This window comes from Berghia stephanieae, chromosome 8, assembly GCF_034508935.2.
Source record: "Berghia stephanieae isolate SIO BIC M18660-M18661 chromosome 8, UCSD_Bste_1.3, whole genome shotgun sequence".
Lineage (NCBI taxonomy): Eukaryota > Metazoa > Mollusca > Gastropoda > Nudibranchia > Aeolidiidae > Berghia > Berghia stephanieae.
This window is the reverse complement of record NC_088367.1, coordinates 37,344,822-37,416,910: the sequence shown is the minus strand read 5'-3', so window position 1 is coordinate 37,416,910 and position 72,089 is coordinate 37,344,822. Positions and strand designations below refer to the sequence as shown.

General features: G+C 37.4%; 2 protein-coding genes across 6 annotated transcripts in view; both read left to right on the top strand.

The window, feature by feature from the left end:
• Positions 1-20,356: 20,356 nt before the first annotated feature.
• Positions 20,357-47,332, top strand: LOC144978610 (uncharacterized). 2 transcript variants are annotated; one of them, XM_078924900.1, is made up of 6 exons: positions 20,357-20,611; positions 27,661-27,812; positions 33,336-33,517; positions 35,979-36,111; positions 41,877-42,009; positions 45,697-47,332. In XM_078924900.1, the coding sequence occupies exons 1-6, from the start codon at positions 20,488-20,490 to the stop codon at positions 45,786-45,788; spliced, it is 816 nt and encodes a 271-aa protein (XP_078781026.1). In that variant the 5' UTR covers positions 20,357-20,487; the 3' UTR covers positions 45,789-47,332. The 2 variants fall into 2 exon arrangements, with proteins under 2 accessions (XP_078781026.1, XP_078781025.1); XM_078924899.1 differs by having other exon boundaries at positions 20,357-20,917.
• Positions 47,333-69,301: 21,969 nt separating this feature from the next.
• Positions 69,302-72,089, top strand: part of LOC144978609 (uncharacterized) — an 18,877-nt gene continuing 16,089 nt past the window's right edge. Inside the window, exons 1-3 of one of the 4 annotated variants that reach the window (XM_078924894.1) lie at positions 69,302-69,433; positions 70,512-70,737; positions 71,510-71,642. In XM_078924894.1, coding sequence (XP_078781020.1) covers positions 70,704-70,737; positions 71,510-71,642 — 167 coding nt within the window. In that variant the 5' untranslated portion in view covers positions 69,302-69,433; positions 70,512-70,703. Of the gene's footprint in view, positions 69,733-70,448; positions 70,738-71,509; positions 71,643-72,089 lie in introns of all 4 variants that reach the window. The other 3 variants (XM_078924895.1, XM_078924897.1, XM_078924896.1) reach the window with 3 other exon arrangements.

Below are 72,089 nucleotides of genomic sequence, written 5' to 3'. Positions count from 1 at the left end.
CAAATGAAGTAAAGCTCCAAAACCTAATGGTAGTGATTGTAGTACTGAGTGTTAGTGAGGTGATGTGGTGTTGGTGGTGGTTGTAGTTGTAGTAGTAATAGTGATGATGATGTGGTGGTGGTGATGATTGTAGTTGTAGTAGTAGTGGTAGTGATGATGATGTGGTGGTGGTTGTAGTAGTAGTGGTAATGGTAATGATATGGTGGTGGTGGTGGTGGTGGTAGTAGTAGTAGTGGTCGTGATGATGATGTGGTGGTGGTGTTTGTAGTAGTAGTGGTAATGATGCGGCTATGTGGTCTAGTAGTATGACACTCGCTTCCGGATCGGAAGGTCCTGGGTTCGAGCCTCGCGCTCGGCGCATAGTTGAGTCCTTGGAAAAGGCTCTTTACTCACATTCTCTCACCGTACTCAGGTGTAAAATGAGTACCTGGCCGTTAACAGAGTTGTCTTTGTCCGAAAAATTGTAATATCGCCTAATAGGCGTCATGTCCCGTCCTACATGTTTAATGTTGACCAGGGACCCCTTGTAAAACGCTTTGAGCACATTTAGTAGATATTGCACTATATAAAGCTCAATTTAAAAAAAAAAATATTTGAATGATGATGATATGGTGGTGGTGGTTGCAGTAGTAGTAGTGGTAGTGATGATAATGTGGTGGTGGTTGTAGTTGTAGTAGTAGTGATAGTGATGATGATGTGGTGGTGGTTGTAGTAGTAGTGGTAGTGATGATGATGTGGTTGTGGTGGTTGTAGTAGTAGTTGTAATGGTGATGATATGGTGGTAGTGGTGGTCGCAGTAGTAGTGGTAATGGTAATGATATGGTGGTAGTGGTGGTTGTAGTAGTAGTGGTAATGGTAATGATATGGTGGTGGTTGTAGTAGTAGTGGTCGTGATGACGATGTGGTTGTGGTGGTTGTAGTAGTAGTGGTAGTGATGCTATTGTGGTGGTGGTTGTAGTAGTTGAGGCAGTGATGTGGTGATGGTTGTAGTAGTCGTGGTGGTGCTGGTTGTGGTAGTAGTGGTAATGATGATGATATGGTGGTGGTGGTTGCAGTAGTAGTGGTAGTGATGACGATGTGGTTGTGGTGATTGTAGTAGTGGTAGTGATGATGATGTGCTGGTGGTGGTGTAGTAGTAGTGGTAGTGATAAGGATGTGGGGCTGGTGGTTGTAGTAGTAGTGTTAGTGATGATATTGTGGTGGTGGTTGTCGTAGTAGATGATGTGGTGGTTGGAAAACACATTACAGGTTATTAAATACATGATTACACACATTCTCTAACTTCATTTTTTGACAGCTTCATTGTGCCATACATATACGCAACAGTTCTGAAACATTTTATTGTGGATTTTGATATTGTTTGTTGTTTTTCTTGTGTCGTTATGTTGACATAGATACCGAATGAATGGTAATTACTACATTCTCAGCCAACAACAAAATGGCGCTGAATGCTTTCATTGGTGGACACTTTTTAGGCTTCGTACGTATTCTCATTCGTTTAATTCTATGATGTCAACATAATGACAACCCGACGAAACCCGACGAATCCCGACAAAGTTATGGGAAGTAGGTGGCAGTGGGGAGTGAACCTAGAACTCAGGGAAGTGTACACCATTGGGGAGTGAACCTGGGACTGGGTTTCGGCGGGTTTCGTAAAAAAGAACTAGTGCTTTTTTACGAAACCCGCCGAAACCCGGCGAAACCCGACAATATCCAGCAAAGTTATGGGAAGTAGACAACTGTGGGGAGTGAACCCGAGACTCAGGGAAGTGTACACCAGTCGGGAGTGAATCTGAGACTAAGGTTATCGGCCGGTTTCGGCGGGTTTCGTATAAAAGAATTAGTGCTTTATTACAAAACCCTCCGAAACCGGCGCCCATCTCCTATAGTGTCAGGTTCATTCTCCTCTGGTACTCAACTCCCATATCCGGCTTGAACTTTCAATGGTATCCTCCCTTTAGTCCCAGGTTTATTTCCCACTGATATCCTTTTTACACAGTCCCAGGTTAACTCCCCATTGGTGTGCAATTCCCTGACTCCCAGGACCACCCCCCACTGTTGCCAAACTCCCATAACTTTGCCGAATATTGTCGGGTTTCGGCGGGTTTCGGCGGGTTTCGTAATAAAGCACTAATTCTTTTTTTTACGAAACCCGCCGAAACCGGCCGATAACCTTAGTCTCAGGTTCACTCCCGACTGGTGTACACTTCCCTGAGTCTCGGGTTCACTCCCCTACTGTTGCCTACTTTCTTTCCATAACTTTGTCGGATATTGTCGGGTTTCGTAAAAAAATAATTGCTTTTTTTTTTACGAAACCTAGTCCCAGGTTCACTCCCCACTGCTGCCTACTTCCCATAACTTTGTCGGGTTTCGGCGTGTTTTGGCAGGTTTCGTAAAAAAAAAGAAACACCCCTAAAAATACCACGTGTATTCAGTAAATAGATGTCAATTGTAGTCTAATATTCAGTATCTATTTAAATCATTATTATTATTATTATTATTATTATTATTATTATTATTATTATTATTATTATTATTATTATTATTATTATTATTATTATTATTATTATTATTGCTATTATTATTATTATTATTATTATTATTATTATTATTATTATTATTATTATTATTATTATTATTATTATTATTATTATTATTACTATTATTATATACGGCAATTAATTCACGGCAGTACATCGCTCAATTAAAAATGGCAGAAAGTCTGGCCACATATTTATAATGAATCGGGTTTGTCTTCGATGACAAAACAAACAAACAACAAGAACAACAACAACAACAACAACAAGAACAACAACAGCAGCAACAACAACAACAACAACAACAACAACAACAACAACAAATGAGACAAACAGAAATAAAGCAAGCACAATAATGAAAAACAACAACGAGATTATAACACATAAAAGATATTCGTAATAAATCGATAACTGATTAAATTACTCCAACTACTTGATTAAAAAAAAAAAAAAAAAATAAATAAATAATAATAATAATAATAATAATAATAATAATAATAATAATAATAATATTAATAATAATAATAATAATAATAATAATAATAATAATAAATAATAATAATAATAATAATAATAATAATAATAATAATAATAATAATAATAATAATAATAATGGAAACAAGCCAATGTTACTGCCATTCATAAAAAGGGCAGAAAACTAGATGCTGCAAACTATAGACCCATCAGCCATGCATACTCTGTAAGGTTATGGAGTCTATATTGAAAGAACGAGTAATGGGCTTTCTTGAAAGTCATACGATGCTAAACGATAACCAGCATAGTTTTAGATCAAAGAGATCATGCATTACTCAACTATTACAGGTGATGGAGGATTTCACCAAGTAATTGATCGTGATCAATGCATTGATGTTGTTTATCTTGATTTCTGCAAGCTTTTGATTCTGTACCTCATGAGAGTATATTCATTAAACTAAAAGCATATGGATTTAAATATCTTTAACTGGACTAAAGACTTTCTTAATAATCGAATACAAAGGGTCATTGTCAATGGTGTGGGGTCGGATTTTAAGAATGTAATTAGCGGTGTACTCCAAGGAAGCGTATTGGGACCACTTTTATTTCTTTTATATATAAATGATTTACCATGTGGCATAAATTCAGCCTGCAAACTGTTTGCAGACGATACAAAGATCTATAGTACAACTGAACATCATAACATTCTACAAAATGATATATTTTCACTTTTCAAATGGTCTACAATATGGCATTTGGATTTTAATGTTTCGAAATGTAAAGTATTACATAAAGGAAAACATAATCCATGTCATAATTATTTTACCGATACTTCTATGTCAAATCTACTTTCCGTTGTGCCTTATGAAAAGGATGTGGGAGTTACTTTTGATTCACATTTGAATTTTGATGTACATCTTGATAATTGTGTAAGCCGTGCAAACAGAATGATGGGAATAATATATAGAACCTTTATAAGTCTTGATAAAACCACATTTTTATATTTGTATAAATCGCTCGTTCGACCAATTCTAGAATACGGAAATTGCATCTGGAGCCCATTATATAAAAGACAATCTATTAGTATTGAAAGTGTACAGAGGAGAGCTACCAAAAAAAATTATACAATACAGTATTTATCTTATAAGGAAAGGTTAGAATTTCTTGACTTACCCAGTTTGAAATATAGAAGAATTCGTGGGGATTTAATTCAGATTTATAGATTGGTACATGGTATGGATAGGATAGACTTTTCTGATTTTTTTTCATATTCTAATATTACTTTTACCAGAGGGGACAAGTTTAAGATTTTTGTCTCTAGATGCAAAACAAACATAAGACAAAACTGGTTCTATATTCGTATTGTTCAGAAATGGAACAGTTTGAAATTTGAAACAAAGAATGCAAAATCTATGGATTATTTCAAGGTGTTAGTAGACAGGGAATTATATGATGGGAGATTTATATATGACGAATAATACGTGTTTGCACTGCTGTTGACATGGCTTTCAATCTTGTATGTATATTATGCATTATTACATTATTATGGTTATCTTCTATATGCGTGTGTATGTGTGTGTGTGTGTGTGTGTGTGTGTGCTTTGCATGTCACGGTTAAAGATATATGTTTGTACACCACATATACATGAGTACATTTAAGTTGAAATATAATCTTTACCACGTGTATCATTATTGCAATCTTTAATGAATAGATTTATGGCATTACTATTAATATTAATGGCATTCAAAGGATCTTATCCTATTTTGCCCTATACCATATGTTATGTTATGTTATGTTATAATAATCATAATCATAATAATGACGATGATGACGATTACAACGACAACAATAATGATAATAACGTAGAAATAATGATTGTGGCATACATAGTAACACGAACGATAACTCTTAATAACTAACGGGGATCTAGGAGAACTAACGGGTAAGTCAACATGGTGGCAGCGATTTCTTGAGAACCCAAAAGTAAAACTGAGTGAATGTATACCCTACATTTATCCAGTGTCGTGAATCGAGCCTAGAAAAGCTACAATTGTATTTATAATATTTAAGGATTTTGGAACAACCTGTCAAAAGGTAGGAGGAACACTTTCTTTTTTTTTAATAAGAAGCAGTTCAGTTTAACCGTCATGGCTACGACTTCTAAACCGGTTATCACGGGCATAAAACCACCAGACAAACTGGTCTTGGGGTCAAATCCAGTGGAAAACTGGAAATTATTTAAACAAATATGGAACACATACGTTCTTTTGTCACGTTTAGAAGATCTAGAACAGAAATATCGTGGCGCTGTGATGATGCTTAGATGATGAGGCCCTCAGAATTAACAACGGCTTCCAATACACAACAGACGAGGAAGATCGCACTCTCCATGAAATCATAACCAAGTTTGATGAATTTGTTATTGGAGAACAAAACGAAACTTTTGAACGTTTTAAGCTCAACCAGAGAAACCAAATGGAAGGAGAGACTTTTGACACATTTCTCGCTGACCTAAGACGACTCTCCAAGACCTGCAACTTTTGTCATGATTGCAGAGATTCATTGATTAGAGACAAAATTGTAACGGGTACCAATGACTAGCAGACACGAACTGACCTGTTGAAAGAAAGACACTTGTCACTAGAAAAATGCATTGACATTTGCCGCTCAGCAGAAGAAGCCAAAACTCAAGGCAAGGTTTTCCAGGACTCAAAAATTGCAGACATAGCAGCAATCAGAAACAGAGGACAAGCAACAGCATCAACAACGCCAAAATTTCAACAAATCAACTCAATGTCAAAAACGCAATCAGACAGACCAAGGTCCTACTCAGCTGGAAAGAATGTTGCAACATGGTATTATCTCACAAGTAACAGAGCCCACAGACTGGTGGGCAGGAATGGTGGTCGTCCCCAAACCAAACGGCTCAGTTCGCATATGCATTGATTTGACATCCCTTAACAAAGCAGTCAAGCGAGAAGTTCACCCATTAAAATCTGTAGATGAAGACCTCGCACAGTTCGCAGCCAGTAAGATATTTACAAAACTAGATGCCACATCCGGATGTTGGCAAATACCATTATCAGAAGAATCCTGGGAATACACAACATTCCTCACACCCTTTGGGCGGTACTGTATGAACAGACTGCCTTTCGGTATTTCGTCGGCCTCTGAAGTTTTCCAGCGCACCATGACCGAAATACTTCACGATCAAGAAGGAGTAGTGTGCCACATTGATGACATCATCATCCATGCTCCAGATCAAGCCACTCACGACAAGCGGGTGCGAAAGACTATGCAACTTCTTCAAGACGCAGGTCTCACCTTAAATGAAAAATGTTCCTTCTCCAAGAACTCATTGAAATTTTTTGGCCACATCATCGATGATTCAGGGGTCAGAGTCGACCCAGACAAAATCCATACCATAACAAATTTCCCACCACCTCAAAATGTTGCAGAATTACAAAGATTTCTCGGCATGGTGAATCAGATGACAAAGTTTGCCCCTGGATTAGAAGCCATGACAACCCCACTGCGCTCACTCCTCAAAAAAGATCACGACTCCCAGGAAAATGCTTTCAAAACCATAAAGCAACAACTGACCACCGCCCCGGTGCTAGCACACTATTCTCCAAATCTGAAAACGATCATCGCGGCTGATGCATCAAAGGAAGGAATCGGAGCAGTCCTCATCCAGGTCAAGATAGATGGTTCCAGAAAACCGGTGTGCTACATATCTCGCACCTTGACCGAAACTGAACAGCGGTATGCAGTCATCGAATTGGAAGCCTTAGCTGCAACATGGGCTTCTGAAAGACTCAGCGAATATGGTCAAGGTCTTCAGTACACCATAGAGACTGACCACAAACCCCTCGTGCTCCTCTTAATGTCTAAAGAGCTCTCTAAATTACCTCCACGGATTCTACGGTTTCGTCTTCGACTTGCCAAATTTGATATTGAAGTTGTTCATGTCTCGGGCAAAGACCAGATTATTGCTGATCTCTTTCCAGAGCACCAACAAGTGTGCCTAGCGTAGCAGACGTCTGTTTCAACAGAGAGGTTCAAGCCATGGGAGAACAAGCCGTTAACTCACTCCCAGTAGTGCCGCGCTGAAGACCGGTCTGGACCGCGGTCCGACGGTCTTTTAGCTGTGAACCGAAGACCGGTCCCAGAGGGGAAGACCGGCGCCGGTCCTCACTTCTTATCACCTTTCATAGTGCGGGGCGGTCCTTGCAAGGACCACGGTCCTACAGTCTCGCGCCATAGCCTACTACTTCCCCAGCGATTCGTTGCTTCGGTTGCCTATCTTCCACCAATCACCACCCATCCCACTTAATTAATCGCACCCACCCCCCTTTGCCATACACTAACCGACACAGACGACCATACAGGCAGACGACCACCAACCTCCACTCCGCAAACCGCCCTTTCGTGTGTGAGATGGGGGGAACAGGAGGCGCACGCCTTGGACGATTCCATTATACGGGGTAAATTTCAAAATTTACTACACCATAATGATCGCAATGACAATGATCTATGGTGAAGGCATGACCCCTCTTCTCTAATGGGTTATTGTTTGAAATGTATGTGACTACAAAAGATGTGTGTGTTTGTGTGTGTGTGTGGGTGTGTGTGTGTGTGTGTGTGTGTGTGTGTCGAACCTAGCAAGTAGCAAATCCGATTTTTTGTTTTCTTTTGTCCATCTCTTGTCACCACTCCTTTCTATCGCAGTGTTGTCATTTAAAATAATACAATAATATTAAAATTTCGTTTGGTGTTTTTACTAATCAAATAATATGAGTTTCATTAGTTTCTTCCTTCCAAAAAACCCAGTTATAACGTCTGAATTTTAAAAAAGTCCAATAGAATATTTGGGGACCCCGATAGCTCAGTTGATAGAGCACTCTCTTTATACGCAAAGGGCCAGAGATCGATCCCGGGTGCAGTCGATTTTTTTCTGAATCCCTGTCTACTCAGCAATGAATGGGTAGCTGAGTTTGTTAGATCTGGTGAAAAGTCACCATCGACCCCTCTTATCACCTCATCCACCCCCTCTTATTATAACTTCACGTCTCTCTCTTACTCTTCAATGCTCGTTGCCCTCTAATGTGTGTGTGTGGGGGGGGGGGGAGGGGGGGGGGGAGGAGTTGCGTGTGTGTATCAACGCCACGAACAACTCGATCACCGCCTTGGGCGATGCCATTATCCCCGTTAATGGGGATAAATTTCAAATTTTATTAAATTATCGAAGTAACAATGAAGTACGGTGAGCAAATAAAGAAGGTATCACCCCTCTTCTCTAATTAGGTTACAATTTGAAATGAGTGTGACTACTCCGTGTGTTTTACTCCTGTAGGCCACGGTTTTCATCGTGTAGCGGTCTTTAACGGTTCAAGAATGAACGATCACACGCTCTCAAAGGTCAAACCGGTTCGAATTTCCAACAGTCTCTCAGGAATGTTCAATGTCGAAAAGGACCGGTCCTTGCGGTCTTCATTTCCCAAGGACCGTAGGACCGTGGTCCTTAAGCTTGCCAAGGACCGCCCCGCACTAACTCCCAGCAAGTTCCCACAAAATGACTGAAATCATAAGTCATCAAAAGGCTGATCCAGTGATTGCAGAAGTCCGACAGTTTTGCAGCACCGGCTGGCCAGGTTATATGCCTGCCAACACATTCCTAAAACAATATTGGCACAATCAGCAATGCTTCACGATCATAAATGATCTTCTTCTTTTCAATAACAGAATTGTCATTCCACGAGACTTAAGAATGGACACTCTAAATCGCCGTCACGAAAGTCATCTTGGCATTACCAAATGCAAAGCCCTTGCCCAAAGCGCTGGCTGGTGGCCCAACATTTCCAGTGAAATCGAAGACATGATAGGAAAGTGTACAGTTTGCGCTAAACTGAGACCGGATGTCAGGGAACCACTTCTTCCTTCCTCTTTCCCAGATCGACCCTGGTCAAGAGTGGCTGCAGATTTGTTCTACCTTAAAGGCAAGACATACCTGGCTGTAACAGACAATACTCCAGATGGCCTGAAATAAGAATTTTAGAAGAGCAGGCTAGTTCATGTGTGGTCAACAAGTTAAAGTCCATCTTAGCAACGCACGGCATACTTGATGTCATTGTCTCGGACAACGGCCCTCAGTTTTCAAGCTCACAATTCCAGGAATTTGCACGCGACTATGGATTCACGCACATAACGAGCTCACCCCGATATCCTCAAAGCAACGGCATGATCGAGAGAGCAATCCAGACCCTGAAAAACATGTTGAAAAAGGCTGATGACCCTTATATCGCATTACTGAATTACAGAGCAACCCCTCTCTTCAACGAATTCTCACCAAGTGAGCTCCTGATGGGAAGAAGACTACAGACAAAGTTGCCCATCCTAAAACAAAAATTACATCCACAACTATTGGACCAAGACGTGCTCAGAGAAAGAGAGGATAGACACAGGGAAAATATGTGTAGACAATACAACACACGTCACCTCGCCAGAAAATCCCAACCAGAACTTCACCCTGGAGACGAAGTATTCATAAAAGATATGGGACGAAATGCAAAGGTTATCAGGCAACACCCCAACCCTAGGTCATACATCCTTCAGCCTGATAACAACAATTTGCCCATTCGCAGAAACATCAAATCTCTTGTACCCACTGCATCTTCCAATACTCAGGGACTCGAGCAAGATCCCCATATCCCACCAGTTCAAACAGCAGGCGAGCCCTCACCCGGACTTCCATCGCAACTATCGACCCCCCCCCCCCCGCCCCCAGGCTGACACTCGCACTAGCAGATTTGGGAGAACCATCAAGCCACCAAAGAGGCTAGATTTGTAAAACAAAACAAACCATTTGAGGACATCTTACAGGCGACGAGATGATCCTTAATTATATGTATTTTTTTTCTCTTCCGTTCTTCTTTTTGATATGGACATCTCACAGGAGCTGAGATGGTCCTCGATTTTATATATATATATATATATATATATATATATATATATATATATATATATATATATATATATATATATATATGTATGTATATATATATATATATATATATATATATATATATATATATATATATATATATATATATATATATCGAAGTGGTTATTTGTACTACCACTACATATAGCGAAAACTACCGCTTTTCACTATTTGTAACTCCCCATAGAATTAAAGGAATGAGAATACGTACGGAGTCTAAAAAGTGTCCACCAATGAAAGCATTCAGCGCCATTTTGTTGTTGGCTGAGAATGTAAACATTACCATTCATTCGGTATCTAATGTCATCATAACGACACAACAAAATTAGAATTCACAATAAAATGGTTCAGAACTGCTGCGTATATTTATGCCACAATAAAGCTGTCAAAGGCACATCATTGTCGTTTCACAGGTAAGAGAAATAAATCAATGAACTAAAAAAGAAGTTATATAATTGTATTTTGGGCTACTGGCGACTGCGACGGAGACTGATAATGTTCTAGGATCTAGATAGATTTAGATATAGAGTCTATATCTCATAAGTATTTGGGAGACCTTCCATAAGCTACTACATCCCAAGTATTCTTGTTCTAGTAGGGGGTTTGGGAGGGGGAAAACTTTTTTTTAAAAAAAGTTTTCCCCCTCCCAAACCCCCTAGTACTAGAGCAAGAATGGAAGGTCTCCCAAGTATTTTTATAAATAAATCTACATACTGATCTGAACTATTCCCCTGAGGTAAAAATGAAGTTAGAGAATGTGTGTAATCATGTATTATAATAACCTATAACTATAATGCGTTTTCGAATTGAGCTTGCGATTGCAATTAACTGCAAAGGCCAAAGTATAAGCACTCCACTCTAGGCGAGTAAGAGTAGTGTGGTTATTTTTCAAAACTTGAGATAAATGAACCGAGATGAATATCAACAAGTATATAAGTATATTGACAGGAAGACCTAGATAAAGACAAATATATAAGTATAGTACTAGACGTCTAATTGCTTTACTTTCCACGGAGTCTTTCCCTTGCCAGTAGAAAATAATTCAACTGGATAGATTGTTTTTCACTATAGTACACCAATTGTCAAGATAGTCCTAGTTAGAATACCTCACTTATTTTCAGCTTTCCATGGAATAAGCCTGAGTTGTTGTCCAAGTGGATTACTAAAATCAGCAGGAAGAATGTAGATGGGTCAGAGTGGAGACCTACAAAAAATGATAGGGTTTGTAGTGTCCATTTTTTATTAGAAGATTATTATCTCGGCTTAGACCAAAAAAAATTGAGAGAGAATGCTGTCCCATCTGTATTTTCAAATTATCCCCAACATAAACAGTCTCCTGCCATTAAAAAGACAAGATCATCCCCTCGAAAACGAGCTGCTCCCAATTCTCATTTGAAGATGCTACACCCAGTAAGACCCCTAAAGTTGATGAACATAATTATGCCTATTCTTCAGTTGAAAGCCACTTAGAAGAGACCCAAAATAAGTTGCTTGTTTGCCAAGAAAAGATGCTTCATCAAAGACAACAACTCAGTAGCAAGAGGAAGAAGTTGGCCCGTCGAGATGTAAAAATTTCATCCTTTTTGGAAGATTTGAAGAAGAAAAAGTTGTTGAAAGAAGAAAATGTTGACATCCTAAAAGAAAATTTTGCTGCGGAAACCCTCACTTTAATTGAAAATGAATTAAAAGCTGCCCATATGTCCAAAAATATTATGCGTTTTTCTGATGAATTAAAATCCTTTGCTGTTTCCTTGCACTTCTATAGTGCTCAGGCTTATAATTATGTGAGAAAGTATTTGCATTTGCCTCATGCGGATACCATTCGTAGGTGGTCTGCATCCCACAATGTCTCCCCAGGATTTATTACAGATGTTTTTAATACTTTGCAAGCTCAACTTAAAAAGGATGATTTGATGAAGGATGTTTGCCTTATGTTTGATTCGATGTCCATTCGGAAGCAAGTTGTGTTTGACCCTGCATCCCAGACCTATGCTGGCTATGTGAACCATGGTCATCTTCAAGTTGCATCACCAGACACATTAGCTTCAGAAAGTCTTACTCTTCTCATCGTTGGACAAAAGCGATATTTTAAGCACCCTATTGGCTATTTTCTTGTTGATAAGATTAGTGCAGCCCAGCAAGCACGGATTATTAATGATGGGATGGTTTGGCTGTCTGAGGCAGGCTTCTCTGTTCAAAGGGTTGTGTGTGATGGAGCTTATGTTAACCAAGCGACTGCAACTGCTATTGGAAGCACTATAAGTTCAGATGTCATTGATCCTGAGTTTCCTCACCCCTTGGATTCATCTAAAACCATTCCCTTTTATTTTGATGCCTGTCATTTGTTAAAAAATGTTAGAAATGCATTGGGTGACCTGAAATGTTTGCGCCGTGGAGAGGAGAGAATTGATTGGTCTTATATTGTTGCACTTCACAAGCTGCAGCTTGAAAGTAATTTAAACCTTGCCAACAAGCTAAAAGGAAGACATATTGATTATGTGAAAAATAAAATGAAAGTTTCTCTTGCTGCCCAAACTTTAAGCTCTTCTGTTGCTTCTGCCATTACGTTTCTTCGGGATGACTTGAAGTTGCCTGAATTTGCTGGAAGTGAAGCGACTTGTAAATTTATTCGTATATTTGATAAATTGTTTGATTTATGCAACAGCAGTAGTTTCTGTACAAAAGGATTTAAAAGCCCTATTACAAAGGAAAATCTTGAGGAAAAATTAAAGTTTATTCATTTTGCCAGAAATTATATATCATCTTTATGTGACAATACTAACAAGCCAATACTGCAATCAAAGAGGAAAACTGGATTTATTGGATTTTTGGCAACACTGACATCCATAGAATTGATATCTCGGAGACTTTTGGCCAATAACTACAAATACATACTTACTTACAGACTCTCTCAAGATCATTTGGAGACATTGTTTTCAAGGATACGAAGAAGAGGTGGCTGGAATAATAACCCGAATGTCCTTCAATTTAAATATGCCCTCAGGTCTCTTTTGATGAAGAATGGTGTGCTGAGTTCCAAAAATGCTAATTGCTTACCTGCCCCCGAAAATAAGCTTTTCCAAGAAAATTCATCTTTTACTGTTGACAATTCGACAAACTCTTTTCAACCTGAATTGGACAGAAAAACTATGATCTTTACGAAAACCCTTTGCCAGCCCTCAGAGTACCATTCATATGTTTTGTATTATATGTCTGGATTTATCGCAAGGAAATTACGAGACAAAATCAAATGTTCTGTTTGTTCAGATTTATTAGCCTCATTAGACAATCCTGATTCAAGCAAACCATCATCATCTAGTTTTACCGAAAGAAAAGACAGGGGGGGGGGGGGTGGGGGATTATTATATCCATCTGAAGATTTTTATAAAGTTATTACAGCAGCTGACCTTTGTTTGAGAGAAATTCTAACTACACACAAGGAGGGACCTTTGAGAGCAATCAATAGCACAACAATAAGTAAAGTGATAATAAAAGTAACAGAAAGATTAGGGCCATCAATTTTTACAGATTTAGATAAGCATGCCATGGAAAGTCATTTTGAAAGTGAGGACAATCGTGTAACACAGATTATTAAAGAAGCTTGTTCCATATTTTGTAGAACAATGTTGTATCACCACGGCAAACTATTTACAGACAGACACATATTCAACAACACATGCTCAGTTCGTCAAAAGCATACTAAGACAATACTCTTTAAACACCTGTAAAGACTTGACCAGAAAACATCACCAACAACTTGTTATCTAAAGGTTAGTCCCAGAGTTAGACATTGGTGCTGTTTTGTTCCAAGTTGACAGTTTTTTTTTGTTTTTGTTTTTAAAATTGATTATTTTACTTCTGCTTTTGTTCTTTTGACCTAATCCAGGATTACAATATCTTCAACCAGTCAACCCCTATCAACATAAAAATGTGCATGTTCTTAGTAAAGTAAACTATGTTTTAGTCGACTAAAAATATTTAAATGCTACCGTCAAATTTTTGCCTGGAGAGGGTTAAAATTATTTGTGTTGATTTTTTGTTTGTTTTTATCATGCTTGGTGACTGAATTTAAATATGTCACATATATAGCCTACTTCTTTGCTATCAGAATCATCTCGATCCGATGTTATTCTTAGTCTTTTGTTTTTAATACGATCTCATTGTAATTTCCACTACACTAATATTAATACGGAAAAAAAATATAATCCTACTTAATATCCAAAGAGATAACTCCTTGACCTCCTAATTCTGATAAAATTAGACTACAGCCACGTCACACACACACACACACACACACACACACACACACACACACACACACACACACACAGCGGCTCGCCTGTGCTCAAGGATTCTAAATAAAGATTTTTCTCTCAATAACTTTAGTAGTAGTAGTAGTAGTAGTAGTAGTAGTAGTAGTAGTAGTAGTAGTAGTAGTAGTAGTAGTAGTAGTAGCAGCAGCAGCAGCAGTAAAATGTGGAATTTCCCCTCTAAAATAGCTTTTAATGCCGGTAAACGGTAATTCTAACTGTAATGCTAAACCACTGAACTATCGAGTCCAACTCTACTCATGTGAATTACGTGTATGTGAAAAAAAAAAAGGGGGGGGGGGGGCAGTTTCGTCGCGCTGATGGAGTGAATGTGATCGTCATCACTACACACATAGACAACAGAAACAATTAAAAAACATGACTATGACACACAACCACTCACACATGAGGCTATACTATGTATCCTTTTCTCTATATAGAACAGGGCAAGACAAACAATAGTTTGACTCTCTCTCTCTCTACCCTTCGCATTGATGTTTGTCGTCTGATGAGTTCACCTCTCGGTCGACCTGTCAATATTCCTTTTTGCCGGACGTAATCATTAATAGAATGTTGTGTGGTTTTGACCGTGAAGAAAACCTTAAGAAGTCACATTTATATCATTTTAGAGAGATCGTTTTGAATAATTTTGAGTTAAACGAGCGAGCAGCAACTGGTTTTCATGAACGGCCGATCAGCGCTTGTTTACTATAGTGTAACGCGATTCCCAGCCAACAGCAAAATGGCGGATATTTTTCTCATCGAGGCCGCTGGTTGGTTAGCCAATAAGAGCACCGTACGGTTTCCATTGGGTAAATTCCTTGGTACTCCCAGAACTCTTATGTGTTTAAAGTTGCAAACCACCGCTCCTTTACCTATTTGTAGCTACTCCCAGCACTCTTATGCGTTTAAAGTTGCATTTGTGAGCTTTCAAGGACCAGCCGACCCCAGCCTCCACCGGGGAAATTCGCCACTTCTCACACCCCTCTCTTTAAATGCAAATAACCCATCTTACCTATAATTTCTCAAATTTGGCCTCCTGGTGGCCAAATTTGAGAAATTTGGCCTTTTCCCAACCCATTTGGCCTCCCAAAATTTGGTTTGGCCACTTGGCCTCCTGTGACTTACTTTTTGGCCTCCTCTAACTTTCCCCATTATATCGTTTTACTTTGGTACCGGTAAAACTTAGTTTATTTGGCTTCCGGAAAGCCTCACCGGCAATCTAAATTTCTAAATGCAACATGTGCTATCACCAGAGATTGCATTTGCTAATGCTTCTAAATATAGAATATCTGCTATTACGCAATCGCGTGGGTGCAAGGTTGCGTGGGTGGCATGAGCATCTGTCGAGACAACAAGAAGGTTAGTATTAGGTCAAGGTCTATACAAAGACAAGACCGAAAATTGGACGATGACGATGACGTTATGATGCCACCACCAATCAAATCTCTAGTCTGTCGTCACCACCGAATCTTTGTTGATCGGTGTTGTCTTTTGCTGAAGTAGATCTAGATAAGTATAGATCTAGAATCTAGTTTAGATTTCGATCAACACTGCATATTAAATGGATTTCACTGTTTTATTTCGGCGGAATATATAATCTAGATTATTCGTGGATGATATTAAGACTTTATTTTGTGATGTGGTTAAGAATTGATTCGAATGCCCTCAGTCAATTTGCTCTTGATTTGTTGTGACTTCACCATGTGCGTGTGACTTAATCAGTGGTTCTGTATGCCAGGCTTATAAAAGAAATGCTACAGGACAAGATCAATCGATTATTGTTTGAATTTGTTACACCTGTGGTACACGAGTTCGAACGAGTAAATGCCATGTTTCAGACAAGTTCTGCGGACCCCCATACCCTCATGATGGAGATAGACATGTTTTATAAAAGCTTGAAACGACGCCTGTACAATGAAGATGGCAGTAAAAAAACTGTAGAGGAGAGTGACCTGGGCTGTAAATTTGAAACATCGTGTGAAGATTACATAGAAAATGTTGAGCAACAGCAGATTGACATCGAAAAGCAGAAAATCGTAAACACAAAAATACGTTGTCACAACATGCTCGAAGCAGCTTTGCAACAGGTTGAAAAGAGACTGCCTCCTTCCATGAATATTTTTGCGGGATTGAGCTATTTGAGTCCAAAGATCATCTTAAGCCAAACCGACAGAGTGAAATTTAAGGATCTTCCATTCCAACATTTAATGGGCGATGTAAACTTGCTCGAGCAGCAATACCGCAAAATCATCTTCAAGGACTGGAATGATGAGCCAGTATTCAAGGACGGATTGCCAACAGCAGACACTGTTAAATTCTGGGAAGGAGTGATCAAAGCAAATGGATTCCAGGAACTCGCAGTTTATGCGTTGAATTGCCTTATCACACCAATCAGCAATGCAAGCATCGAGAGAGTATTCTCAGTAGTGAATGCCACCAAAACCAAACCCAGGAATAGGCTCAATGTACACTCTTTGGACTCGATTATCCGCGTAAAGGCCCATCTATTTTTCAAAAAGCAATGTTGTGTGGATTTCCAAGTTACGAAAGAAATGATTGATTTGTTTACAGCTGCCATGTACAACCAGAACGAAGAGTGTTCTTCGGGATCGAGCACATTTACTGGTAGTAGTGAAGAAAATTCAGAGGCCGCAATAATGGATTCTTGGTTCGTTGAAACGAGCCTGTTGAATTCATTTTAATTTGTAAAAAGGTTACTTTTGTTGAGGAGTTCTCCAGGTGTGTAGACCTCTAGAATGAACTTTTATTTCCATCGTGATAATTCGGTTGTATGTGACATTTTCTCTGAGTCTCAAGTCAATTATTCGTTATTTTTTCGTTGCGCTGATGACAACTTAGGAATGTGACCTATGATGTTGTTTAAGTTTAAAAGGAACAATTCAACGATATCAAATGTACAGAATCTAGTGACAAATTGCAATGGTGAAATGGTGTTTTGATTAAGGTGAGTACAGCGAGTCTTCCTTTAAATTAATTTTCTTTTTTCTTCTTTAAAAATGGGGGAAATAAATTGTTTAACAAATCTAAAGAGTTTTCGCGAGGCTAAGGAGGGTTTGGTGGTATTTGGCCTCCTGTCGAGGAATCTGGCCTCCTGCTGTAGCTAGTTTGGTCTCTTACTCAAAAATGATCTGGCAACCCTGTGCGTGAATCCGTGAAACTAGTGCTGGGTCGAGTTTGAAACGATCAAATCGAGCGGGTTTTCGATCGAGTCCTCTAAAATCGAGTCGGTTTCGGGCGGGTTTCGAGTCAGTGACGTCATCGAGCAGTGATTCGTTTGAAAAAAAAAAAACACGAGCAACTCGTTTGCCACAGGAAACTTCACATACCCCTCCCTCTCTTATGTCTGTGGCTGGCTTGACTGCAGCTGGTTATGATGGGGGCTGCCAGATGGCCAAGTTCAAAATTGGTTACTAAGAAACGCTTTTCTATTATTATTCATTTTAAAAAAAAAATCTTTTATTTAAAAAAAATGAAAAGATAAGTTTATCCAACTGTAGTCGATTGTTTTGTTAATCAAAACAAATGAGTTTTTCAAGGGAGTCAGAATGCTTGTGGTGTTGGGCTATTTGGGGTCTATTTGACTACTTGGGCAAGAAGAAATCTGGCTGTCTGGCAGCCTTGATTATGATCGTTCGTCGCATCACACACACATACACACACACACACACACACACACACACACACACGCCATCAAACAGTTGTTGATGGTGAAGGGTTGAGACCCCCCCCCCCTCCCACCACCATCATCCCGCTGTCACCTTAACATTTCATATTTATGTCGCGCCAAAAGTTGTCGGCCGCCCCCACCTCCCATAATTTGTCACTGGTCGTCATCGCCTCTTGTGTGTGCGGGAAAGGTCGTGCCTTTCATTTCATTATTTGAAAAATAAATGAACAAGAATGGTGTGTTTTTATTAGGTAGGTAGATAATAATAATATTTAGCAGGTTCCACACCCAGACACACACGGATTGCCCGGACACGATGATAACGATGCCGACGACAATGGATGACGATGATGATGATGATGATGATGATTATCGTGTTTCTGTTTAAAAAATGAAATACTTTAGCAGGTTCCACCCCCACCCCCCACACGGATAGACCGGACCCGAAGATGATGATTGTGGTTTTGCTGGCTGTTACGGCTGTGATGAGGATGATGATAATGATGATGATGATGATGATGACGATGGCGCAGATGGTGATTATTTGTTCGGTCGCTCAGTGGTACGGTGTCTCTTGTCACAAAATCAAGCCTTGTCAATGGCCGGATGAGTGACAGTGATTGTTGAAAATTGTGATCCAGACGTTAAGTCCGTGTGTCAGGCACTTGACTCAGGTGTGAATGTATTCTTATCTTATAAGCAATGACGGGTATTGTAAAGAGCTTTAATACAAAAAGACTCCAAACAGCGATCGGTACCTACTGTACGAAATGGATGTATGGTCGATATGGCGTGCCGGAGGAATAAATTAAATAAAATATTGTGAAGTTCATTGAGCATGGTAAATCCTTGGAAATGCGCTTTGAACTAATACACCTGCTAGACAACTCCGATTCCAATATAAACGACTGATTAATATTCCCATATATAAACTATAGTTAGCTGAAAATCTTTCTTTGTCGGGACTCCAAAAGTATGGAACGAATTAGACAAAGAAATCAAAGGGTCTTTTAGGAGCACTGATTGATTTTAGATTGATTATTACATTGAAATGTGTTGATATTTATTTTATCCATTATTATTAGGGTGGTGGTGGTGGTGGTGATGATGATGATCCCGCTGATATGATGGTGATGATAAATAAATTAAACATAATTCCCTTTATTCATCCCATAGGGGAGATTCGTCTTTCGGGTCTATTCTAAGGGAAGACTGGAATAACCCAAGCGATAGCCGCAGTGCAGCGCCGCAAATTTAGTTAGGGCAAGGTGACTTGCTCAAGACCACTCAGCGGCGGGTGATCGAACTCGGTACCTTTCGGGTGCCAACCAAAGACCGTACCGCTGCCCCTGATGATGATGATGATGATGATGATGATGATGATGATGATGATGATGATGATGATGATGATGATGATGATGATGATGATGGGAACTAACAAAGAATACACAGGCATCTAAAATTGAAACATTCCATATTCAAAGCTAATGTTTTACTTTAAAAAATTGAGCTTTACAATATCCACTAAATGTGATCAAAGCGCTTTGTAAAGGGGTCCCCGGTCAACAGCAACATTTAATATGTAGGACGGGACATGCCGCCTGTTAGGCGATATTACAGTTTTTCAGACAAAGACAACGCTGTTAACGGCCAGGTACTCATTTTACACCTGAGTACGGTGAGAGAATGTGAGTAAAGAGCCTTGTCCAAAGACTCAACTATGCACCGAGCGCGAGGCTCGAACCCAGGACTTTCCGATCCCAAAGCGGGTGTCATACCACTAGACCATTATAATGCACGAGAGCCATGGTCGACTAGAGTACTACCTATAGTTACGTCATGACTAGACCACATAGCCGCACTACTGTAGGAGTGTTCATTGATAGAGGGATGCGTGTGTGTCATAGAAATAGCCTTAGTGTGTGTGTGTGTGTGTATGTGTGTGTGTGTGTGTGTGTGATAGTCAAACTTTAGTAGGTTTAATGAAGTCTTGTCACACACGCGTGATACACCTATACGAATTTCCCTGCCACTGCCACCCAGACACACTAACATCTGACAAGGAGTGAGGGCTGTGGAAGAACCACAGACTACCGTGTGCAAACATTGGCGATTGGTATCGGATTGCAAACTGTGATCGTTTGAATTTGAAATGATTCGAAACACTCGTTACCCCTCCGCTCGCTCGAATCCTGATCGTCTCAAGCTCGTCTCACGTGTCAAGATCGTCTCAAGCTCACAACCCGCTTGATCGTTTTACGATCGAGTGATCGTTTTACTAACTCGCTCTTCCGGCATTGAGATCGAGCACTGACTCGTGGCTTGGCGCTCGGTCGTCGATCGAGTAAAAGCGATCAAATGACCTAACACTACGTGAAACGTGTCTTGTGAAGAAACAAGGGAGGAGTCCATTATAAAATTTAAAATAAATAAATAAATTTAATTAGTTGAAGCCTTGAAATTAAAAGAAAATGGAGAATTTTTTTCCGTTTTTAAATTCTGTCGAAACATTCCTAACCGATGTCAATAGCATTAGATCCTCAGAATTATCTCTCAAGCAATTTGAAGCCTTGCTTGATGAGGAATTGCGTGAAGGTAAACATATGGCTGATACGGACACTAAGAATTCTTCAAAAAGAATAAAGACAACAAACTGGAAGACAATAACGCTTCCCACTTTGAAGACATCTATTAAGTGTGCACTAGGATTGTCTTTGATACTCGTGCTTGCTGCAGCTTATAACCCTTATATGGTTGGTGATGTATTGATCAATTTTGACGAAGATTTGGCCCTCATTGTAGATGGCTATTCTAAAAGTATTAGCCGTATTACAGAAAAATATGTACCACTGATTTTGCGGTATATTTCCACCAGCCTTGGTTTTGAAAAGATTATAACAAGTAAGTGGCAAAGCAAAATTGAAATATTAAGCAGACCGTTTGAGTTTGAAGTTTGAGAATCTGTGAGTTTGAAACGTTGTATAGTATAGATACTAGAACTAATAAACGCTGTGATTATTCTCAGACATGTCTGAGAATAAGAAAATTGATTATTCACAGACACTTTTTTGAAACTTTACTCGTTTACTTTTAAGCATTTATCCACATTCCAGAATATGGAAAGTTTTAAAATGAATCAAGTTTCTCCTTTCCGTGAATTTTTTTGCATGATAAATAAAAAATTAAAAAACAGAACGAAACCAAACCAAATTAAAAAAAAAAACCCTCATCAATAGAATAGACAAAGTATTATAAAAGAATCGTAACAAGAAATATTATATAAAATCTTTTCCTTTATTTAACGAAAGTATACAAAAGCAAAACAAAACAAATAACCAAAAAAAAAAAAAAAAAGATAAATAAGTTAAAAAAAACAATCCCGAGGAAATAGAATGGACACAATAAAATAAACAGAATATTATGGTGGCTTGAAACAACAAGAGTCATTCCATTGCCCCAACGGCATATAACGCGTTATTCTTAAAATCAAACTTTTCTAAGTGTCACTGAATGTCGTAGGATAAGTTGGCCCGGGAGTCTGAGATATTTTTAAAATTTTTTTTTATTTTTAAAAAATTGAATAATTTAGGTAGTGACATATAAGTGCGAAGAGGTCTTTGTCAGCACTGACGAACATGCTCTATGTTCGTCAGTGCTGATCAATGGTGGGCGGTGACACAGACCGAAGAGAGTTTGTCTGTGGGTGGTGGCACATGTTGTTCAATACTGACCAATAGGCACCAGCACCCATTCGTCAGTACTGACTAGCAGGTGCGAGCACCTGTTGGTCAGTACTGACGAACAGGCGCTGGTGCCCATTGGTCAATACTGACCAATAGTAATAGCCCTAACCGTATCTCTCTCTCTCTCACTCTCATTATTAATATTAATAGTAATAATGCTCCCATTGTCTCTTTTCTCTTGTCTCTCTCACTCATTTCCTCTTTAGACACAGATTAAATCGTCAACTATCTACTGTTAAGTGCCATGGAGTGACGTCAATAATAATAATATTGATACTCTCATTTTCTATTTTCTCTCTCTGTCATTTTATTCATTTCTCAGATTTTCTTTCTCTCTTTTCTCTCTCTCTCTCTCTCTCTCTCTCTCTCTCTCTCTCTCTCTCTCTCTCTCTCTCTCTCTCTCTCTCTCTCTCTCTCTCTCTCTCTCTCTGCCTCAGACTGTGCCAGTTGGTAACTGGTAAGGCTGCGGCTATTCGGAATCGAGTCTGAATAGTCTCTTATGGTTGCTATTCGGACTCCAATCCCAATGCACATGTGCAATCGACAGGTTATTTGGACTCAGTCTGAATAGTCTTCCATGGCAGTATAGCTTTTTTTTTTTTTTTAATATTGATAATTAAGTAGAATAGATGCATATCAAAATAACAATTATAGTTTTTATAGTAACTTTATTTGAAAAGAAAGACAAAATCGAACTTTATTTTAAAAGAAAGACAAAATCATTGATCAAAATTAAGTTAAAGTAACTGCGTTCTAAAGGAAAAGCTGTGTTAAAAAAAATCAGGACAATTTTTTTTCAATTAACATATTCTAATAGCGTTAGACAGGCAACAATGCTTCTTAAGTCCGCAGTATTAGTTATGAAATTCATTAGTCATTTTGACATGAGCAAAACAGAATTTCTTCTGAACTCTTCTTCTGTTTCTTTATCAGTTCTGCCCGCTGCCATACTGTGTTTCACTGCACATGCACATTGGAGTCAGAATAGCCACGGGTGATTATTCAGACTCGAGTCAGAATTGCCACTTCGAATTGGTAAATAGACAACTCTTAACTGACACGGAGTATGGTGTGATACGTTTATTTTAATTCTGTCATTAATGAATAATATAGTTTTGTTTTTTGTTTTTTAAATATTTTATCTCTCTCCTTTATTTTAAATATAACTTTGAATACATCCTTCCACTCCTGTTCTCCTGCTTTCACTCCGTCTCTCTTTGTGTGTGTGTCTCTCTCTCTCTCTCTCTCTCTCTGTCTCTCTCTCTCTCTCTCTCTCTCTCTCTCTCTCTCTCTCTCTCTCTCTCTCTCTCTCTCTCTCTCTCTCTCTCTCTCTCTCTCTCTCTCTCTCTCTCTCTCTCTCTCGTTTTTGAAATCCCACTTTTATCTTTAATCTATCAGGCATTATTTATACGAAGGATTTACCACTTTGTTCTTCTGTTTGTTTGTTTTTCGCTGAATCTGAAAATAATGGTAATTATTATTTTGATATGATTTTAAATCGTATTGGAATTTGTGAAAAGAATTATAAAAGTTAAAACAATTGCAGTCGAGTTTAGACTTTCTTTCCACAATGATTGACAAGAAATGAGTTATTGGAAGAAAGTGACGGGATTCGAGATTGTATGGGCACAAATCAGGGCTCGACTAAAAGCACCGCATGCAGCTGAAGAGTTCCAATTTGACTCCTTGGCAGTTGATGAACCGTCAACAGCAACTTCTCATATGGGACGCGTCGCCGACGAAATTTTACGTTCTACGGGGCCGGACAACCATCGGGACAAATGTATACAGTGCAATATGTTATCTTTGGTTTATCAATTTGTATGTCTATATGTCTATCTCTCTATCTATCTATCTATCTGTCTGTCTATCTATTTATTTATATCTCTTTATTTTTTTCATTCTTATATTTTTAAAAATCTTCAATTCCCATTTTTCTATCCATCCATCCTCCTTCTCCACTTCCTCTCCGCCTCTTCCTCACTATTCTTCTTTTCATCTATCTTTAGATGTTATAGATTCCCGGAATTGATAAACGAAAGAGAGAGATAGAGAGAGAGAGAGAGAGAGTGGTTTTAGTCACAGGGCCTGATCGTTGGGACAGGTATATGGTACTACATCTCTCCCTCTCTCTCTCTCTCTCTCTCTCACCATCATCCGCCTCCCTATCTATCTATTTATTTATCTATCTGTCTATGAATCTATATTTATCTTTATCTTCCACCTTTTCATACCTGCCAACCAGTACGATTAATCATATTTTAGTACGATTTTTAGACCCCGAATACGCGGATACGATTTTCTTGGATTTAATACGATTTTTTAAAAGATATGTGATGTGAATGATATTGATGATACATTTGATGCATTGATACACACATGTCGTACACCAATTGTAGACTGTTTCTGAATGAATGATGCATCACATTTAATACTATAGTTATCATTTCAGTTGCTAAAATGATGCCGGTTTTCACCAATATTTTTCTCATACATTTTTTGAGTATTTGCATAGAATTATGCATATAAGCTTGTTTTATACTTTAAATAGTCTCAGACCACATTTAAACTTTTGCCACTTATTAAATAGAAAATTCTAAGTGAAAATTTAATTGAACCAACATCTTTGACTTTGAAGCCATCAATTAAAAACTGTATTGCTAATTAACTTAAACATGAATGGGTTATTTCCCTTAATAATAACTAAATTACTCTATTTTGATTTATAAAATTTATAATGATCTTTTTTTTCTTTATTATTTTGTACGAGTCTTGTATTACAAAGTGGGCAGCTTTAGGAACAGTATTTGGTTCAAAATGAATTTTTAAGAACCATTTTAGAAGTATTTAACTTGTCTCTGCATATTACATACTTTGCGAATTTCCCATCATTTGACTAAAGTAATAGTAGTAGTAGGAGGAGTAGTAGTGAATGCTCAAAAAACAAAAAGGTGTTATGTATGTGTGTGTGTTAGGGGGATGGGAATGTTTTGTGTGCAAAAGTGTGTGTTACAAATTACAAGGTTTATGTACACAAAAGTTTCCAATTTTGTTTTGTCAAGACTCACCATTTCTGTAGTTGGTGTAATCCGTAATCCATCACATATTATGAATACAATTCAATTGAATCGTTCTATTTTCTATGACTCTCACTATGAATTGTTCCGACTCAGGGACGTTATATAGTAATATTATTATTATGCTTTGGTTTTGCGGCCTGTATTTCTATATATTTTTATTTGATCCTGGCCTGTAACTGTAATTTTAACTCACTTCTAGAACATGTTAGGAATCAGAGCATATTGATGTGATAATGATTACCATAAGCACAGTTGCACATCGTGTAATCCACTGAATTATAATAATTCCATTGAAAAACGAATGACACAACCTCTCGCTTTGAAAGTTTACAAACTAAAGAGGCAAACAATTAAATGCAGATTGTTTTATACTTCTGTACTCACAAACAGGGATGCCAGGTGGCCAGAGTTCCTCGAAGCCTGCAAAAGTGACCAAATAGAACCTCACGTGGCCAAGCACTTCAAACACCCTGACCTCCTGAAAAGACATCGATTTTTATTTATTTTTTAACCGAGTAACCTAAGAAAAGACTTGTTTTATTTTTTTTAAATAAAATTTTTAATTGATAATAATATACGCGATTCTCTGTGTGTCAATTTTGATCATACACATGGCCATCTGGCAGCACTCCTCACACACTAAATACAACTTAACGTCTTGACACTTCATCCTAGTAAAATAGCAGTATTCTACTAGTTGCTTTTCCATTTCATGCTGCAACTTGTAGATATGGGTGAAATATGACCGTTTTTGTGTGGGGAAATATTATCTTTGTAGTAAATAAAAATCTTAACTGTATCATTACTTAAAAGACAGCATTGTCAGGAGAATGGTCGTCTTCCTGGTGGTTAAGGAATTTCTTTGATGACGTAAAAGTGACATCACTTCTCCACCCGACTGGGAAACGGTTTGGAGAAAGACGAGAAAGGAATGCCTTTGATAATCACCGACATCTGCTTATCATGAAAGCCTGACGATAGGGGCACTGTTATATAGAGAAAAACGAAAGGCCCCGTAGAGAGTATCGAGTTTTGGCTGCGATCAGACCAAAACTATAAGTAGATGATGATCGTCAACTACCATGGACTCACTCCTTGGCAATTGACACTTTCATAAAATTAATAGTATTAGCTTATCATTTTTAGGACTGGAAAACTAGACATGGTTCTTATGCCGCTTTTATTATTATTATCTTTCTTATCAATTTGGATTATTTTCATAATTTTGAACTTGATGATCCTTCTATGACTCTTGGAAAAGGAAAGACCGTTCGTTTTAAGGCTGTCGTTATTCTCAGACACTTGTCTGGCAAAAATAAAAAACCTGGACCTTTGATTATTGGCAGACCCTGTCTGGCAATAACCAAAAGCCTGGCTCAGTGGGTTAGACAACCTTTCATTTTGTTCCTTTTAGCTGCAAAGGTTCGATTCCGATTGCTCCCTTTTTCTTCTTTTTTTTTTTTTTTTTGAGCCAAACTATTCTTTTTTTCATTTTTTGTTTGGCCTTGTTCTGTTTCTGAGCATGATTTTCTTAAAATTGTTTTTATTTTTAAATAATTTGAATGTCTTTTTAAAAAAAAATCTATCCGACTATTTGGCCGCTCTCTGAATATTTTCATCGGTTTGTTTTTTAATTATTTATTCTTGTTAGAATATACTTTTTGAGATCGGCGTAGGGACGAATATGACAATTTGCTAGAAACGAACCAAAAGAGAGAGAAAATATTTTTAAATTAAAAAAAAAAAGGGGGGGGGGGGGGGGATATGGGACATTTATCGTTTGCAATGCTCTGTAGAAAGAAGACAAAAATAAAACTGACAAGCCTTCTAAGGCAGACGACTTATCCATTCTGCCATGACACTCACGTGAAGGTCGACACATATTGTGTATATATAATAACCTACTATCCATCGACTGATTTGTTAGTTGATTTTATGTTTTTAAAAAAATATTTTATTAACTTTACTTATTTCTATGTGCATTTTGAAACTTCTGGAATTTGGATAAATGTTTAAAAGAGTGGAGTTTCAAAACAGTGTCTGTGTATAACCGTCCATCGTTATTGGCAGACAGTGTCTGCCAATATTCAATTTTCTTATTCTCAGACAAGTCTGAGAATAATCACAGCATCATTTTAATGCTTAAACAGATGATACCATTACCATTTTATGATACGCCTTTGGGTTCTTAAAACATATCAGTGGTGTTGATGGTGGGACGTTGTTTTTTAAGTCAAAATCAATTCAATGCTCAGTTGCATTATTTTATGTGGCCTTGTGGTGTGGACTGGTGCTATGACCTTAGGCCTGTGACGTGTAGGTCAAAATGATGTGGACTGGTGCTTTGACATTAGTCTGTGACTTGTAGGTCAAAGTGATGTGGACTGGTGCTATGACATTAGGCCTGTGACTTGTAGGTCAAAATGATGTGGACTGGTGCTATGACATTAGGCACGTGACTTGTAGGTCAAAGTGATGTGGACTGGTGCTATGAAATTTGGCCTGTGACTTGTAAACCAAAGGTTTGAGCCCATTGTTTGGCAGTGTACTGATGAGTCCTTGAAAAATGGTCTTTGCTTATATTTTTTCACCATACTCTGGTGTGAAATGATTACCTGGCCAGTGACAGTTTTGACTCTTTCAAAGGAAAGTTACAATGACACCTAAAGGCAAGTGCGTTAATTTAATCATCCCACTATATAGAAATTTAGCATTTTGTCAATGGAAAGAGTTTTTCTGTTTTTTTTAAAATAGAAAATTAAATATTTCCTGAATTCGTCATATTCAATATTCTAATTTTTAAAAAATGATTCTTTCCTAGTATCAGATTTTGAACATTATTCCTGCTTGGTGAAAAATCCACTCTACAAATACTTTGAATCCTTGAAAAATTGCACACCATGCAAAGCAGTAGATGGCTTTGTGTACGATAAGATGGTTGATCACACCTTAACACAGCCATCTGTTTTGACGGTAATGATACTTTTTTTTTTCCCCTTTACATTATATGAAGCTGTAATGAAATTGTAAATGTCAAAATTGTTATTAGAGGGCGGGAAAAAAAAATCATACAATATTCTCTTTTTTTTTTTAACCCTCAAAGAGTGAATTAAAAAAAAAAATTATTATTATCTAACAATCATATCGCACTAAGAAATTACAAAATCCAAAATAAATTTTAAAATCATAACATCCATCAATTCATTTAACTGGAAATAAAGCTAGATCCAAGAAGAGAGCAGTTCTGCAAGTCCTCACATCATGGTCATTGTGAAAAACATATCACTCTGATGTTGGAGACCATCACATTGGATGATCTTGAATGTAAATCCCATTAAATAGTAAAACATACACATCTAGATTAAGCATACATTAATATAACATTATCCAGGTATAAAAAAATAAAACAAATCTGAAGACTGAAGTCATAAAGCAAGATTATGACATGAATTTTCGTCTGTCATGTCTGAGACCAACTAATAGTTACTTTTATTACTGCTAGCAACTTGATGCTATCAAGCAGCTAAATGAAGAACACAATATCAAAGAGAATCATGGCATCATTTAGTATATTATGATTTTAAACACCTAAAATCAACAAATTTAGGATTTGAAATTTTGGTAGCAAAGTAGCTAACTTTGACACTCACCAAGATCTGTTTTAGAAAATAGATTTAGCCATATTTTCTTTTTCATAGACATAGAAACGTTCGACAAATGGATGATGCCAAGTCTGCAAAGATAGATCATCATCAAGCCCTACTGCAACCTCCTCGTGGTGTCGAACGGTAACAGGTCAAGCTGGCCAACTGCAGAGGGCGACAAGAATAGGCAATGGCAAACCATTCTTGTAACTTTGCCGAGTTAACTGCATGAATATGTCCAAAAAGTTAAACGGTGACAGCGTAAAGGGGAGCATGTTTTCACGGAAGACTGCTGCCTCGCTCGGTTGGGAGCGTGATGTTCGTCAGGTCACACCGAACCGTCAGCCAGTTACTAGGCGAAATAAATTTAACAAATGTGACAAAACCAAAATTGGGACATGGAATGTCAGGACCTGTGCCCAAAAAGGAAAACTAAACAACATTCTGAAAGAAATGAAACGGCTCCAAATAAATATTCTTGGCCTGGCAGAGATGAGATGGAAAGAGCAGGGAACCATGTCAAAACAAGAAAACAACACGACATATAAGATCTTATGGAGTGGTGGAACCTCTTTCCAAAAAGGAGTAGGGATGATCTTAGACCAACAATCAACCAAATTTTACAAAGGGCACGTAGCAATCTCAGACAGAGTTTTGTTGGTTAAGCTAAGAGGACCTGTAGTTGACACCAATATTATTCAAGTTTATGCACCAACAGAAGAGGCGACAGATGCAGATATGACAGAGTTTTACCATTCACTAGACAAAGCAAAACGAATGTGTATATCACAAGAAGTCCTTATGGTAATGTGGGACCTAAATGCTAAGATTGGCAGAGGCAGAGATGGTGACATAATCGGACCACATGGACTCGGAGACAGAAATGAACGAGGAAACATCTGGGCAGATTGGTGTAGAACAAATAAATTAATGATTTCAAACACCTGGTTTCAACAACACCCAAGAAGAACCTGGACATGGCAATCACCAGGGGACAGAGCAAGGAACCAGATAGACTTTATAGCAGTATCATCAAGATTCAGAAATGGCATATTAAATTGCAAAACCTACCCAGGCGCCGATGTAGACAGTGACCATGTCCCAGTTGTTTGTACAGTAAGGATAAAGTTTAAAGCTATTCGGAGAACAGGTGGTAGAATAAAGAGGGATTACAGGTTATGCAAAGACAATGGCATACAAACAAAAATGAGAGAAGAATTTGAAAATGCACTCATGATACAAAGCCAAAGTGAACCTGATAACGAAAAATGTGAAAAACAATTTGATATATTCCAAAAGTGTGTCAAAGCAACTGCAGAAAAGCATTTACCAATAGCTCAAATAAACAGCAAAAAGGAATGGATGACAAATGAAATTCTAAACCTATTTGAAGAAAGACGAAAATGCAACAGAGGGTCTGCAGAATACCAAACATTGAACAACCACATTAAATCCAAATGCATCGAGGCACACGAGAACTATCTAGACTGGAAATGCTGCGAAATCGAAAGAGAATACAAACCCAACCCCCAACAAGCTCACCAAAGAATAAAAGAACTATCAGGGAAAAGGAAAAGCAAAGCAGCAGGAAGTTGTATCCAAAACAAACAAGGGGAACTGCTATTTGAAGAACAACATATAGAAAGCCGATGGGTAGAATACATAGGCGAACTGTACAATGATCCAAATAGAAATGAACCACCATTGAAATTCAAAGAACCATTAAGCGGACCAAACATCACCAAAAGTGAAATTGAACATGCCATGGAACGAATGAGGGATGGTAAAGCAACAGGCCCTGATGAAATATCTGTAGAGGTATTAAAAAGCCTAGGAGATCTAGCAATTGATGAACTTCACATATTATTCAACAATATATACAACACTGGGAAAATTCCAGAAGATCTCTGTAACTCTATTTTCATAGCAATACCAAAGAAAGCAGGTGCAGTCAGATGCGAAAATTTTAGAACCATAAGTTTAATAAGCCACATCAACAAAATACTGTTGCGTATAATTATCAACAGGCTAAGGAATAAGATTAACCCCGAAATCGCAGAAGAACAATATGGATTCCAACCTGACAGAGGGACAAGGAACGCAATATACCTCCTCCGTGTTTTAAGTGAAAGAGCTATACAGGTTCAGACCCCACTATACCTCTGTTTTGTCGACTACAAAAAAGCTTTTGATAGAGTACGCCACGAAGAAATACTAAAACAACTGCACTCCATTGGCGCTGATGAGAAAGACCTCAGACTCATGCAAACATTATACTACACCCAGCAGGCATCTATCAAAATCGGAAACTCTACAGGAAATTCCATTCCTATTAAGAAAGGAGTCCGTCAAGGGTGTGTTGCCTCACCAGATCTGTTTAATCTATACCAAGAAACAATCATGAGGGGCATAACTAATATGGAGGGAATAAAAGTAGGAGGTCACAACATAAATAATATAAGATACGCAGACGATACGGTACTCATTGCAACATCAGAAATCCAACTTCAAAAGATTGTTGACAAAGTGGTAGTAGATAGTGAAGCCAAAGGAATGGAAGTGAATATCACCAAAACGGAATGCATGGTAATACAGAAAAACCCCGAAAACAACAACACCTGCAATATAACGATTCACGGCGAGCAACTTACCAACGTTCAATAGTGACAACAGATGGAAGATGTAACCGAGACATACGAGCAAGAATAGCTCAAGCCAAACAGGCCTTCATGGACCTGGGAAACATTTTGAAAAACAAACATGTCGTTCGGGATTAGATTCCGAGTCTTGAAGTGCTACGTGTGGCCAATCTTGTTATACGGATGCGAAAGCTGGACTACAAATGCAGAAGCACAAAAGAACATTGAAGCTTTTGAAATGTGGTGCTTGAGAAGGATGCAGAGAATATCGTATACTGCACACAAAACGAACGAAGAAGTGCTAAAACAAACATACCAACAAAGGAAACTAATGCCCTTAATAGCGGATCGACAACTATCCTTTTTCGGACACATAGTAAGGAAAGATAAAAATGAATACTTGGCAAGTTGTGGAAAAATACCTGGTAAACGCGCCCGGGGGAGACAAAGAAAAACACTCATAGACCAACTGAAGGGCTTCACCAACCTAACAATCCAAGAGCTGTTTGAAAAAGCAAGAGACAGGGAGGAATGGAGAGAGATAATTCATGCAGTATCCGAAGCCTGGTCCAGGCATGGAACCTAGAAGAAGAAGAAAGACATAGAAACAATAAAACACAATAATGCTTATGTTTTTATTCACTGATGGCTAAATTTAAGTTAGATTTTAGGAGATTTTGAAATACACATCTTTCGACATCATGCAAGACAAGAATGACAAGACTTTATCCATTTCCTGTTGGTACTCTGACTTGTTTTAGTCAAGGAGAGTTCCTGTTCTAGATTGCTGGTATTAAGAACATGGATCTAGGACACATATCAAACAGAAACAAGCTTTGTTGACTAAGTTCTAATGACGAACATAAATGACACAATTGCCTTATCATGGATATGTTAAGCTTTTATAGCATTTTACTAAGAATTTTCTGATTTCATTTTTATACCAAATATCCTCTCTCGTGAACATTATCAGTAATAATGTCAATGAGCAGAAATAATTGGGCTAAATCTAAAAGCTTGAGCTCTTATATAGCACAAAATCCACTAAATGTGCTCAAATTGCTTTACAAAGGCCCCTGACCAACAGCAACATCTAGCATGTAGAATTAGACGTGACGCATGTTAGGCGATATTACAATGTTGTTCGACAGAGACAATGCGGTTGACGGCCAGGTACTCATTTAACACCTGAGTACATGAGAGAATGTGAGTAAAGAGCCTTTTCCAAGGACTCAACTATGCGCCGAGCAAGGTTCGAACCCAGGATCTTCTGATCTGAAAGCGAATGTCATACCACAGGACAACATAGCTGCAAAAGCTCTAATGACACCCAGCATGATGTCCGAAACGCTTACTTTAACTATGAATTAAGATCAGTCATCTTTTTAAAAAATTGTTTTTCTTGTGTTTGAAAATCATTTTTGAAGTTTATTTAATGATGAAGTAAAATATTATTCTATTTTAAGTTGATCTTCCTAGTTAAAATACCCATTGAATTGAATAATTGTCTGCTACAACATTTTTCCCTGAGAAGAATGGGGTATTTTTCTTAATGATTTACCCATCATTTCAAAATTTGAAAATCGAAATACCTGAAATTGTCTCTGATATATATATTTGATTTATACTCTTCATGTTTGGCACATTTTGAGTGCATTTACTCAAGAAGAATGATTTGTTTTATCCAATTTAAAAGGCACCCTATCAAAATCCCATCTTTTGAGAACAGCTCATATGCATGTTATTATTTATAAAACTACTACGATACTACTTTTATTATTGTTATTATTAATTATACCGGTTTTGTTTTTAAGGAAACCCTTGTTCTACTACTAATAGCAGAAGTATTACAAGGTATCCCTATTATCCTTTACAAAAAATAAACGAGTTTAAGAAATATTTCTCTCTCTCTTGCATTCGGTTTTTACTGGAAATAGATTTTGATGCAGAATGATATCTTTACCACAGTGATAATTCTTATGGTCAAATATTTTGATGTTGGTTAAATTTTCACCCATTGATGACAATCAAGATCATTCTTTTTACTATCCCATTTTCTTCCTTTTTACCAGCGCTGTAAAACCCTTAAAAAAAACAATTAAAAAATTTATGAGGGTATGAGGCAATGAAGGTAAGGGCAGTGATCGGTTTTACTTCATGGTGTCTATTCTTAATGAATAGCTAATATATTCTGTTCATTTCTTTATTGGCAGAGCGATGAGATAAACTTCAACATAGCTCGTCTGCAGCAAATTTTGAACAGGAGTGAGGTACTAGTCAACAACCACACAGTGTCACTCAGAGGAAATGTTGACTACGTGAACAAAATAGAGGACTTGAAGGAAAATAGTATACTTGAACGCTTGGAAATGGACAAAAATGCTCACATTTTTATGTAAGTTAATAGTTTAGTAAAAACTGGGAAATATTTATAAAGTTTAAACCAGATTTGTCATTTCTACGGATTAAGTTAATACTGTGAAACCCACTTAAACTGGGCCTCCAGAACAATGCGGACCATGCGGCATATATTTCACCTTCCACCGCATATTTAGCATATTTGGGTGTATTCACATAAAAATAAAACCCAATAAACAAACATCCACACGCACACACATATGTACATCCCTGGTCATCTAGTACCTATAAATGTTAATGTGTACATCCCATGCTAATTGTCACTATTCCCTCCCCCCCCCCCCCCCCCCCCTCCACTTTCCAAGTGCCGAAGGCTTTTTCTTGTATCATGGTCTTCCCAGTGCCCAACAACACCTCGGTTGCCTGTGGGTCCCCCCGCCCCCCTTTTTTTTTCTCCCATCACCAGTCTATAATTTTCTCAGCGTGCGTTATCTAATATTAAATTACACTGCCCCTGCCCCACCCCTAGCTTATGGTAAGGTGAGGCCTGAAGTAGTCTCCTTTCTATCATCCTCCAGTTCTTGTCAGCTGACCCTGACAGGAGACTTTTGGTTTTTTGAAGTTCAACTGAATGTGTCAGTAGAAAATAGGGAACTTTAAAAAAAAGTGAGTCTGCCTTTACAGTTGGATTGGATCCGAGTTGTACTTTATTATTGAACAGTGATGATACTTTTCCGCGGAAATCCGCGATTTTCTTTCCTTTCCTCGGTTTTCCTCCTCAGATCCTCGATCCGCGGATATTTCCTTCATTTCCTCCTTTTACTTTTTTTTTTATATAATAAATCTTTAAAAAATACCTCCCTTTAAAAAAAAATATATATATATAAAAAATTTCCTCCTTTTACTGGACTCCGGGCGTTTTAAAATTGTACTCAAAAGGAGTCATCCTGCCTACTTTCCTGTGGTGCAAGAATGTTCTAGGTGAGTTTTCCGTTTTTCCGAGACTTTTCCTCCTTTTTGACTTTTTGTGAGTATCATCACTGATTGAAGCCTGCTGATTCTTATCACTACGAGTAGGTATTCAAAGCAAACGAATCACCATAATTTGAAGTACAACAACATATTGTAAACATATAACAAAATTCACAGTTATACATGATCTATGCAATGTAATACATTTCATTCTGTTATCAAATTATGACTATCCATAAGAAAAAGAATAAATTTAACGTTTCTATGTGCAAATTGAGACCCCACATTTTTTTGATTATTTGAAGTACACATTATTTATCAAAATTCACATCTTTTCATGATAAAATGCATATAATTCAAGTTGAAACAATGTTCAATTCAATCATAGCAACATTTTAAATAAGCAAATATTACTTCCGGTGTATGTTTTTATGAAGAAATTTCAACCAGAGATAAATTATTATGGTATGAAATAAAAAGGAACCTAAAATTTAGTATTTTACCAAAAGTACATTGAATAAAATATTAATTGTATTAAAATCTGCCGCACAGATTACGCTAGTTAACATGTTCTATTTTGTTAGTGAAAATTAGTATGGTTTCTACCTCCTTTGGGAACTCACCTGTGCTCTAGGAAAGGTTAGATAGTTGAAGGGGTCTGTTTCATTCATTTTCACCATGGTGCATCAGCATTTGTGAGAGAAATGGTCTACATGTCACATTTTATGAAAAGTTAGTTATTGGTATGGTATGAAAGAATAGACAATGTTCTACATTTTACAGTTTATTTCATTTTAAAATGTTTAGGATTGAATAAGTTTTGGCAATCTGTGGAATAGTGGATTTGAGAAAAAATGACCAGCTACTTAAATTTTTTGGATGTGTCGAAGTCTCAAAGATGAAGTTATCCAGGGCTATTGTTATGGGGGGGTTCCAAGGTGGTGGAAAAAGTGGTTGGGTTAAGACTTCAATGCAAATCGCAGATTGTTAGTTATAATTGAACACGTCGCAACCATGTTAGACAGATTATTTCCCCTGGTGTCAAAGGGGCTTACAGTTTATGTTTATGATGCGCTGTATTTTCATTGTTTTGATCGTGATTCTTGCTTGAACGTCGTTTTCTCCTTGTAGTTTTTATGGGCTTGAATTGGCATGAGTACAGCCGAGTAAGGCATCACCTTGGTTGGGGGAAAACTAGAATTTGTATATCATGTGTTGATTTCAATTGTTTATTATCGCTACATCGATATCACACACAAAAAAAAGGGGGGGGGATCTCTAAAATTGTATGTCGCGAAATTGAATTTTTTGTCACTAACAATATATATGCAGGATGATCCATCAAATGTAAATTAGACATCAGCCAATCTTTCAAAGCAACAAAATGCTCAAGGACCCCCTGGACTACAGTGCAATGCCTCAGCCACCTTGAGAACATTCTACCTAGGAAAATGGCTGTGATGCACTTTAGGAAAGAAAAGATTCTGTCTTTCATTTCTACTTATACATTTATTTCTCCATCCCAGAACATGTTTGTCTTACATTTCAAGTCATGTCTTCAGGAGAGAATTTCCAAGAATTCCAGAAACTGTTGAAGTGTCAGGCAGGTACAAGAATGTTCTGTATATTGATGGGAAGACTTCATCTATTTATGATCTGGTAAATTATAATTTCTCATAGTCTCTAGATTAATTTTGCTGATAAGTGATAATTTAGTACACATTTTTACAATTCTATAACAATTAAGCTATATGTTAAAATGACCCCATGCATTATTCTATGTACAAGTCTCATTCATACATTTATTGGCAGACCATCTTTCACCAGTGACCCATAATGATTGTCATTGAAATGAACTCACTGCCCTTACAACTAAATGATATTCACTAACATCAACTACAAATTCATCCTATTATCAACAAGTGGATATACTGACATCCCTCAAATGACTCCAGTATTCTTTAAAACTATTTTGTTTTCTATTATATCATCTATGCTTAAGATTTGTACTTTGAAAATTATTTGATAATTTTGACTGATTAAGATCATCATTTGATAAAAGAGGAAGCACTTGTAAGGGTCAGCACTAAAGGCTTTTTCGTTCACTCACACTCATTCCCATGGCCAGTTGATCGTCTGGGGTATATGCAAGATGCAGACTTCACAACCTCACACCATTCATCACAGTCTCTGGTCTTTTCTAGAAGGCTATTAAGGTCCAGGCCTGTCCACTCTTTGATGTTGTCTTGTCATAGTTTTTCTGTCTTCCTCTTTTTCTCTGTTCTTCCACAGTGCCCTGCATGACAGCCTTGCACAGGTTATCATGGCAGACAGTTTATCCGAATCATGACAGTTTCCTATAACTCTTATTTTGAAAAGCCAGATTCGTTTTTCTAGATCTGTGTGAGAGTCGCATGTTTCACATCCATAGAGTAGGATGGATAGTACCAGCAATCTGTACAATTTTGACTTAACTCCAAAATCAATGTTGCTTTTCCATGTGGTGTTAAGTCTTGTCATGCCTGCTGTTGCCGTTCCAATCCTTGCTTTAAAGTTCAAACCTCTGCTGTGCTAGTCCCATCTTTGGTGAGCAACCAAGTATTTAAATGAGGTGACTTGCTTTAGATTTTCTACCATTGACATTAATTCTCATGTGAGGGTTGTCTCGGCTGTTCGCTAGAATTGGCAATTTTAAAAAATCGATCTCCATCCCATATAAACAAGCTGTCTCTGATACACGATCTGTTAGTGTCTGCAATTCGTGTCATTTGTTGCCATCAAGTCAATGTCTTCTGCAAATCGAAGGTTACAAAGAACTCTGCTCCCTGTTGATACTTTACTGTGCTCTGGTGATTTTCATAGGTTCCTGCATTATTCTTTCCAAATATAGGTTGAAAAGGGTAGGGGAAAGACTGACACCAACTGTAGTTCTGAATTGATTAAGTGGTACGGCACTTGTTGCATTTTCATAGAGTGATTCAATTGTTTTTATGATTCCTTCATCAAAATCAAAGCCTCTGAGTGTATTCCAAAGGTCTCTGTGACATACTTTATATAAAATGCTTTTCTGAAATCGATTAAATTGTGGAATGATTCCTGTTGGTGTTGTAAGTATTTTTCTGTCAACAGACGACTATTGAACACTTGTTGAATTGTGCTTCTGTTAGGTCTAAAGCCGCCTGTTCCTCTGCCATATTTCTTCTTCATTGTTTCTTATCCTGTTAAGAAATATGTTAATATAGCACCATCTGTCCGGTTTGGCAATCTCAGAGGCTCCTACCCTTTGCTTTGGTCTACTTCTGAGATTCCACATTCAAGGCAAAGATTCCACTTTTCAATACAGGAAAAACTTTTTTGAATATAATGCCGAGTGACTTACTTGACTTAGATGCCTTTCGCGTCTCGACCGAAAGATCGGGTCGCCTTGGCTGTTTCCAGTATTTCCTGTGTGAGGTGTCTCCAATATTGCCGGACCTCTGCTAGGGTTCTCAGATTTTCAAGGTCCCCTGCCGTTATGAGACTAATGCTTTGTCCAAGTGTTGTGAGGTTTTTGTTTAGGATCACAGGGAGTGTTGTGATCGGTCTTCCTCTGAAAAGGTTCCCGTGTTTTTGGAAATATCCCGACATGGCTTGGTTAGCTGGTATGTTTTTGTCCCTGCGTAGTATGTGACCGAAAAGTTGCCATCGTTGTTGTAAAAATGTCAAGGGAGATTGGTCTTTCTTTTGTGATCTTATAGAGTGATTCATTTGAGATCTTTTTTGGGTATTTGATGTCCAGTACCCTTCTTAGCTGTGTGCGATGGAAGGCATCCAGATGTTCTTCTTCGGATTTTGTCAACGCCCAAGTGTCGCAGTTATACAGAAGTACCGGTTTTACAAGAGCACGGTACAGTTTCAGTTTGGTTTTTCTCTTTATTTTGTCACCTCTAATCCATACATTGGTGAGTTTACTGAGTGCGGCGTTTGATAGCTGTTTTCTTCTTTGTACATCCTCGGTGTCTCCAATTAGTGAGCCGACTTTCTTTGTTCTTTTCCGTTCCTCGATATTGTTGTAAATTCGGTTTTATTGGCATTGACTTGGAGGTTATATTTCATGAGGGTATTTTGTATGATGTCTATATTTGCTGGTGTTGATACAATAAAGTCGACATCATCTGCATAGGCGATTTCTCTAGGGATTGCATTCTCAATATGAGTCGTTGGTTTTGGAATGACTTTTCGAACTTCTTTCAGAGCGTGTTCTAAGTATAATGTGAACAGAATCGGGCTCAGACTATCTCCTTGGGGGGTCCCGATGTTACTTTCGAACTGCGTCTGTTTTGTGGCCCCGTATATCCTGGGTTGTATCTTTGTGTTGCTGAGGAGAAATCGGATTATTCGGAGCTCGTCTTCGTCTACTATGTCTGTTAATATCTCCAAAAGTTTTCCTCTGTCGATCGTATCAAAGGCTGTGGACATATCGATTCCGGTTATTGTTATGGATATGTTTTCTTTGAGTGCCTTTGCTGCCAACCATTTATGTGTCCATACAACGTCCGATGTGCTTCGGTCTTGGTGAAACCCGCCGAGTAAAGACAAATATTTTTTTAAAGTGTGAGCTATGGCTTATTTTGTCTGATTAGTCCCTTCATAGTGTGTGCAGTTGATGCATGGGTGAAAGTTCGCCGGTATCTGCCAGAAATTCCGTTTTTTTAAATTATTATACTAATCACCTGCAGGCAATTTGACCCTTTTGCCGGCTATTTTCATTATTGCACAACCGGAACGTTAACTTTTAAAACTCGGCTTGTGTAGGCTAATATAATTTTCTTTCAAAGGTGACAATTATACACATGTGCCACTTTTCTGACATAAATTTGATCTGTTTACATGGGACACATCAGCTGAAGCGTCACATTTTGTACTATCGTTATCTTTTCAGTTGGTTATTAAACGCTGATTTCATTAAAACCTTTCATGCCATTTTTGTAGATTTGCATTGAATCATGCATATAGCGGGTGGTTGGATGGGAGCATCACCCTTGAATCATATACCTATGATGTTCGCATGGGTGTACGATCCGATAGTGATGTCGTTTCTTCTTCTCTTTACTAGCCTATCCTGCTTCTTTGGTTTGTGATTGTATTTTTGACAGGGGATATTTTTTTTTTTCTGTAAATCTTCTGCCTGTTTGTTCTTGGTTATTTATAATTTAGCTTATGATATCTTTAGGTTATGATTTTGATTTACATTTGTACTATTTTTGTTAGATTGCTTGTTTTTTTGTTTCAGCGGTCTCTCATATAACCTCAATTGTGTTGGAAGAGACCTAAAGCAACAAACAAACAAACAAAAATCATGCATATAAGCTTATTTTATACATCAAATGATCTCAACTCATTTATGCTTCTGCTTCTTGTTAAATAGAGCTTGTTAAGTGAAAATAAAATAGAACCAACCTCTTTGACAATGAAGTCTTCAATCAAGGACAGTATTGCCAATAAACATAATTGGGCTATTTCTCTTTATTGTTCAACTGAAAATACTTTACTTTGATATTTAAAATTTTATAAAATTTTCTTTAATATTTTGTATGAGATTAATTTTTTAATTATTATTATTAAGTGAGTGGGAAGTTGTAAGAATGCTGTAGGTTCATAATTAATGCACTAAGAGCATTTTTTGGAGTATTCAACTTGTATCATAAGTGGGTATTTATCATATTTGAATCAAAAGTTGTTGTAGTAGTATTAGTAGTAGGTAGTAGTAATTGTAGTAGTAGTAGAATTTATATTAGTAATAGTAGTAGTCACCACTCCCACAATCAACATCACAGCATTGGCACTGCCACAACCACTACCACCACTATAGCACCTTCACCGCCACCAGTATAGCATCATCACTACTACAACCTATATCAACACCAACATCAAAACAAGTATCATGGCAGACCTGCCAACCTGTACGATTTTGCGTATTTTAGTATGATTTTTGGACCCAAATACGTGGATATAGTATCATTTAAAAAAAAACTATTTGATGTGAATGATGTTGATGTACACACTGTGTTTCTGAATAAATGATGCATCACATTTATCATTTCAGTTAGTTAGAGGATACTGATTTTCACCAATATTTTTCTCATGCATTTTTGAGGATTCGCTTATAATTATGCATATAAGCTTATCTTATACTTTAAATAGTCTCAGATCACATTTAAGCTTTTACCACTTATTAAATAGAAAATTTAAAGTGAAAATTAAATTGAACTAAGGTCTTTGACTAGTATTGCTACTAAGCTTTTGAACTATTAGTGTAAATGAAATTTCGAGTCCCCCCCCCCCCCCCCCCAAACACAAAAATGAATTCCGGAACAGTCAATTTTATAACAAGTTGATCATCACCTCTCCATCTCCCCAGTGCCATCTCCAGTGTAGTGAATTGTAATGTGAGTTGGAAGGGTTGTTCTTCTAAAAACATTCTGCCCTCGTGTCGATAAGTGCCTGTGCCTTGTGGCTGACTCATCTTTTACTACATATTACACTCACTAGCTGGAGGGGGTGTTATTAAGTGGTGAAATCTAATATAGAGTACCAAGAAAAGAAAAATGTAATGCATTTATAAAAACTTTAGCCTAGGACAGACAAAATTGCGGCTTTTCGCACCTCAAATAGAATTTGTGGTTAATTGTGGTCAAGGGTAAAATTTGCAGCCCTGAAATACTGCGTGGACAGATAAGGCCTGAATAGCTTCATTCCATTTGTTCCGGTCCTTTGCCTTAGTACTTGCTCGCTGCTAGGAGTATATGCCAACATCTTTTCTTTCCCTCCCCACCATATTGCGCCATGTTGTTTTTGGTTGTCCCTTTCTCCTCTTTTGCTATGACACAATCAAACCCATTTTCCTTTCTTGATACATGTCCAATCCAGTTCCATCTCTTCCTCTTTACCATTGCACTGACCTTCTCCGCTCTTGACAATTCCGTCACTTTCTCTGTTGTCTTAGTTTATGTAGTATACACGTTTGTTGTTTAGGAAATCACCACTTACGACTTTCTCTACATTGTCTCAGCCTTTCTTTTTAACCTGTTTTACAAATTTTACTTTGATGGTATACCATGGGGATAATTTTTTTTTCACATATGTGATAGGGGCATGCTTGCCCAGTTTTCATCATCATTGATGATCATCATCATAATGTCAGTATGTTGTACAATATATAGCATAAACTTTTTTGTGTATGTGTTTGGTTGGTATGTGTGTGTTTGAAAATCTTAATGTATTTTGCCATTCTGATCATTATGCCTGAAAATGTGCTGTTCATGATCATATGAATGTTTTTCATCCTTTTTTCTTTCGTTTTTTTTGGGTTTTTTTTTGTAAATCATCATCAACATCATTGAAAACATCATATGTGTTGTATGTTGCCCCATTTTCCTTCACAGGAAATTTCTAACAGTGATCAAGTGGCCATGTACATTCAATCTGTTGGGTCCCGTAGATTGATATTTGAAGGTAGAGACAACTGTAAATTCGAGTGTAAGACTTTCTCCCGTGTGATGAAGCCTGGAGACGTAGGTAAATAAAAAAGTAGATTTTAATGATCAAAATTTAGTTTTGTCAAATTGACTCAGGTCGGCAATCACTAATTTCGGGCTCTATAAAGCAATTATGATGACTAAATATGCTCAAAACGCTTTAGAAAGGGTATAAAAATCAATAGACTTATTTTTATTTCTGGTTAGTGTGAGTGACTCCCCTTTATTTCTTTTAGTACAATTTTTGGACCCAAATATGCGGATGACCTCCCATGGTGGGCAGGTCATGCTGAAGCTTCTATCCCCTATATGTTGAGCCCTGGCCGGCGTCCTTGACTGGGAGGGAAACAGTCATATCTAGAGTTACAGTTTCGGGAGATGATATTTTTTTCCTTGTAAATATCATCTCTCTGTTACAAACTATACTGTTACTTTACTGGGTGGGGATCCTGACCTCCCACAGCGGGCAGGGAGGTACACACTGTGTCTTCTATCGCCTTATATCTGTTATCCAACATGCTTTCTGTCTTTGTCTTGGAATGAGATTACTTAGTTTTTTCCTGGCCCTGGTCGGAGTCCTGGCTGGGAGGAAAACAGTCAAATGCATAGTTATTGTTTTGGGAGATGATATTTTTTTCCTTGTAAATCATCTCTCTGTTATGTATTTGTATATTTGTTATTTTTAAATGTATAATGTAAGCATTTGAGTGTGTTCCTCTTTGTTGGATTTTGTTCTTGTGTCCGGATGAGACTTATAGGTGATCTCAAACTAAGTACATTGGTGATATGCTCTTGGAATCTACATCTGATCCCTATTTGTTCCCCGTTCCCCTATGTCTTACTTTCTCTTGGATGCTTCAATTGTAATTCTAGAACTTTTTACTATCCCATTTTCTTCCTTTTTACTGGCGCTGATATAACCTAAATGTGTTGCAAGCGCCGTAAAACCCTTAAAAAAAAACAAAAAAACATACTGTTACTTTTTTGTTTGTTTTGATATATAATGGTTTGTAAACATTTGAGTCTGTTCCTCCTGGTGGAATTCTGTACTTGTGTGTGGACGAGACTTTTGGGTGATCTAAAGTAAGTGCACTGATTGTGTGCTGTTGGAATCGACACCTGTTCCCTGGGTGGGGTTCCTACCTCCCATAGCGGGCAGGGAGGCACTTGCTGTGACTTCTATCCCCTCTTTTTTGTTTTCCAATTGCTTTCTGTCTTTGTCTTGGAATGAGATTGCTTGGTTTTGTCCTGACCTTGGTCGGAGTCCTTGGCTCAGAGGGAAACAGTCGAATATATAGTTATAGTTTTGGGAGATGATATTTTTTTCCTTGTAAATCATCTATCTCTCTGTTATGCATTATATTATGTTTAGTTTACATATTATATTATATGATTGGTAAACATTTGAGTGTGCTTGTGTCTGGATGAGACTTTTAGGTGATCTCAAACTAAGAACTTTGACAGTGTGCTCTTGGAATCTACATCTGTTCCCTATTTGAACCAATTCCCCTTTGTCTTACCTTTTCTTTTGTGCTTTAATTGTAATTCTAGAACATTTTTTCTTCCTTTTTACTGGCGCTGATATGACCTTAATGTGTTGCAAGCGCCGTAAAACCCTTAAAAACAAAAACAAACGACACCTGTTCCATATTTGAACCCTTCCCCTTTATCTTACTTTTCTTGTGTGCTTTCAACTGTAAATATATAACTTTTTTTATTATCCCATTTTCCATTTTACCGGTGCTGAAATGAACTAAATGTGTTGTAAGCGCAGCAAAACCCTTAAAATCAAATAAGTTTGCAGATCTTGTTTTCAAAGATATTAGCATGATTTTTTATATTATTTTGATTTTTTTTTCTCAAGCATGAGTGATGTTGAAAATGATGCATATGTGTCACATGAATCTTTTGACCTGGGTGTGGTCTATTACCACCAACACCACCATTTCATCATCATTCCACCCGCTACCACTACTACAACCACCACCACCACATCACCATCCCAAACACCACTGCATCATCATCATAACTACCACCACTACTAAAACCACCACTATTGCCACCACATCATCATCATCATCACTACCACCATATATATACCAGTTTTTATATGTTGTCCCTATGACACCTAACTTGAATTTATATGTTTAGGCATAAAAATGTATAATTATAGAATCAAGAATTAATGGCAACCCTTTAATATAAATTAATATAAACCCTTTTATAAATTGAAGTAGATTATTCTTATGGCCTCTAATCCGAATTTGTATTTGTATGTGATTTAAAAAAAATAGCATTTAATTTAAAATCACAGTTGCGCATTAAAAATTCGAACACTATGCTTTTATTGATAAAAGACGACAGCTCCTCATGGAGAGCTTAATACTTTTGTGAAGGGGTGATCATCATCCTTCATAACTCTCTCCAGTTTACAAAGACAAAATCTCTTGAATAGTTCTTATTAAATTACTGAAATGGAATAGATTTTTTTTTTTTTTTCGAGTAGGAAAGGGAGGGGGGTAGAGAGAGTGGACATACTTGTTACTATTTATTATTGTGCGCTTTACAACAAAAAGGAAGGGAGTTTGATATTTTACGACCGTCAAAAGTGGTAACCTTAGCCTCAGTTAGAAACTTGCCCATCTGGCTTTCAACCAATAATAGAAAATTTTGTCCTTGGACATTAATATCCTTGATAAGAAATCAAGTCTTTTAACATGAAAAATAAATGCAATAAGACAGAGGATACTCAATATCAATCATTAATGGCATCTGTTGGTCAGTGCTATGGTGTCTCATCTTGTAACAAAAAGAAAGCAATGTCGGGCATGGTCATTAACAGTGTGGGTGACAAAACTCTGGACCTACCATTATGTCGTCACGTCTTTAAAATACAAGTTGAGCTTATATAGCGCAATATCCACTAAACGTGCTCAAAGCGCTTTACAGTGGGTCCCTGGCCAACAGCAACACTTAACAGTTAGGACGGAACAAGACTCCTGTTAGGCGATATTATTATTTCGACAGAGACAACACTGTTAATGGCCAGGTACTTAATTTACACCTGAGTATGGTGAGAGAATGTGAGTAAAGAGCCTTTTCCAAGGACTCAACTATGCTCCGAGTGAGGCTTGACCCCAGGACCATCCCATCTGAAAACGAGTATCATACCACAAGACCACATAGCCGCACTTTACATTCATTACCCCATTTGATTCAAATGTGAAAGAGTACCTGGATATAAGCAGTGACAGATATTGAAAGTGACTCCTTATAGGTGACTTCTAAATAAATAAATATGTAAATAAAATGAATAAAATTCCCTTTATTCATGGGGAAATTTGTCTTTAGGGTCCATTTCAAGGGGAGACTGGAATAACCCAGGCATTATCTGCAGTATAGCACTGCAAAGTGAGGTAGGGCAAAGTGACTTGCTCAAGGCGAATAGCGCGGTGAGTAGTCGAACTCTGCAAAGCCCATACCGCTGAGCCACGCTGTCCCTTTGTAATATGGAAATTTGGACTGCTGACGAAATAAAAGAGAAGCATTGTGAAGTGCATTGAGCATTGTAATTATTTGGAAATGTTCCTTATAAATGTTCATATTTAGCTATTTATTACTTGTTTATTTATTTACATTTCAAAATGAAACGAAATCATGTTTTTCATTGTATAATGCGCAATGTGTCAATCTGTGATACAATCATATCCATTTTCTTTGTTTCCAGTGATTTACGACGCCTTTGAGTGGGATGTACGCTCAGAGGGGAGGAATGAAAAGAGCATTGCCTATATGGACTATTTTACTAGACAGGAATAGTTGCCAACTGTCATGGTAAAATCATAGCTTTTACAACTTGACCTACCAGGAAAGATTAAAATAAAGAAAAAGAAAAACATGAAAAAAAAATATACGTCTCTCTGGCCACGATATCATCATTCCACATCCAGGACATTATCAAACTACCACTGCTACAGCATTATCTTTAAAACAACGTCCATGTAGTCCGTAACTGGATAATCAAGTTGGTTTTTTTGTCACCTTTTCGGAATTTATTTTACAACTTTCATGTCAGCTTTGTTGTATTTATATTGTTATGATTAATTTTAACCATTTATTCAAGTTATTTGCTTGGGTGGGGTTCTTGACCTTAGCAGGAAGAGAAAGAGTCAAGTGTACAGTAATAGTTTTGGATTAATATTTTTTCATTGTAAATCATCTCTCTGCTATGTATTTTTATATTTGTTGTTTTGATTGTATAATGTAAGCATTTGAGTTTGTTCCTCTTTGTCGTATTTTTTGCTTTTTTGTGTGTGTCTGGACAAGACTTTACGGTGATCTCAAACTAAGGACATTTAAAAAAATTTTTTTTGATAGTTTGCTCTTGGAATCTACTAAGCTAACAACTATTGTACTGGACAGAGATTTATGGAACCAAATTACTAACTGGATACTAGAAACAGACTGACACACTCGAAGTAACACACACATTCACGTCCATTGAGATAGCGCAGCCATATCCATTCATTCCATATTTAACAAATATCAATGATGGTATACAGGTTTCTCAATTCAGTGTTTTAAACATTATACAGTTTGAATGGGGAGGGGTGGTTGTTTTTAATTTTTTTTTTTTTTGCAGTTCTGTTGTTTTTATTCTTTTCCCACTTTTTATATAACAATCTCAAATTACTGGGTATTATAGTTTGTTCCAAGTCGTGTGCGTACAGAATATCGTAAATTCCTCCTAAGTTATTAAATGTGGTGCCTGATTTTTTTGCACGCGGCCTTATATTTTCAGTGCCATTACAAATTTTGAATATTGATAGTGATAGACCAAACAGTTTTCCCACTAGGTCGAATTCCTTTGATCTTTTCACCGTTTGCAATAAAATATGACTCAAGCTTTAAATTGTTTACAGTAATGGTGTGTATTGGTGCTTCACCTCTCTGGAGAAATACTTGGAAATTTTCATTGCGATACGCCTCATTTTGACAATTTTTGTATGTTTTATCCAAATTATCACCAATTTTTATGAATTTAGAAACCACAATGGCAAGTTACACCTCTGGCTTTCAAATATAAATGGTAACAACTGTTTTTGTCAAGTGTGTACAAAGTGTACAATTTGCCATATTCATTTTGAACCCAGGGTGGTGATGTTAGTAAGAAGTACACATGAAAAGTAAACCCCTGACCTAGCCTTTGGGGAGTTCAGTGATAGTAATAACAACAGAATTCATTGTGTATAATATTGTTGTTGTAAACCATCCAAATGTTCTTTCATCCCAGTCCCTTTGTTTTTTATATACAGTGTAGAGCGCATATATTGACATCACGTTTATATCGACATGACATCAAAGTCCTGTTTGTTTTGGGTTTTTTTTTTTCGCTATATAACATTAGTAAATAAAGATAGCTTATTATATCGACATAAATTTTACAAGACAATTATTTCGACATTGCAAACTATTGATACTGGCAATTATTTGGGTTTTTTTTTTAAAAAACAAAAGCAATTTCTATTTGGTCAATATATCCTACAGTGAAGTAAAACATGATAGCCAATGAAATTGCAGAGATATCCCACTGTGATGTAAAATAACAAACAAAGAAAATGCAAGATTATTGTCCAATGACGACAGTGAATGGTCATTGATCAGAGCCATGATGTCGGAGATCCAAGTCTAGTCCTGGACCCTGGGTGGGGATCCTGACCTCCCATAGCGGGCAGGGAGGTACATACTGTGTCTTCTAGTTGAAAATACCGGTTCTCGTCTGATCACCGAAGTCAAGCAATGTCAGGCGTGGTTAGTACTTAGATGGGTGACCGCTTGGGAACCCCACATGTTGTAGACATCCTTTTAGACCGAAGTTCTAGAGCTCAGGTGGTCGCTGGTTCGGATAAGCAAGTAAGTAAGTAATCCCCTTATATCTGTTTTCCAACATGCTTTCTGTCTTTGTCTTGGAATGAGATTACTTGTTTTTTTCCTGGCCCTGGTCGGAGTCCTGGCTGGGAGGGAAACAGTCAAATGCATAGTTATTGTTTTAGGAGATGATATTTTTTTCCCTGTAAATCATATCTCTGTTATGTATTTTATTTGTTATTTTTAATGTATAATGTAAGCCTTTGAGTGTATTCCTCTTTGTTGGATTTTGTTCTTGTGTCCGGATGAGACTTATAGGTGATCTCAAACTAAGTACATTGGTGGTATGCTCTTGGATTCTACACCTGATCCCTATTTGTTCCCGCCAGTTCCCCTTTGTCTTACTTTCTCTTGGCTGTTTTAATTGTAATTCTAGAACTTTTTACTATCCCATTTTCTTCCTTTTTACTGGCGCTGATATGACCTTAATGTGTTGCAAGCGCCGTAAAATCCTTAAAAAACAAAAAACAAAATAGTCCTGGGCCATGCCAGCATTTCTTTGTACTTGTACTGATATCGGTAATGGGAATTACCGTAATTAATTCCCATTACCGATATCAATATTACTTGGCTTTCAACAATTAGGTTAATTCAGCTTATGAGACAAATTATGGTAGTACACCATCGGGACCAGTTTATGGCCATTCCCCTATAGTAGCTATCAAGACCCTACACTGTTTTGCACAGCAAATTCATGAAGCGCTTCCTTATTTGACATACTTGCCAGTTCTGAGGACAGCGTCTATAAAAATTAAATTATTCTAGATCTTCAGAGACAGACCACAATAACAGATTTTAAAGTCAAATAAAGCAAACCGTCCTAAATTAACAAATCAGCCTTTTTAGAGGCAACCAAATCGTCAAGATTGACTTCCCTTGTTAATATCTTGCATTTCTCATTTGTTTAACTTTCATTTTTTGGAAATGACTGATATATCGACGTCACACTTATATCGACATTTTACTGTGGTTCCGGCGATGTTTACATATCCGTCCTTGAATGATCATAAAGAAGACACATCCCAAAGTATAGTTCTGTGGCAGATGCAAAAAAAAATTGGCTTAAAATCACCAACAATTCTAGTGGTCGGGCCAATTATTATTAAAATCCATCAGAAGATTGTAAAGAAATCAACGTGAATGTGTGCACATGGTTGGGGAACGGACTACTGTTTGTTTTTTCTGCTGTCTCATTTTGCTATATTCCAATGCTCCCATCTGGGTTGAGGGAAATGGATGCATTAACTCATCGAAGAATCATTTTGTTACCATTTTTGCTTATTATGAAATTCAATCAGGTATTTGTAGGGATCTTTGAATATTTTGAATGTAGAAATTGCCACCAAATAGCAGTGTTGAAAAGATATGGAACAACTCATTATTTTACCCATATTTAATCAACACATCCAGAAGATTAAGTTATTGTTTCTGGGGTTTTTTGGTGCTAGTCTCCGTTTTTTAAAAATCATTTTCCTGGGTGGGGTACATAAACTCTCATAGTGGGCAGGCACTGTGTCTATATACCCCTATATGTTTTTCAACTTGCTTTCTCACTTTCTCTTGAAATGAGATTACTTGGTTTTGTCCTGGCCCTGACTGGGAGGGAAACAGTTGAATGTATAGTTTTAGTTTTGGGTGATAATATAGTTAGAGTGTTGGTAGATGATATTTTTTGTCAAGTAAATTAACATTATCTCTGTTACTGTTATACATTGTATTATTTTTTTGTTTTACATTACGATTCGGTAAACATGAGTGGATGGGACATTTAAGTGACCTCAAACTAATTACACTGAGTGGTCATCTCTGTTATACACTTAGTTTTTATTTTTGACATACGATTTGTAAACATTTGAGTGTATTTCACGTAGTGGGATCTTGTTCTGGTGTCTAGGTGAAACATTTAGGTAATCTCAAACTAAGTACACTGATAGTGTGCTCTTGGAATCTACATCTGTTCCCTATTTGTACCATTCCCCTTTGTCTTACTTTTTCCTAAAGTCTGGGTGGGGTTCCTGACCTCCCATAGTGGGCAGGGAGGTACTTACTGTGTCTTCTATCCCCCTATATCTGTTTTCCAACTTGCTTTCTGTCTTGGAATGAGATCACTTGGTTTTATCCTGGTCCTGGCCGGATGCCTTGGCTGAGAGGGGAACAGTCGAATGAATAGTTAGTTTTGGGAGATATTTTTTTCCCCTTGTAAATCATCTCTCTGTTATGCACTGTATTATGTTTTCTTTATATTATATATTATTTGTAAAACATTTGAGTGTATTCCTCTTAGTGGGGACCTGTGCTTGTATCTGGATGAGACTTTTAGTGATCTCAAACTAAGTACTTTGATAGTGTGCTCTTGGACTCTACACCTGTTTCTTATTTGAACCAATCCCCCTTTGTCTTACCTTTTCTTGGGTGCTTCCTTTTTACTGGCGCTGATGTGACCTTAATGTGTAAAACCCTTAAAAACAAACATTCCTCAAGTCCTTTTAACTGTACATCTAGAATATTTTTACTATCCAATTTTCATCCTGTTCACCAGCGCTGATATGACCTAAACGTGTTGCAAGCGCCTTAAAAACAAAAACACTGACGGTGTGCTCTTGGAATCTACCTCTGTTCATTGTTTGACCTAATTCTCATTACTCTTACTTATTCTTGAGTGCTTTAATTGTAATTCTAAAACTTTTTACTATCCCATTTTCTTCCTTTTTACTGGCGCTGATATGACCTAGATGTGTTGCAAGCGCCGTAAAACCCTTTAAAACAAACAATCATTTGCCATTATTTGATCAAAGAAAATATGATAACTAGATCATTTCCTTAAATCTTAAATTTCTTAACATCATTTTCATTTGTCTTTTTAACTTGAATATTACACAGATCGTAAGTTATTAGATTTTTAATCTATTTTTAAAAATAGTAAATAGTGGGAGATGTGGTAGGAAATTATAACTGTTGAATCCATAGCAAAAGCCTTTTAGATTCTCAATCTAAAATCTATACAATACTGATAAAGGAATTGATTTCAATATTGTGCTGGGTATGATATTGACTTTCCTGCAATTGTTTTTCCCCGACGTCTGTTTACATACCATTTGAATCTCAAAACTTACTTATGAATTGGCTGTGGTTTATATCCCATGCATGCGCAGAGGGACAAATTTATTTTTAAAATTTAGGATTCTTTTTCTTAACTTTATTCCTGTTAGCTATTGTTCGTTTCTTACGGTTGAGCACTGGAAGCCAACAAGGGTCTCTCTCTCTCCCCTCTCTCTCTCTCTCTCCTCTCTCTGTCTCTCTCTGTCTCTCTCTCTTGTCTTTCTCTCTCTCTCTGCCCCTCTCTCTCTCTCTTGTCTTTCTCTCTCTGTCTCTCTCTCTCTCTGTCTCTCTCTCTCTCTCTCTCTCTCCCCTCCATATATATATATATATATATATATATATATATATATATATATATATATATATATATATATATATATATATATATATATATATATATATATATATATATATATATATATATATATATATATATATGTCTTCCAGAAAGGTCTGGTGTCAACTGCTATCGTTTATCAATAAATATTTTAAGAAATAATATTTTGGATTTGCCTTTGTGTTTCTTTGTCATGTGAAAATGGTGTTACTGGGCGGGGTTCCTTAAATTAACTCCCATAGTGGGCAGGGAGGTCACTTGCTACGTCCTCAATCCCCCTAATAGGCCTCGTGTCAACCGCCTTGGAAACGACTAGTTTTTTTGTGTGCAAAAGGCAAAATCTGGTCGGATCATTTCTTTTACCCGTGTCCAAAGTGGGCAGGGAGGTACTTACTGCGTCTTCTATTCCCCTATATCTGTTTTCCAACTTGCTGTTTGTCTTTGTCTTGGAATGAGATTACTTGGTTTTGTCCCAGCCCTGTCAGGATACACTGGCTGAGAGGGAAACAGTTATTGTTTTGGGAGATGATATTTTTTTCCTTGTGAATCATCTCTCTGTTATATATTATCATATTTGTTGTTTTGAAAATAATGTAAGCATTTGAGTGTATTCGTCTTTGTAGGGACCTGTACTCGTGTCTGGATGAGACCTTTAGGTGGCTGGGTGGGGATCCTGACCTCCCATAGCGGGCAGGGAGGTACATACTGTGTCTTTTATCTCCTTATATCTGTTTTCCAACATGCTTTCTGTCTTTGTCTTGGAATGAGGTTACTTGATTTTGTCCTGGCCCTTTCCGGAGTCCTGGCTGGGAGGGAAACAGTCAAATGCATAGTTATTGTTTTGGGAGATGATATTTTTTTCCTTGTAAATCATCTCTCTGTTATGCATTGTATTATGTTTAGTTTGCATATTATATTATATGATTGGTAAACATTTGAGTGCATTCCTCTTAGTTGGGACTTGTGCTTATGTCTGGATGAGACTTTTAGGTGATCTCAAATTAAGTACATTGGTGGTATGCTCTTGGAATCTACATCTGACCCCTATTTGTTCCCAGTTCCCCTTTGTCTTACTTTCTCTTGGGTGCTTTAATTGTAATTCTAGAACTTTTTACTATCCCATTTTCTTCCTTTTTACTGGTGCTGATATAACCTAAATGTGTTGCAAGCGCCGTAAAACCCTTAAAAACAAAAACAAACCTTTAGGTGGTATGCTCTTGGAATCTACACCAATTCCTGATTTGTACCATTCCCCTTGGTCTTACCTTTTCTTGGGTTCTTTAATTGTGATTCTAGAATTTTTTACTATCCCATATTCTCCCTTTTTACTGGCGCTGATATGACCTAAATGTTTTGCAAGTGCCGTAAATCCCTTAAAAACATAAAGCACACGACCTGTTTATTGGCAACTATAGTGGTAGAAGTGGTAGTAATAGCACGGAAATCTCGAACAAGTCGGGACCGGGCCTATTTGTTTGAGATTTCTGTGTTTTCGAGTTTTCCATGTTGAGTATTTTACAAAGGATATGAGGGAGGTAAATGTGGGTGGTCTTGATAAAAGTCATATATATGTGAATAATTTTAGAAATCATGTCCCGTCCTACATGTTAAATGTTGCTGTTGACCAGGGACCCCTTGTAAAGCGCTTTGAGCACATTTAGTGGTAATTGCGCTATATAAAGCTCAATTTTAAAAATTATAATGATAACTCTCCGTTATTAAGAACTTTGTCGTCATAGAAAAATTAAAGATTTACAATTGAAAGCACACAAGAAAAAGTAAGACAAAGGGGAGCGTTCAAATAAGGGAAAGACGTAGAGCACTGTCAGTGTTCTTAGTTTAAGATATCCAAAAGTCTCCTGGGTGGGGATACTGACCTCCCATAGTGGGCAGGGAGGTACTTGCTGTATCTTCTATCACCCTTGATCTGTTTTCCAACTTGCTTTCTGTCTTTGTCTTGGAATGAAATTATTTGGTTTTGTCCTGACCCTGGCCAGAGTCCTTGATTGGGAGGGAAACAGTCGAATGTATAGTTATAGTTTTGGGAGATTATGTATTTTTCCTCTCTGTTATATACTGTTATTTTTTACTTTTTAACATGATTTGCTGGGTGGGGTTCCTGACCTCCCATAGTGGGCAGGGAGGTACTTACTGTGTCTTCTATCCCCCTATATCTGTTTTCCAACTTGCTTTCTGTCTTTGTCTTGGAATGAGATTACTTAGTTTTGTCCTGGTCCTGGCCTGAGTCCTAGCTGGGAGGGAAACAAGTCAAATGCATAGTTATTGTTTTGGGAGATAATATTTTTTTCCTTGTAAATCATCTCTCTGTTATGTATTATTATATTTGTTATTTTTAATGTATAATGTAAGCATTTGAGTGTGTTCCTCTTTGTTGGATTTTGTGCTTGTGTCTGGATGAGACTTATAGGTGATCTCAAACTAAGTACATTGATGGTTTGCTCTTGGAATCTGCATCTGATCCCTATTTGTTCCCAGTTCCCCTTTGTCTTCCTTTCTCTTGGGTGCTTTAATTGTAATTCTAGAACATTTTACTCTCCCATTTTCTTCCTTTTTACTGGCGCTGATATAACCTTAATGTGTTGCAAGCGCCGTAAAACCCTTAAAAACAAAATAACATGATTTGTAAACATTTGACCTCCCATAGTGGGCAGGGAGGTACTTACTGTCTTCTATCCCCCTATATCTGTTTTCCAACATGCTTTCTGTCTTTGTCTTGGAATGAGATTACTGGTTTTGTCCTGGTCCTGACCGGATACCCTGGCTGAGAGGGAAACAGTCAAATGTATGGTTAGTTTTGGGAGATATTTTTTTCCTTGTAAATCATCTCTGTTATGCATTGTATTATGTTTAGTATACATATTATATTATACGATTGGTAAACATTTGAGTGTATTCCTCTTAGTTGGGACCTGTGCTTGTGTCTGGATGCGACTTTTAGGTGATCTCAAACTAAGTACAATGATAGTATGCTCCTGGAATCTAAATCTGTTCCCAATTTGTGCCATTCCCTTTGTCTTACTTTTTCCTCAAGTCCTTTTAATTGTACATCTAGTATGTCTTTACTGTCCAATTTTCTTTCTTTTTCCTGGCGCTGATATGACCTAAATGTGTTGCGAACGCCGTAAAACCCTTAAAAACAAAACATAAACATTTGAGTGTATCTGTATCTGTATGGTTGGCGCTGAAGAAACCAATGGTCTGGTTGTATTTCAGTGGCGTCCTCATTGGGGGCCTTGAAATCGTTTAGGTGTAGTGCCATGATGACCAGTTCATCCAGCCCATTCCACTCCCAGATAGTTCTAATGAAGAAAGAATTTCTGTAGTTTTGTGTTCTTGTCTGTGGGATTTTGAAGCAGTTCGAATTGTTTGTGGCATATCTCTCAATGGGGTTTTCGATTATGTTGTTGGCAAAAGTGAGTGCTCGGATTTTTCTTTTGTTTGGTCGTGGATTGAAAAAAAAGTCTGCCTTTATTGATGGTATTTGATTGTTATAATCTTGAACATGAATGACAGACGGGGTTCTTTTCTTCTTTGTTGGAGACTGATGAGGTTTTTTTCTTCTAACATTTTTGTCATGCATCCTGGGGTTCTGCTCTTTTAGTTCCCAGTTATGAACCAGGTGCCTTGTCTCTGGACTCTCAAGCGGGTGGTTGGATGGGAGCATCACCCTTGAATCATATACCTATGATGTTCGCATGGGTGTACGATCCGATAGTGATGTCGTTTCTTCTTCTCTTTACTAGCCTATCCTGCTTCTTTGGTTTGTGATTGTATTTTTGACAGGGGATATTTTTTTTCTGTAAATCTTCTGCCTGTTTGTTCTTGGTTATTTATAATTTAGCTTATGATATCTTTAGGTTATTATTTTGATTTACATTTGTACTATTTTTGTTAGATTGCTTGTTTTTTTGTTTCAGCGGTCTCTCATATAACCTCAATTGTGTTGGAAGAGACCTAAAGCAACAAACAAACAAACAAAAAACAACTGCTTCGTATTCCAATTGTGATCTCACAAGTGCGAGGTAGGCGTTTTGTTTGCATGACGTTGGGGCGTGGCTAAGATTTTGGCGGAGAAAGGCGAGGGTGGAGCTTGCCTTTTGGGTTACTTTGTTAATGTGTCTCCCCCATTTCAAGTACTTTGAGAAGGTGATGCCAAGGTATGGGTTATCGTCAACTTGTTTCAGGACGGTGTTGTTTAACTTGTAGGTCTCATTGTACTTTTTAGCTGTGTTCGAGACTATTCAAATCTTTTTGTCTGTCATCTGCATTTTTTGCCAAATTGGGACCTACAATTTGCCAAAAAAAACCTCAAAATTTGCCAAAAAGACCAAAATTCGCCAAAAAATTTGCCGAGGAGAACTAAGCGTTTCAGTAAAAATTAACGCGCGATACAGAAAAAAAAAAATATAGAAAAGACAATTTATTACATTTAAGGAGGTTACATTTATTAATTTACACGATAGCGTTGTTACAGAGATTTTAAAGGATCATTATCCGTAGAGAGTAGCCTCCCTTGGTTTGGGCCCAGGCAAAGCTGCAACATTTCTCAAGTTTCGCACTTTTTTTTTCGTTATCTTGTTTTCGCTTCTTTTTTTTTCCCAAAATTTGCCACGCGATTTGCCAATTTTCCCAAAATTTGCCACGATTTGCCAATTTTGGGAAATTTGCCAAAATTTGCAGATCGCCCTGATATTTGCGGCCGCAAAAAATGCAGATGACAGACTTGTTGCAATTTTTGATCGTTTGCAGATTTTATTGGTCAATATATTAGACAGTCATCGGCGAATAACCTAATCTGAGATTTTACTTGTAGAGGTAGATCATTGATGAAACAAAGAAATAGTATGGGTCCTTGCACCGTTCCCTGTGGTACTCCTGATATGACTGGACATTCATCTGATGACGTGCGTACGTTTTGTGATATTAGTAAGAGATTAGTCACACCTGTGATGTCGGTGGGGTGGTTGTATCGTGTGGATCGAGTGTATTCCTCTGTGGGGATTTATGCTGGTATCTGGTTAAGACTTTAAGGTGATCTCAAACTTAAGTACACTGATAGTATGCTCGTGGAATCTACATCTGTTCCTGATTTGAACCATTTCCCCTTTGTCTTTCTTTTTATTCAAGCCCTTTTAATTGTACATCAAGAATGTTCTTACTATCCATTTTTTTCCCTTTTTACTGGCGTTGATAATACCTAAATGTGTTGCAAGCGCCGTAAAACCCTTAAAAACAAACAAACCAAAACAAGCACACGTCCCCAATAAGAGGGACACACTCAAATGTTGACAGATATTATATCATGTAATAGAAAAACAAACAATACAATACAGAACAGAGAGAAAATTTAGAAGGAAAAATATCATCTCGCAAACTAACTAGAAATTTGATTGTTTCCCTCCCAGCAAGGCTGTAAAGCCAGGACAAAACCAAGCAATCTTATTCCAAGACAAAGACAGAAAGCAAAGTTAAAAACAGATATAGGGGGATAGAAGGCACAGTAATTAGCTCTCTGCCCATTATGGGAGGTCAGGAACCCCACCAAGGTGTACCAGTTTCAGTCACCCATAGAAAGTAAGAAGAAAAAAACTGATGCAAATTTTGACGAACACAACTGTAGTATAAGTAAACAACAAGAGATGAAGTGAATAGAAAAGTGCCAGAAGACAATAGAGAATTAAAAAAATTTCGGCGGTTGATGGGGTTTGAACCCGCGACCTTATTGGTACGACAACTCCGCCTGGCCGGTGAGAGCGTGACTCTACCGTATGAGCTATCCACAAACCCCCAAAAAATTCGTATCAAACTCAGGTCATTCATTCCTAGATCCCTCTCTCACCGACTACTGGAGGTAGTGGGTACAACACACACAACCACAGCGAAGTTAGTAGGCCAGCAGTTAAGCTTAATAGCCAATATTCTCAACACAAACATATAATATAGAAACAATTGAGACATTGAGTATGCTCCGGTATATGGGTTGAATTTTTAATGTTGGTAACAACAAGAGATGAAGTGAATAGAAAAGTGCCAGAAGACAATAGATAATAAAAAAAAATTTCGCTGCGGTGAGAGAGGGATCTAGTAATGAATGAACTGAGTTTGATACGAATTTTTTGGGGGTTCGTGGATAGCTCATACGGTAGAGTCGCGCTCTCACCGGCCAGGCGGAGTTGTACCAATAAGGTCGCGGGTTCAAACCCCATCAATCGCCGAAAAAAATGTAGCCCGACAAACAATGGTCCTGTGTTCCGCTATGAAGTCATTAAACAAGGGAGCGTTCACATATTACGTCATCAAAAATTTGCCCTTTTTAGACCCCCCCCTCCCCCAAATCATCACTTGTCATCATTGACCTGACCCCCCCCCCCCCCCAACAGATGATGACGTCATCTGATTTAATAAAAACTAAAAGATAATTTTAATTTCACAATATTTATTATTCGTTTTTCAAACCATAAACATTGATTATCAACGTTTGATAAAACACATTCAGACATTTTATTAATTTCAGAAACTGTTTATAATTTATGTTTTACGATACAATGGGGACATAAAATTTAAATTTGCAAAGATAAAATCTAACAAACATTATTTAAATTAGGCTACTTGGTGCAGGTGCTATTTTAAAAAATTCAGAAAGTGTAATTTAAAATAGTATAGGAGGCAAATTATTTTATAGCATATTAGTCTTTTAGTGGAATGAATTTCTGTTTCAATTTCCAAACATAAAATTAATTGATTCAAAAATGTTTCTGCCTTGGGCCTCTGGCAATGTACTATAAATAGTATCATCAATTTCATCTTCATCGTCATCATTTTCTCCCATTTGCTGTTCTTCTTGTATGCCGCATTTTCGTGAATGGTCTTTCATTGCTGTGGTCGAGGAGTGATACAATGAACATTTAGGGCAAGTTCGCCTTTTGAGAAGTGATACCCCTTTCCCATCTTGTTTCTTGAGAGATGGGCAATACTCATCATAGCAATTTATCTTTAGCTGTTTTGAAAGGAACAAACTTTGAAATAGGCTTAATTTGCCTATGTTTTGATGACATCATCTTGGGTCTGACCCCCCCCCCCCCCTCCCCCATGTCAACACATGTCAACATTTGGTAGACCCCCCCTCCCCCCCTAGCTGATGACGTAATATGTGAACGCTCCCCAAACTAACGTGAGACAAGGTCCTTTTTTTTAAAAGAGACAGTTGTCTTCAAAATTTTCGGCAATGGCTTTATCGGTGGCAGTCTTATAAAGCCTCCTGTAGGGTTCCGTCGCACGAGTCCTATGAAGGCCATGTTTCCTTATGGAATATTTGTCCATCAAGGAGCCGCAATGTCCGTGATAAGCGACATTGCTTTGAGAGCAATCTGACTCCGCATGGGCTTCAAAACCTCAACAATTTTTGTGAAGAGATCAAGCGAAGCAGTTATTTTAGGCTTGGTTGGGGACAAATAATTGATGCCTGACACATAACTGACAACTTGGACCATCAGTTGAGAGTTTTGGAATAAAAATCATGGATACATGGCTAAATTGCAGGAGATTGCAGTTTTACTTACATAAGTTCTACTGTAATGTATATTTTAACAGTGACTATATTTATTTTCTTTGGTGTAATAATTGTATCTAAGAACAGGTAGAAATTCCAATACAGCTGGGTGTTAGTGTTACATTAACATAATAAAACACCCCTAAAAATATATGTAAACATTCCTTTGAACCTACAAAGAGCTGGGTCCAAAAAGAAATAGGACTGAGTATATTCATATTTCACTGATTTATAATGGGAAATAATGGGTGACGTGTATCTTAATATCAACTCCTTATCAAAGATGTTGATTCAATTTAGTTATCACTAAACACAAAATCTGTAACTAATAGTGCAAATATGAATAAGAAAAAAAAAAAAAAAAACAATCATGCTTACACGCATAAATTTATGCAAATCCCAAATAAGTCTGACCAGTATTAGCAAAAAGTAGGTTTCTTATAACCAAATGACTTTAAAGAAATACAATAGAGCTTGGTCATAACGAGAACCTCTGTTCCAAGCATAAATGCTCGTTACTCCCGGGCTCTTGTTGAAACCAATTGTGCATTTCAAGTTGGAAAAAGAGACTATGTTCGGCCATTAAAGAGGATGGCGGTGCTATTGATCACATAAAGGACTAACTTTTGCAATCGTTGGACCAAAATAGGTATGCGAGTGTGCTATATAGACGATTTATTACATGATGAGGAGAAATATAGTGAAAATAATGCTTATGGTGACATAATTAATGTTTGCTAACAATGACAATAGTTAAGATCGTCGCCATTTCACTCTCTGCAATGTTGTGTCATTTTCCCCCTGATATTGTATTTCTGAACACGATTTTGAAAAAAATCACTATCTTTTTTGTTTCTCAATTCTAACATTTTGACAGGCAGTCTGCGTTTTATTTGTGTTTTGAATTTGAAAGAAATTCAATGAAGAGTCTCAGAGATACAAGACGACAAAAAGTGTCTTGGGGGGGGGGGGGGGGGGGGGGTTGTTAGCTGTTTTTTTGGTGACCACCCGACATTTCTTGGTACATTCAAAAAAAAAAAAAAAAAAAAAGAAGCTTTAAGCTTGATTTTGTGGTAACCTTACTCACTGCGCCACGTCCCTATAAATTAAATTTGTTACATCAATAAATCGGGGAACCTTGTCAATCCCAGGAGGGATTAACCAAGCACCAGGAAAAGGGACACTCCAACCCGGCGGGTCTCCAGGTGGCGGATAGTGGTGCAACAGCCTGGACCAAATCATGTGAGGCCCTTTGGCAAGGTCGAGTACCCATAAGCCACCCTGTGCTAGGGTTACAGCACAAACTGGAGAGACGAACTTCAACAGCCTTGATTTGGCAATCGTCAAGGAGAAGGCCACTCTAAACAATCAAAAATGTGTAGAACGGACTCAAGAGCCCTGAAAGACAGCCATTCTAGGAGTGAATCTCTAAACAATCCTGGCCCTCCAAGTCTGGGGGTTGAGCATAGGGCTTACAACCCGATCTCAGAAAAAAAAAAAACCACTGTTACAAACACTAAACCAGGAACAAAGAACGATAAGAAAGATAGGAGTATCATACATATAGTATCTAGTTCTAAATAGATAACCGATTAGAATTATATTATGATATATAAACACAATGCCAAATACAATTCCGAAGTTTCCTTATTTCAAATGAAGTAAAGCTCCAAAACCTAATGGTAGTGATTGTAGTACTGGTGGTAGTGAGGATGATGTGTTGTTGGTGATTGTAGTAGTAGTGGTATTGATGATGATGTGGTGGTGGTGGTGGTTGTAGTTGTAGTAGTAGTGGTAGTGATGATGATGTGGTGGTGGTGATGATTGTAGTTGTCGTAGTAGTGGTAGTGATAATGATGTGGTGGTGGTTGCAGTTGTAGTAGTAGTGATGGTGATGATGATGTGGTGGTGGTTGTAGTAGTAGTGGTAGTGATGACGATGTGGTTGTGGCGGATGTAGTAGTAGTGGTAGTGATGATGATGTGCTGGTGGTGGTGTAGTAGTAGTGGTAGTGATAATGATGTGGTGCTGGTGCTTGTGGTAGTAGTGGTAGTGATGATATTGTGGTGGTGGTTTTAGTAGTAGTGGTAGTGATGATGATGTGGTGGTGGTGGTTGTAGTAGTTGTTGTAATGGTGATGATATGGCGGTGGTGGTTGCAGTAGTAGTGGTAGTGATGACGATGTGGTTGTGGTGGTTGTAGTAGTAGTGGTAATGGTAATGATACGGTGGTGGTGGTGGTTGTAGTAGTCGTGGTAGTGATGATGATGTGGTGGTGGTGGTTGTAGTAGTTGTTGTAATGGTGATGATATGGTGGTGGTGGTGGTGGTTGCAGTAGTAGTAGTGGTAGTTGGAAAACACATATTATACATGATTACACACATTCTCTAACTTCATTTTTTGACAGCTTTATTGTGGCATAAATATACACAACAGTTCTGAACCACTTTATTGTGGATTTTGATATAGTTGTTGTTTATGTTATATCGTTATATTGACATAGTGACCGAATGAATGGTAATGCTTACATTCCCAGCCCAAGATAAAATGGCGCTGAATGCTTTCATTGATGGACACTTTTTAGACTCCGTACGTATTCTCATTCGTTTAATTCTATGAGGTACACACATCGAACTTGACACCACAAACCACTGGGCACTGGGGTCAGTCAGATTCGATTGATGGGCCATGGTACCGCCATTTTACAAAAAAAATCTCAAGACGGCAACGCAATATGTCGTGGTCAATAGTGTCAAAGGCCGCAGATAAACCCAAAAGGCAGAGAATGTTAAGCTTTGTTTCATCTGCATTCCAAGTCAGATGGTTGAAACAATTCTTCTAGATCATTCTTTTTGAGATGTGCCAAAAGATGAATAACGAGACGAAATAAAGTTTGCGAATGCCGAAGGAAGGTCACTTTAGTTTATGGTGTAGACGACGTGAATTGATCTCGATCCAGCTGATATTGCTTGCATGATTGTGTTTCCTTGGACGTTGACCAGTAGTCATTGAATCTCGCTTTTCCACTCACCCTGCTCCAATGACGATGACAGGTTTTAAACAATTCCTGGTGGACCAATGGCCCCGACTTTCGAAATTCCTTTCTGCCTTACGTAGTGACGTAGCTGTTTTAACATCATGGTTATACAATGGGCAGGCTTTCGCTACGAAACTAGTAGGGGTTTGACAGGTGCATGGCTATCTTCCAAATTAATTGTTTCCCGATTTTGAGATCCGAATTTAAGTTTTTGGTACCGTATCAATATTTTTATTGAAGTCTTCGATGTCACAGTCATTGTTGTTACAGGTCGCGTAAGTTCAAATAAACTACAATCAGTTGAATCAGGTAATGGGCAGAAAAAATCCCGGACGTAAATGACATTTGTAAAAAAAAATAAGATAGATTTATGTTATCCACTACCACCCAACCTAATAATATGGCCTTCTCCGTGAGCTGGTGAATAATCTGGGTCATATCACCTATCTTAGATTTTTCAGTCATTTTGTTGTGGTGAAAGTCTAAAAAAAATAATTGAAATTGAGCTTTTTATAGCGCAGTATCCACTAAACGTGCTCAAGTCGCTTTACAAGGGGTTCCTGGCAACACTTAACATGTAGGATGAGACATGACACCTGTTAGGCGATATTACAATTATTTCGGACAGAGGCAACGCTATTGACGGCCAGGTACTCATTTTACACCTGAGTAGGGTGAGAGAATGTGAGTAAAGAGCCTTTTCAAGGACTCAACTATGCGCCGAACGAGGCTCGAACCCAGGACCTTCCGATTCGAAAGCGAGTGTCATACCACAAGACCACATAGCCTCAAAAGTCAAATCACCTACGATTGTGTCCAGGTTGTCTGCTCATCCATGTTAACGATAATATTATTCGAACCGCACTTGTGGTTTGAATATTTTATTCCAGCTGTAAGCAGGTGGTCTATATACTCACATAACGTTTCGGACAACAGGCATGTGTATTTCAGATTCACAGCTTCTACTGTGTTGTGGTTTTTACATAAACCAAAAGGAATTTATTTTTATCCCATGCTCTCCACACCCCTCCCCATCTAGCCTAATCAGTGGTTTCCAATGTAGATGGCCAGTTTGACAATTATTAACCCCTAGACAGCGAGCCTAAATTGTCTTTCAAATTATAACTTTTCCTCGTCTATTTGTTAATTATTGAAGATACGAGTCGAAAGTGACTGTCTTTAAAATGTGCCAGTCTTTTAAAATGGATTCTTACGATTAGATAGAAACCGTAAAATAATTATTGTTTTATCATCTCTAAATAACGACAACAATATGCTGTATATTGCCATAAAGTGATTGTGAAAATAAAAGAATGAAAAGTATCATCACGCTAGCGTTCTGACATGGAAGTTACCAAATACCGCGATAAACTTTTGTGACCAACAATATAAAGGCATGAATAGAATAATCTGAAAAATAAGCAACTGTTATTTTATAATATGAAATGCAGACCTCGCTGTTTTCATTGAGAGTGCAGGAATAAATAACAATGCACTAAGAGCCTCACGAGGTCTGACCGTTGTCTTCGTTAACTCAGAATGCTACTTTAATGGATATTGCGCTATTGAAATGTTCGAGCTTCCTTAAGAATTACGTCACAAAACAAGACGATTGTCATTTAAAAAAAATTAAAGAAAAGAAAAGAAAGTGAAACATGAGTTGTTCTTAGATTTACTCAAAGAATAATCCCATTGGTTCCATGACCAGACTGAAATAGTGTGTAATAAAATGATAGCTATGGTTACACGGGATTGGATGCAACTCACGTCTCAGTCTCTTTTGACAATCCGAACCTTGTATTGTGACCTACGTTTAAAAAAAAAATTGGCAAGTGTAATGGTTAAGAAGTTAAGAGTTAAGAAGGATATATATATATATATATATATATATATATATATATATATATATATATATATATATATATATATGTATATATATATATGTATATAATATATATATATATATATATATATTATACACACACACACACAAACACACCCTATACACATGTTTAACTAAGGAATTCATGAGCATTGAGATAGTGACGTAACTATTCATACATGACCTCGTTCTCCACGTCACAGTAGGGCTTTTGGTATTACATGACCATTCATCGCTTTCGGTCAACCGTGGTCTTTGAAGCTACTCAACATATACCGCCTGTGATGCATGTACATAAATCAAGGGCTGAGCTGATACATGTTGACAAGCGAGCTATCAGAAGAGCAATCGTTGACTGGTCAAAAATCTCAGGATCTCATATTATAAGGACATCAGCCTGGAAAGCGATACCCACCCACCTGTCAGTGGACAGAACTTTTTTTGATGAAATTAGGGATCCGTAAAGTGCTCCACCCTCTCTTTCTATTCTGGCGTAGATGTAGACGACGATAGCATTTCGGATGATGTCATAATGACAAGTGGGCAGAATTAAAGCTTCTAAACAATCCCAATCATCGTCTAGTCTCTAATCGTCCCCTTTTGCGCAACCTCTCTTGTATCTGGCAAAAGTTCATGAAAACTACGGTCTGAGTTGGGTGTTCAGCGATACAGTGTTTCAACTTATAACAAAAACCAAGCGACGTTGAACATCAGTACCGGGTGGATGATAAAAATCTCGTCCCAGCGTTGCGTCATTGGGTAAGGCATTTCACATACACGATCCCATTCGACTCCGATGTTAATGAGTACCTGACTATGATTAGTCAGAGGGTGATTTGTATTGTATGAAATGGAAACTTGTATCTATATGGCTTACCCCCAGAATTAATGAAGCGTTGTAAAAAGCTTATGATGCTGTGTCTGCTTCCGTGTTGAAAACTGTTATATCTAATGTTATTTTAAAGTAATACTAAATCCGCATGTCAGAGGTTAAGGGTAAAAAGAATTAACACATAATATACATATACAAGTACATACATATACAACACATGCACACACACACACACACACACACGCATACTATACACACAAACAGGTAAACTGACGTACGCAGACACAAACACACCCCCACCCACCCCTCACACACGCACACTCATACACACACATACACACACCCAAACACACATTCATGAACATACATTAAATGCACACCCCCTTATTCCAAAACACATACCCCCTTTCAATACATGTATACTAGCTAAATTAACTAGCCTTTCACAATGTAATGACACATTGAATAGATCGACATTGTTTGTAGCCTTCATTAACACACTTCACTAAAATTGCGTTGAAATACAAGTCGGCAAGAGAAAAGAGGGTTGTTTGGAAGGATCAAAGTAATAAATGATTCCATTTGTTGTTCCTTTCACTTCTATTCCGCTTTAAATTTCTTTTGATGTTAGTTTTCTTGGAAGTCGACCTAACGAGACTATACATGAAGAAGTTCAGGCAATGGAGGACTAACCATTTCTGCTGGTCAGCATGCAATGAAGATAGCTATATTCAAACCCAATGTTAGCATCTTCATTGCTATGGTATTATATTTATTCAACAGTATTCCCGCCCCACTTATTACTGTCCCCGAGATACGTGCATCATTCTGTTATCTTATATAAAATCTCCTTGATATTCAATGGAGCGTGATCATTTGATGGGTACGCCCCATTCATTGTTTTAGTATGCTACCTGGTCTAGGCTATACCTACTAACAATAATAATAATGATAATAATAATAATAATAATAATAATAATAATAATAATAATAATAATAAATAATAATAATAATAATAATAATAATAATAATAATAATAATAATAATAATAATAATAATAATAATAATAATAATAATAATAATAATGGTTATGGTAATGGTAATAATGAAACAAAAATAACAGATCGTGTAGTAGAAGAAAAGGAAAGTCGGTTTAATTGGATGTTTCTGTATTTACCACATAACCGATTGTTTCTGAGTGAATGCAATCGAGGCTGTTTCTAAATATCGTTTTTGTAACTTCCAACAAAAAGACAAATTAGGGAACAGGCCTGGTGTAAGACAAAATTTTGAAAAGGTGTGTATGAAAAGGTGCCAGACAAAGCAGAGAGAAAAAAACAAAACAATCTGTCCGCCATGACTAGGGATCGGTCCTAAGATCTGTGGTGGTAGCTTTTAAAAGTTTGATTTGGCATACTAACCTATGCTATTTCTTTTAACTTTAATGAACTAATTTCACGACTACTTATGCGTCACTCAAATTAATTTCATTTAGAAAAGCTTGTATCCTTGAACCGGTACATTTGAATGATAGATACAACAACAACAAAAACAAAACAACAAACAACAAACAAAAAACAAAACAAAAAAACAAAACAAACCCGAACTCAAAACTCCATTTATTCACTTTACGTAAACATTTTATTCGAGCCGATTTCAAAGAAAGATTTTAATGACCCGGCTTCGGATTCAGTCAAATCAAGACCGTCTGTATTGCAATGCACCGGGCTATATAATGATATTATGCTATTAAAGCATATAACATATAATATTACATACTGCTCAACGCACTTTACAATAGATCTATAGAAATATAGTAAACAGTTTGGAAAAGGAAAACATTGACAATAAATATTAACATCGATTGACAGAAAGAAAACAATTATTTTAAACCATTACAACAGTGGCCTATCAATTTACAAAGATTTTTATGTGAAATAAAATTGTTTTAACATGGAATTATAAATAAGGCCATGATTCAACGGAATTTCTATAAATGAAATGCAATTTGAGCATTTTTTTTTTACAATTGTCGCTACCTTTTGGTGGCACAAAAATACAATCTACACGAAAGAACGCGACCATCAATATAATAATAGGAAAGAAATAAGCAATCTATCTCATTAAGACAACTTTAGCACCACATTAATGTATGATCTTCAGTCTGCTAGCAAAAACAAAAAACAAAAAAACAACAACAAAACAAAACTAAAAAAAAAAAGCAAAAATAAACAAACAAAAAAACAAACAAAACAAACAGTCTTTGAATATATCCTTGTTGTAACAATCTATTACTGCAACGCATAAAAAGGGGAACAATAGAATTTATGTATCTCGATCAAGGAAAAAATCAATAAGCTGGTCTGGAAACCGGATCCTAATCGTACTAGTGCTATGTCATCCATACGGCCATCCCACCCCCCAAATCGTATAGTGCTATGTCATCCATACGGCCATCCCATCCCCAAATCGTGTGAGTGCTATGTCATCCATACGGCCATCCCATCCCCAAATCGTGTGAGTGCTATGTCATCCATACGGCCATCCCATCCCCAAATCGTGCTAGTGCTCTGTCATCCATACGGCCATCCCATCCCCAAATCGTGTGAGTGCTATGTCATCCATACGGCCATCCCATCCCAAATCGTGTAAGTTCTATGTCATCCATACGGCCATCCCATCCCCCAAATCGTGTAGTGCTATGTCATCCATACGGCCATTCCATCCCCCAAATTGTGTAGTGCTATGTCATCCATACGGCCATCCCATCCCCAAATCGTGTTAGTTCTATGTCATCCATACGGCCATCCCATCCCCAAATCATGTTAGTTCTATCTCATCCATACGGCCATCCCATCCCCAAATCGTGCTAGTGCTATGTCATCCATACGGCCATCCCATCCCCAAATTCGGTAGTTCTATGTCATCCATACTGCCATCCCATCCCCAAATCGTGTGAGTGCTATGTCATCCATACGGCCATCCCATCCCAAATCGTGTAAGTTCTATGTCATCCATACGGCCATCCCATCCCCCAAATCGTGTAGTGCTATGTCATCCATACGGCCATCCCATCCCAAATCGTGTAAGTTCTATGTCATCCATACGGCCATCCCATCCCCCAAATCGTGTAGTGCTATGTCATCCATACGGTCATCCCATCCCCCAAATCGTGTAGTGCTATGTCATCCATACGGCCATCCCATCCCCAAATCGTGTTAGTTCTATGTCATCCATACGGCCATCCCATCCCCAAATCATGTTAGTTCTATCTCATCCATACGGCCATCCCATCCCCAAATCGTGCTAGTGCTATGTCATCCATACGGCCATCCCATCCCCAAATTCGGTAGTTCTATGTCATCCATACTGCCATCCCATCCCCAAATCGTGTTAGTGCTATGTCATCCATACGGCCATCCCATCCCCAAATCGAGTTATTCATTATGGCAAGTGGTAACATTTAGGTGTGTGAAAAATAAATTCTAAAGACAGATAAAAATTTGCTAAATCTTACTACGTAGCAATTCATATCAGTGTATTTGAGAAGCGCAGGTGTGTGATTTGAACTTGTTTTGCTCCCTTTCTTGTAATGGTTGTATAAAATCACAATATAGATAATATAGGGAATACTGATTACAACGATTATTTTTACTTATTCAAGAATAACGTTTATTACCAGATGCAATAAATCCATTTGCCAACATTCATTCCTTTCAAGAACTAACTGTAATAACACGAAATAGTCTAAATTACAATACAAAAATGCGGGAAATATAAGTGCTTTCAAAAATGCATTAGATAGGGAACTGTACTCTTCAAAATATGATTTTAATTGTTAAAGATAATTTCTTATGATGGTTGATATGTTATGTATGTGTGAGTCATCATGCTCGATGAAATTTTTTCTTTCTAATTTATTTTTTTTTTTTTAGATTTTTCTCCACTTCTTATCATATTTCATGCATCTCTTTCTCATTCAACATTATGTTTTTGATTCATATTTGTTAATAATGTCGAGTCGATGCATCTTTAATGGGTGTATAGAGTTGGTCTATTTAACCCTTAATTGATACATTGTATTATTATTATTATTATTATTATTATTATTATTATTATTATTATTATTATTATTATTATTATTATTATTATTATTATTATTATTATTATTTTATTATTATTATTATTATTATTATTATTATTATTATTATTATTATCATTATTATTATTATTATTATTATTATTATTATTATCATTATTATTATTATTATTATTCTTCTTCTTCTTCTTCTTCTTCTTCTTCTTCTTCTTCTTCTTCTTATTATTATTATTATTATTATTATTATTATTATTATTATTATTATTATTATTATAACAAGTGTATTGATTAATAATGTAGGTTAAACTTTAAAATGGAGACATGACCTGTTACTGTTAAGACGACATAAAAATCAGCGATTGAAAGGGCGCTTTTGAAGTATTAACTCTCATACATCCTATTTTCCATGTATATCTATTAGGCGGATCACCCTTAGACGGACTCCCCTCCCCCCCCCCCCCCCCCCCCCCCCCCAACTCCCATCCAAACACACAATTGTCATTAACTAATTAATGTACCCCGTAGGTGTGCTCTGTCCATCCGATGTATTTTGGGATGGAAGTTTTCTGTTTTATATTGTTGATGGACACGGGATTTTATAATACCCCGCGCATGCGCTGTCATTTTATCACCCCTGATGTTTACTTAACGTCTTGTTTCTATTCAATATCGGACATAAAAAGTGATGAATTGACGTCATCAAAATATTAAATTATTTTCTTTTGTTTTAGTGTTCGTAATTCCAGTTCCTCGATTTTATTTGTGTTTTCTTGCGAGGACTATACTACAGTTCGTTTCAGTTTATGAATAAACAAAAAAAAAAAAACAAAAAAAAAACAAAACAAACAAACCAAAAAAAAAAAACAAAAAACAAAAAACAAAAAAAAAAAAAAAAAAAAAAAAGCAAAATCAACAAAACCAAAACAAACAAAAAAGCCCAAAACTCATACTCACAAAACAAGAACTGCCAAATTCCGTCAGGTATTTTATTGTGTGGTACAGCACTGGACATAACAAATTAAAGACTGAATCAAAGTTACTTCCGCCTTCGATAATGAAAAAAAATTAAATTATATTCTAGCCTCAAAAATACATCTATTAATATTGAATCTTTTATAATATCTGATGGGACCACAAATAACAGACTTTTTGAAAGTTTCTGTATGCGTCTAGACTATTGAGTTAATTTGACATTCGTTGTCAGTGGGAAAAAAATGACTTATTTAAACGTCTGTTAGCTTTGATACAGAAAATATGTTCAAGTCTCATAACGGAACAACTTGATGGGCTTGTTGTAAACATTGTTGTCATTGACAACATTTTGCATTTGTTTTAGAGTATCTACTATAGAGAGACCATGTCAATTTGGGCTTATAGACTAGTAAAGTCTACAAGTCGCTCATAACTGAATGAAGTTAATTTATAACCTTATTAACCAGTTAACTGCCGTACTCTGGACAAACTTGTATTTAGGTATTTGGCCAGAAAACTCGTCCTACAAATACTCTCATATTGTCAAACATTTTCAAACTCGGGCGTCATTTAAATCGATCGATTTTTGAAAAGCGAGTTTTCTGGCCCAATTAATTTAATACGTGTATTTCCAGAGTACGGCAGTTAACTGATAAGAGGAGCAATTCTCACACTGCTCAATGAAGGCACGGCCTTTTATAAGCAAGTAGAAAATTTGATTTTAGGAGCCATAGTCACCCCGAATGAATACCGTTTTTAGACGATTGGTCACATATACATCTATCTAGGTAAACAGACAGATTCTTGAATTGATTTTGATTATCATTGGTAAATAAGATAGAAGTGAGAAGTGTAACTTGTACTGAAGTATTACTGTAAAGTTGTTTAATTCAAACAAGGAGCTATCGGTGTTGACGTCAGCCTTGTTTTACTTGGCCGTGTATTCCTATCTGTTTGATAGACATTGTTATCGCCCAGCCATGACTTCAAAGAATCGTGTTGTCATTTTATATGGTAAATACAAAATAATATTTATAAGATCTCTCTCTCTCTCTCTCTCTCTCTCTCTCTCTCTCTCTCTATCTATCTATCTATCTATCTATCTATATCTCTCTCTCTCTGTGCTTGTGTGTGTGTGTGTGTGAGAGAGAGAGAGAGAGCAGAGAGAGCAGAGAGAGAGAGAGAGAGAGAGAGAGAGAGAGGGGGGGGAGGGAGGGGTCAATGCCATTCATAAAGCTTTATGTGATTAATCCAGAAAGCCATGCGGACTCAAATTTCTCTTTCATATAGTGTGAGTCGTCATTTTTGTACAAAGAATCTTATTAATTGTCTTTAGCTATACATTCATTCATGCCTGGGTCGACTGGGATAACAAAACAAAACAAAACAAAAAGAAAAAGAAGAGAGAAATCCCCCCAAATAAAACAAAAACAAAGAACCCCCCCCCCCCCCCCAAAAAAAAAAAAAAAATAAATAAATAAATAAAATAAAATAAAAAGCAATTCAAAAAAAAACAAACAAACAAACAAAAAACAACAAAAAACAAAGAAAAACAACGTAAACTGTAAAAATCGGATTCTGCCGCAACTGCTTAGGGGTCCTTGGACAACGAACTACATCACCCTTCAATGTCTCGTGACAGGCCTTTCTTGTGAATATTAAAATACAATCCTGATAGCTAAAGATGAATTCAAAAGATGGGTTGACAAATTCCAGTTGGAGGTGTAGTCATACGACTGAGCTGTTTCCGTTAGGACTGGTTTCCAATTTACCTCTCTCCATCCAGGTGTACTGTGGTTGTTTACCGGTCTATTGTTTGTGTCAGGACAAGAAGAGTGTGCCTCCAATGTCAGCGATTGTGTGACGGTGGCTTTTGGGGTATTCACCAATCACGCTGACGATGTGCCAAGGGTTTGCAAGTAAGATCCCATTTTTGTGTATGTTGCCGATGATGATGGTGGGCGTATTGTTGTGGTGTTATTGCTGTTGTTTTCGCCATTGCCGCTGCTGTTGATGTGTTTTGTTGTTGTTGATGTTGTTTTCTCGTAACATTATTCTTATTGTTGTAGTTGTTGGCGGCGGCGGTGGTGGTGGTGTTTATGGTGACGGCGGTATTGTAGTGATGTTATTGTTGACCTTATTCCCCGTCATTAATATTATGGTTGTGATGGTGGTAGTTGTGCCATAGAGTTGTGGCTATGTTGTCTAGTGGTATGACTGTCACATTCGGATTGGAAGGTCTAAGATTCGAGATCCGCTCTCAGCGGCGCATAGTTAAGTCCTTGGAAATGGCTCTTTACTCGCATTCTCTCACCTTACTCAGGTGTAAAATGAGTATCTGGCCGTTAATAGCATTGTCTCTGTCG

Bases quoted from the DNA above. Each gene is read 5' to 3' on its own strand.
- LOC144978610 (XM_078924899.1), top strand. From the start codon at position 20,488: ATGGAGAATTTTTTTCCGTTTTTAAATTCTGTCGAAACATTCCTAACC. The intron at 20,918-27,660 runs GTAAGTGGCAAA...ATTCTTTCCTAG, and splicing joins TTTTGAAAAGATTATAACAA to TATCAGATTTTGAACATTAT. The intron at 36,112-41,876 runs GTAAATTATAAT...TTTCCTTCACAG, and splicing joins CTTCATCTATTTATGATCTG to GAAATTTCTAACAGTGATCA.